General features: G+C 46.6%; 2 long non-coding RNA genes across 3 annotated transcripts in view; one reads left to right on the top strand and one right to left on the bottom strand.

Annotated features, from left to right (window-relative positions):
• The window catches only part of LOC144771911 (uncharacterized), a 150,245-nt gene extending 130,379 nt beyond the window's left edge, over positions 1-19,866 (bottom strand). Inside the window, exons 1-5 of one of the 2 annotated variants that reach the window (XR_013599542.1) lie at positions 19,772-19,866; positions 19,564-19,659; positions 19,259-19,349; positions 19,107-19,155; positions 18,458-19,008 (exon numbers count right to left, since the gene is read on the bottom strand). This is a non-coding gene — a long non-coding RNA (uncharacterized LOC144771911). Of the gene's footprint in view, positions 1-18,457; positions 19,009-19,106; positions 19,156-19,258; positions 19,350-19,563; positions 19,660-19,771 lie in introns of those variants that run through there. The other variant, XR_013599543.1, reaches the window with a different exon arrangement.
• A 3,727-nt stretch (positions 19,867-23,593) lies between these two features.
• On the top strand, positions 23,594-24,751 carry LOC144771910 (uncharacterized). Its single transcript, XR_013599541.1, has 5 exons — positions 23,594-23,651; positions 23,764-23,859; positions 24,073-24,163; positions 24,267-24,315; positions 24,414-24,751. It is a non-coding gene; the product is annotated as an uncharacterized LOC144771910 (long non-coding RNA).
• The last annotated feature ends 47,338 nt before the right edge of the window (positions 24,752-72,089 follow it).

The following is a 72,089-nucleotide window of genomic DNA, read 5'->3' as shown; positions in this document are numbered from 1 at the left end:
GGAGGCAGCGCCAAAATAAAGACCAGGGGAAACCTGGCCTTAACATGGCGGAAATGGGTAATCTCTCCTTGTTTTTGCTGTTTCTATGTGTGATGAACAATTGTGCAGCACACATAGAAACAGCAGATAGCCATGAATGACTGTGTATGAGTAGGAAGGTTTCTCTTTCTGCACATAAACAATCATTGAACAAATGGCGATTTGCAACTTCTATGTGTGCTGCACAATTACACATAGGAGTTTTAATCGGCATTCTGGATTGTTTACGTGCAGGAAGGGACACCTTCCTGCAAATAAACAATCATACCCCCAATGTCGACATCCATGCACCATGGTGCATGGATATCTGCGCTGGCGCTAGGCAGCTAGATTTAGCACCAGCACTAGAGGAAACACAGGTTCCCTGCATTTTCAGAATTGCAATGCGTGGCGTTAGCAATTTTTGCTTAACACCACGCTTCGCCATTCTGTTATAAATTTGCCCCAACATCTTTCCAAATGTGTGTTGCATTTCCAGCTATGGGAGAACCCAAGCCTATCAATGCCAAGATTTTTTGATGGTAAGGGTCTCAGTGTTACTATATATTACCAGCGAGTACATATTTAGTATCCCATGCATTACTGTGCCTGGGCATAAGGAATACTCCCCATGGCAGCAAGACTGGCCTATAACAGCAGCAGGCGGCTAGACTGGCCTATAACATCCCGAAGTGGCAGTCTGCGAAACCGCTACTTCGCAAACTCCACTGCCTGCCGGTTGAACAGAGGGCTGCCTTTAAGATCGGCTGTCTGACATTTAAAGCTATGTCCGGGACCTCTCCCGCCTTCCTTAAATCCCTGATTTCTCTCAATTGTCCGGTACGCAACCTACGGTCTTCTTATCGCCAGCTTTTAGTCGCACCCCCAATCAAGCTCAAAAAATTCGTAGATTTGCTCATCTGGCCCCCACACTTTGGAATCCGTTGCACCCCTTGCTCAAATCTTCCAACTCCCTTCTCGAATTCAGAAAACTCCTGAAAACTAGTCTGTTCACACAGTCTGGCTAGATTCCCTCCTTCGCACCTCTCAACACCCAATCAGCGCCAGGAAACTTATGGTGTCAGAGCGCTATATAAATCCCCCTTAAGATAAGATAAGCAAGAAAGATGTCTCATGTACCAACATCCTATCCTGTAAACATTACAAAAATAATGGATGCTGTTAATGCTATATAAACAGAAAAATAACTAAATAATTGTCCTTACGCGTCACAACTGACCATCCATGTGCTAAAGCACAGTCAGAGAAGTTTGCCCAAATAACTTGTAAGTTATTTTTAAGCCTTAACGTGTTTTAGAATACACCGTTTGCCACTGATTGTCCTAGAATTTAGAACCAGCAATTCCACATCCTGGCAGGTGCCCAATTTGCATTAAATTGAAAGATTGAACAGTGAAGGGAGCTCCAATGAGTAATTTCGATTTAGCGTATCCATATGTCTTCGTCCTTGCTATTCAAATTGTGCCCCCACCCCAGCCAAGGTTTGGGCTAGTTGCACATCTGCCACAAATATTAGAACATTTCATGAGTGCCTCTATAGAGCTCATTTTATTTGCAAGTTTATGTGAAAATTGTGTCATATAAACACTATTTTAGCCTCAAAATACCTTATGGGAAAAATAGTCCCTGAATTTCTTTGGAGGAAGCCAGGCTTGCTGTCTTCACTTGGTAAATTTGGGGCAGGTGTTAACATGCTAGTGCTTCGAAGCATCACTAGCCAACATTGCTGGTTGAGGAGATTGGGGAGGAGGCTTTGTGGGAGTTTGCACCTGCACAATAAGGAAGAGTCGCAAAATTCACACATTAAATCATGGATGTGCATGAATGCACAACATGCAAACATAACACCCAGGGTGGTCTGTGGGATAAATCCAGATTCAGATGTGAGATACCTACGTGTAGCACAAAAGGTACTGAATTCACACGTGGTTTGGTTGTACCTGGAATAAGGGGATTCTGGGAGATCGTAATGTGTAATCACTAGCTGAAGGATAGAAACTACATCTCAGGTCTGGTTGCAGGGGATGCTTCAGACAGGTAAGAAAAATAAACATTTGACTGTGGCCAAAGATCTATTGATACAGGTTAAGGTGCTGATAGTTCTGGGGTGGAAGTCTAGGAAGCCCTAGAGTGACACATTATTTTACCAGCACTTATTATGGAGACCAGAAGCTGATTGGTTGGGACTAGAGAGGTCAGGAACCTGGAACATCAGGTTCACATCATGCATAGATGATGTGTAGACACAAGTCATTGTTCTATCAAGATACTCCTCAGATTACATAACCAGGAACAGGGTATCTGCTCTGTAACAGGGATGCTTGCAACAGTGGAAATTACTGAATAAGGGGGTAGTCAACCTTGAGCAGTAATTCCAATTTCTTATCCGCAGGGTGAATGGAAGTACGCGATTGTGCGGCGTTTTCCGCATTATTATGGATTTTCCACATAACCCATCATCTGCTGCATAATCTGCAGATTTTTTTACGAGAAAAAAGGCTTCTTGTTCAAACGGATCAAAAGTTACTATAAACATGGCAACATATGTTGCCACGCACGCACAGTGGAAGGCGCTTCTCGGAGGCTGACTAGACATCTTTCAGTTACTTATTCCTGCAGTTGATTGTTAAACTTGCAATAATGAGGTGAATTCTTTGCCCAGCCAGTGTTACCATGTGTACAAATCACAAAAGATTAAAGTAATTCTATCACAAAATGTGTTGTATTTTTGCGGCATAGTTTTCCTTTTGTTGCTGTATAATTTAGTCAAACCTGCCGCATTATTTGGTCATATCCTGATGCATAATTCCAAAGGTCCTGCTAATGTGCTATGGGATGGATATTCAATATCTGCTGTCCTTTCTTAGGTGGTTTGGTTTTCTAAGTGGTTAGTTAACTGGTGCTCCCTATTCAGTTCAGACGAAAACTTCATCAGAGGGCTACCACCTTGTCTTGTTTAAAGCAATAAAATACAGTTTTCTAAAAACCTTTTATACCACCAGTCAACACCCATTTTTAAGAAATCCGATGTGAAGTCTGGCGCTAGAGAGCTGCGAGGGAATAAATGTGAAGTATTTTATCAAAGCAGGGGGGTGCAAATTAATTGAAGGTTGTGCACGTTCAGTGGCGGTCTGACATGTTTCATTTGGGGTTGTGGGTCCTTATATGGCGGTGTTTGAGGCGCTCTGGTAAAGTCATAGGGGCATATTATCAAGCAATAGCGATAATTATCACTATGCATGGTTAGCGGCTAAAATTATATTGCCGCGCTCCGACAATTTTTACCGCTGAGATACCTTGATATTATCAAGGTTTATCTCAAAAGCGGTAAAAATCCTGCGAAATGCATGAATATCGCTGAAAAATCAGCGATATTCATGCATTCTCGTGACAATGCTCTTAGCCATGTTATCCACCTTCCATTGGATAACATGGCTAAGAACTGCTCTGGGCAGGCGTTAGCTTTTGGAGATATTCGCGCTTAGCGTGAATATTTCCAAAAGTAAGGCTTTGTTGATAATTGGAGATAGCGATATTAGCGACTGTTTCCAGTCGCTAACATCTTGGCACGCCTACTTTGCATGTCATTAGCGATATATATCGCTGACATGCAAAGTGGGCCCCCAGATGCTCGCTATCTACTACTAGCTGTCGCTAACTGGTGTTAGTGACAGCTAGGTAATAGGGCGATAAAATTATCGCCGCTTTAGAGGGAAAAAGTCCCGCTAAGGCGGCGATAATGGCCCTTGGTAATATGCCCCATAGATTTTTGTAGCTATAAATGGGCAAGGAAGGGTTGCTGTGCAGTGTGTATTTGGGTGTATTTTATCTCAGATGGACCAAAGTCAAAGCGTTTCCTCTTTGCAGCGACCATTGGTCCTTTCTCTTCACTTTGAGGCATTCATGAAACTTATTTCTGCATCCCTGGGACTGGTCATTCATAAATCAGACTTCCACCAACAAATGAATTGGTACTTTCAGGGTAATGGATAATGACACTTCACATCTTTGACCTCAAAAGTAGCTTCTTTTCAACTAGTCCCAGTGCAGGTCAAAGGTGACCAGATGTTTGCATCCAGTCATGCCGCTCTTTAGGAAGGTGGGTTCTGAGTTTACTGTGCAACATGATTGAAGCTTTACTTCATAGATGATGTCCAGAAGGTGTCCTGTGTGCCAGTGCTTAATTTGTAAAGAAATATAAGAGCCATGGCTCTTGTCAGGAGACCACTGCAGCTTGCACCACACATTGCCCTTGCCGTACTGCCAAGGATAGAAACAACACAATTACTAAACATCAAACACAAGTGTGAAAAATCGGACTATTCCAGGCACCCAATTAATGTCTTGGGTTGCAGGTAAAAGCCATTTTTTTTTTTTTTTTTGTTCAAAAACCTTTATTTGAGCAAGCATAGAAAAATACAAGAATGGGCCTACAACCTCACGGGCTGGCCGCTAATAATAAGGCACAAGGCACAAATCAGAAGTGTACACCCGTGGTCAGGCACAAATCCAGCACAAAGCATTACTCCCAACATGTCACAGAGCATATTGAATTTTTATTTATACAAAAAGAAAAACAAACACTAAAGAGGCGAATGCACGGTGATCAAGGTCAGCCCAAAGAACGGAGGGGATGGTCTACAGTCAGGAGAACCTACCAAGAGCCCTGAGGCCCCAACAAGGTCGGGGGGGGGGGGGGAGCAGCGGGGAGAATCGGAAATTAAAAAAAAACAGTATGAAAGGGTTCCGGGAACGCTCGCCTAGGGAGATAGGACAACATCAGTAGTGCCCACAAGGGGAGGTGTGCAGATATCTCCACGATATTCATTCCACTGGCCCCAAATCCTCGTCCACGCCCTGGGTCCGCCCCTGGCCACATAAACCGTCTTTTCCCGAAACATGGACCAGTCCATGTTGTCCTCCCATTTCGAGACCTCAGGGGGCCTGGATGCGCCCCAGAGTTGCGCAATATCACGTTTCGCAATCATGTAGCCCAAGGTAGCCCACCTGGTCTGGGCCACAGAATAGTCAGTGGGCTCCCACACATTCAACAGACATCGTCGAGGCTCAGGCCGCAGGGCAACCCCAGTCACCTCAGTCATCACCTCATGCACAGCAGTCCAGTAAGCCACCACAACCGGGCATTCCCAAAGAATATGTAAAAAAGTAGCACTCAACCCACAACCACGCTTACATAACCCATCCAAAGAAAAGCCCATCGTTACCAGACGCGGACCAGTGACATACACTCGATGAAGGATTTTAAGTTGAACCAAACGGAGACGGGCAGGAATGGCTACCTCCTTGGGAGAAGAGAGTGCCGACTGCCAATCCTCGTCGTCCAGTTCCAACCCATCGCCGACCCAAGCCTCCCGAAGTCGGACCAATAAGTCCGCCCGATTATTGATCAGCTTCTTATAGATCAGGGAAATAGTGCTATCAGGCAGGTGCCCATCAAGGACACGATCTTCGAGGGGGGGAAGACTCAGGCAGGGCCATATCAGGAGTCAAGACTGAGGTGAGGGCGTGCCGGACCTGCAGATAACGAAAAAATTCCCTACCATTCAAACCATATTCCTCCTGGAGGGCCTGGAACGATTTCACACTACCTTTCGAACATACATCACCCACCTTACTTATACCAATCATATCCCAGCGGTCGAAGCCCTTAGTAGACCAGAGACACCCCAAACGTTCCGAGGCATAAAGAGGCGTCGCCAGCGTCATTCGATCTTCCCATCCCAAACTCACATTCGCGGCTCGCCACACAGTTACTGCACTCCTGGACGGGCCCACAAGATGGCGCCCGGCTGATCGGGAATAAAGCGCTCTATTAAAGTCCCCACCCGGCAGCTGGAGTCTATCCATCTCGAATGCAGGATTTCGACCCGGTGAAAACATCACGTGATTAATAGCAGATAGCTGGGAAGCCCAATAATATCGCTTGATATGGGGGAGCGCCATGCCCCCGTCGTACCAAGGGATGGTGAGTTTCGCGAGGGCAATACGTGGACGCCCATCCCAAATCAATTGCCTTTGAAGACTCTCGATCTCTCGGAAATAGGTCTTGGGGATAGCGTCATAGGAGTTCTGGAGCGCGTAGAGGAACCGCGGCAAGGACATCATTTTAAACAGGGCCGCCCTGCCCAGAGGAGACAAAGGAAGCTTACACCAGCGGGCCACGTCCAGTCGCAATCGAAGCAACGGGGGGAGGAGGTTACGCTCAAATCGGAGCGAGGAGTCCAACGTAATAAAAATCCCTAAATATTTGAAGCCAGACTGGCCCACTGGATGGGAAGTCTGCTCGGCAAAGGGGGTAAAACACCCGAAAGTATACAAAATGAATAGGAGGTGGCGGCACGCTGAATGTGTAATGTTCATCAAATATAAAGTAAACCAATGGTAGGTATTTTCGGGTGCCTGGAAATAATCCCTTCCGGCCGGTAGGGACGGGGATTTGAGCAACAAACGAAGGAGTGCAAGAAGGGCTTGCACTGTTTCCAAGGGCACTCCAAATGGAGATAAAACTCCTAAATAGCAATTTCCAAAGTGCGTTTTATGTAGTTCAAACAAGCGTAATCCAAGTAATCTTTCTTGAGAAAATTTATTTAAAGGGTCACATATTACATCATCATAGTGACTCCTTTGTGAAACTAGACGTTAGAGAACACGTTTACATAACATCCATGAATCTATGCATAATCCCTATGCATTTCGGGCGAGGCCCTTCTTCAGGGGATAGCAATGCATCTGTAAGTAAATAAATCGAAGTCAGGAAGGGGAGCTCGCAGCCACAAGCTAAATAAACATGGTATAACGGTGAAATGAATACATGCAATTCAGAAAAAAAACGCCATGCGGAACGAGGGAAATGTGCGCAAAGTAACCCATGTCTTTCTGTTAAAAGTTGAAAATCATGCAGTCGGGGTGAGTAGAAAACAGAATCCTCGTGTGCAAGATAAAAACGGAACCCGAACTAGTGCCAAAGAGATCCGAGACCCCTGGTAAGTATGTGAGATAAATAACAACCAAAAAACTCAAGATTCGACTGGTGAGGTTTAGTTTAAAAAGGAGTGTGACCAGTGACAGAACCAACTTGCGAGTGAAAGTGGGGTAGAGAAAAAGCTTACCGATGGGTGAAAAACGCGACGCGCCAAACGCCGTGCAGCCGAAGGTTTGTGAGTGGCCAGCGGAAATGCGGAAGTAAATAAGGTGCCTCGAAAGAAAAAACGGACTCCCGTAACTAAACATAGATGGAACACTCATATCTAGAAATACCCCGAGGGGTTGGGAACAGCCAAACATGCACAGAAAGGTGTAATAGAACAGCGAATCAAACAGAGATTGGTACCGATGTGGTGCGTGAACTAACGCGACATCTACATTCAAAAAATGGCAGCCATCTTGGAATGGGTTCAGAATCATGTACATACACAATGATAGCATGGTATACATAACAAAGAATGATAAAGGTGACCAGAGTGTAAGTGATTAGAGGGTAAAAGGAAGCAAGGTAGGAAACCAAACGATAGTAAATGCAAAAAACCTGAGATTAATAAAATATGAAAAGGTGATGACAATAGGTAAAAAGGGAAAGTGATGACAGTGTAAAAGAAGATATAAAGCAGAGGGCATAAACTCGGATGTGACATAGTAGAGGATTTGCTATGAGACGACCGGTTGGGTTTAAGAAAAGATGGTAGTGGAAAAAGTAAAAACCATGGAAAAACAGAAAGGAACATATAATTTCAAGCGGAGAATGATTAAGTTGAAGTGAAGTTGAGACAACACATCTCTATAAGAAACAACTATATTCAAGTCTTTCATTGAGCCCCTTGGGCTGGCAGGCATCCAGTTTTTTGATCCACATTGTCTCCCTTTGGAGTAGTAGTTTCTTGTTGTCAACGCCTGCTTTCAGTGGGACAACCTCCAAAACAAGGAACTTCAGTTGGCTCACGTTGTGCTGGTGTGTGATGAAGTGAGCGGCTAGTGGGGCTTTGGTTGATTTGTTCCTGATGGTACTCTTATGTTCGGTTAACCGAACTTTGATCTTTCGTTCTGTTTTGCCTACATAAGGCAGTCCACAAGGACATTTGAGTAGGTATACCAGATTCATAGAATCACAAGTGGCGTTGGTTCTCAGTTTGATGGCTTTTCCTGATGATGGATGGTTGAAGGTGTTACCCGGAATTATATTGTGACAATGGCTACAATTGTGGCACGGTATGGTGCCACCGTAGTTGATAGGAGTTTCAATGGGTTTGTTCTCAAGAATGTTCTTTAAATTCTTGGCTCTCTGATATGCGAACAGTGGTCTGGTGTTGAAAATGCCCTGGAAATCTGGTTCAAAACGGATCATGTCCCAACTCTTGAGAATGATGTTTTTGATGGCCTTGCTTCTGGTTGAGTATTTAGAAACGAAAACACCCGAAAGAACATACACGCAGGACTTGGCCCAGTTAATAACGAGGCCCGAGTTGGCACCAAAGGAAGTGAGAACGTCAAACAAAACTGTCAGAGATTTACGCGGGGAGGTGAGATATAAAAGAATGTCGTCCGCATAAAGCGAAACGCGGTCCTCAAAGTCCGGAGACCAGCAAATCCCCTTGAGCGAAGGCTCCCACCGAAGCCAAGCAGCCAATGGCTCCAAGGCGAGCGCAAAAAGCAACGGAGACAAGGGGCATCCCTGACGGGTACCTCTACCAAGGGTGAAAGGGGCCGAAACTCTACCATTTACCACTACTTGTGCCAGAGGTTCCGCATATAATAACTTGATCCAACCAATGAACTCAGGCCCGAAACCAAATTTCTCAAGAGCCGCCCAAAGATAAGGCCACTCCACAGTGTCAAAAGCCATTGAGGCATCCAACGACGCCAAAATGGCCGGCTCCGTCAGAAGCCCCGCCCTCGCAATCGCGCCGTGGAGACGACGCAGGTTCAGAGCCGTGTTGCGATGCGGGATAAATCCGGATTGATCTGGATGGACCAAGCCACTAATGACCGTCAGGAGGCGGGACGCCAGGAGTTTCGCCAACACCTTGGGTTCAACATTTAGGAGGGATATGGGCCTATAGGATGAACAAAGGTCTCGCGGTTTGCCATCCTTGGGGATGACAACTATCGTGGCCAGTCGCTGATCATAAGGGAGAACACCCCGTTCCCGGGACTCCAGAAACATGGCGCGAAGATATGGCGCCACTCTGTCGGGACGTAACTTGTACAGTTCAATTGGCAACCCGTTCGGGCCCAATGCTTTGCCCGAACGGAGTGAACGGATGGCAGTGGCTATCTCATCAACCGTAAAGGGGGAGTCCAACGCTACACGATCCAAATCAGTGACACTGGGCAGAGCTATATCACGCAATAGAAGGAGAGAGTCAGCCACATCTCTCACAGACACAGGGGTATACACCACACGGAAGTACTCAGCAAAACGGTCAACTATTCCAATCGGGTCCGTCACACTCACACCACTCGAAGACTGAATCACGGGTACCACACGATTAACTCTCTCCTTCTTATCCAGCCATGCCAGCAATTTACCCGCTTTGTCACCCACATCATACAAACGACCCTGTTGCTCCCGAAACATCACTTTAGCAGCATCCGTGACCACAGATTTATATGCAAATTGTTTCAGACCCAGGGCGTGGAGTTTCGCAGACGTGACACCAGATTCCAAAGCATCCTCCAATGCAGAAATCTCTCCCTCAAGGTCCACCACCTCCCTATTTCTCGCCCGCTTAGCTTCAACAATAAGGGAGAGGGCCTGCCCACGAATCACCGTCTTAAAGGCCTCCCATAGGGACACAGCTGAGGAGACCGACCCCTCGTTATCCAGAAAATACGTGTCCAAAGACTTAAGCAAAAGGCTGCGGGTCTCGGGGGAGGTAAGGTACCACGGATTGATGGGAGCTACTCTGCCCACCGCCTCCACTCCAACCTCAAAACGAAGCCAGAGCGGAGAGTGGTCAGAAATACCCCTGGGTAGGTGTACAATCTCACGAACCGCTGGCGACTGAGCCGCAGGCATCAGGAAATAATCCAGCCTGGACAGACTCCCATGGGCCCCAGAATGAAAAGTGTATTGAAGCTGCGTAGGATGCAAAAGCCTCCAGCAATCCACCAAGCCAAAGGTATCCAAAAATCCACCCAACCACCGTTGGGCCGCAGGAGTATCTCTAGGGGGGTGGCGATCGTGAAGACCGGAGAACACCGAATTAAAATCACCAGCCAAAAAGAGAGTACTATCAGGGAGGTCCAACAACACGCGGCCCAAATCTGAAAAGGTAGAAGTCTGCAAGCCGGGGGGCACATAAACAGTAAATAAGGAGAGGGCACGACCCTCATAGCGACCCACAAGGACAGCATATCGCCCCCGATCATCCTGAATCACATCATCAATAGCTAGGGGGAGGGAAGCCCGAACAAGGATACCCACACCCCTAGAACCCGAGGTAAACCCAGAATGTGCTACGAGGCGATAGCCCCACCTATTCATTGCATGACAAACATTGCCTACCAAATGAGTCTCCTGCAGGAAAACAATATCAGGAGATAAGCGTCGTATACATTTCAACACCACACTTCTTTTGATACGATCTCCCAGACCGTTAACGTTCCACGAAACAAATCTCAACCCGCTACCCCCCATCCCACCCAACAAAGCCAAAACCCCCCACCAATGAGCATGACACCAGAAACATCTTCAAATACAGGATAAAGTCGCCTCGAAAACAAAACACACAAACAACGAACTTCCCAACCACCCACCCCCAAAATAACAAGAAAACACCCCCCACCCTGCACCCCTGCAAAAAGCTAAAAAGCCACCCCAACCTGCAGTGTGCCTGTCGCCCAAGAACCCCTATTCTACACAAAGACCCCGGAGGAGGAAAGGCTCCGTCCCAACCGCCACCCCGATCAAGACCAATGACGAGAAAAAGAACATACATCAAATCACATAAGCGGTAGAGGAACAAAGGCACACATTCCTGGAAGAGTTACTCAAAACAAGGCATCCGGCATAGACGAAATGTTCAGCTCTCTACACCACCTTCAGCACCGCCCGGGTGGGCATCGGACTCAGTCTCAGGAGGTCGGTTAGGCAAGGAGTCCAGCCAGTCATTCACAGCATCCGGCCGATCAAAGAAGAATGTCCGGTCATTATACTCAACCCGCAGCCTGGTCGGAAAGAGCATAGCGTAGCGCATCCCCATGTCCCTAAGACGCTTCTTGGCACCACGAAATCCCATCCGCTGCTTCTGGACCTGTTGGGAAAAGTCCGGATAAAAGTTCACCGTGGCATTCTCAAAGGCCACCGGGCCCTTCACCCGCGACGCCTGCAGGATAGCGTCCCGATCTCTATAGTGGAAAAGCTTGGCAACAATAGGTCTCGGCGGGGCACCTGGCTTACCCTGGCCCCCCGGAACACGATGTGCGCGCTCCACTGTAAAGAATTTACTAAGGCCAGACGGAGAAAGGTGGTTCTGGACGAGGTCTTCAACCAGGAGATCAACCGAGTGGGGTTCTGGGTTCTCCGGGACACCAACCACGCGAACATTACAGCGACGTGCCCTGTTCTCAAAATCTTCCAAGCGCCGGGTCATGAACTCGTTCACCCTACGGAGATTGCCAATCTCCGTCTGTACCTCAGAGACGTCCGCCGTGAGACTAGATGATTTGATATCCAACGACTTCACCTTTTCGTTCGTTTTGGAGAGATCGGCTCGGATTAGATTCCAATCGATTGCCACGGTGTCAATTTTGTGGGTCAAGGTCTCGTATTGTTGGCCTATTGACTCCCTCATGCCAGAAATGGCGCCGTAAAAGCCATTTTTAATGTATATTAAATTAATAATTAACGGTTGTTGTGGTCATCTCCAAATTGGCCATACAGCTCCACCTTGTGGCAGACTGTCATGAACGCCAGTGTGGATAGTTAAGTGCTGGTGCTGATCACCTGTAAACACCAGCTCAAATTAAGCACTGCAGTGTGCACATTCAGAGAGGACATGGCCTAGACGTTCTTGCTGGACTTCTTCTTTTTGAACAAGGGCAATAATAATTTGCATGTTTGGTACTTATTTATAATGGCACAAACAAGCAAAAAAAATGGAATGAAATGTGGCCCATGTAATTAACAGTGGCGTAACAAGTATTTTATCATTTTTTGCACTAAGTGAGTCTTCCTCAGTGAGAGGGGTATGCACAAGCCTATATCTCCAGCTTGCTGTGTCACTGAACTCCAGCTGCACCTCACTGATGAGGCCCAACAAGGCTAAAGCCAGTATTTTTCCCATCCAGGGTGGGGTGCCCTAGTGGTTCGATCGACAGTCCTCTATGGGGCGCACACTCTGGCCCAGCTGTTCCATATATGTCTTGATTTCTGTAGGTGCTCCAGTAGTTTTACTATCCTGCCTTGAATGTTTTATTTCATTCACTATCAAACTCCAAAATAGACAATTTTAAACCACCCCTGGTGATGCACTGTCATCTGCGATTACAGTGTCTGCCATTTTGTTACTTGTGGTTATTTCGTGCATGGCCCAGTGTATGAACGATTTTGAAGTGGATGGCACACAATAGTGGTCTTGATTAGCCAATTTGTTATAACCTTTTGTTAATCAGCGCACTTTTTACTCCATCCAAACTACATTTGTCAAATTGTTTACTATAATCCTTTCCTACGTGGCTCCGCCACATGGTCTAATCCTTAGGCAATGACGGCTTTCCTTCTCCCACTTATACACGCTTACCCCCATTTTTTCCTCTCCTTCCTCTACTTAGGTGACTTTCAACATTTTTAAAGTGCTGGGTTTCTTATTAACCACTTGTCCGTTTCCAACTTCTTCAATATAGTCGCCTATTGAGCAAGGCCTCGGGCCTTATATAGGGCCTCATTTATGAGGCCTTGCTTCACATTTACGCTGCTGTTGTGTCACATTTTGTGAAGCTGCGGCAGTGTAAATATTGTGCCACGTTGCACCATATTTACGTAGTGACGCATCTAGGCAGATGCAGTGCTTAATTTGTAAAAAAAATGAAGTGCTGGGGCGGAAAATGCTGCCAAGGAGGCTACATCCCACTTTTACCTCCGGTGTTCCCAACTTTCAACACACGCATAGTCTCTATCATGTAACCATGATCTACTGTCTGTCCCCTAAGACATGCTTTTCACTTCTTTACCTACACCGACAGATGAGTGCGAAAACAAAAATGCGCATCAAATGACAATGCGTTTTTTTAACATATTAATCAGTGTGGTCTGACTGGGGTTGTTGCAGGTCAGGAAGCTGCTTGAGCACAGCAGGTCATGTCACTGCTAGTGCTGCCTGTAATTAGTTTGGTCCAGTTATGACGATGGCACAGGCATCCACTGCTCAGCTTGCTGTGACCCTGCCTGCCACAGCACAAGCACTGTCCCCAGCCGCAATGTTGCAATGCCTGTGAGATGTGAGTATGGCTGTTGCACCTACTGGGCTCAAGTACACTCAGCAATTAGCATGCCTGGAGGCCGTGCACGGAAATTGCAGGTGACTCCATAGCGCGCAAAAGTTGCGGTGGGCCACAGCCACATCAAGCATGTTGAAGATAGTAGCAATGCAGGGCTGCAGGCCCCCACTACAATTATCCAAAGGGAGGCTTACGCACAGGCAGTGGCAGGGTGCAGCAGACTCGGGGAATAGAATGCAAGCCATTCGTTAATGATGACTTCTTGGATTCATGACAGGGGTGACAACGTCATCACTAAAGTAATGATACACAATCATGCCTGCCTGAACAGATGTATGCCTGCCTATGAAAACATACCAACCTGTCACCATGATAGGTATGTAGTTCTTTTTATTTTAAATTGGGCAATTAATATTGAGACCACAACCTGCAGAACCAGAAAACGTAGCCCGGGCCCTGTTAAAAAAGTGCCGGGGCTGAGCATCTGAAAGCTCCTGCTCAAAGTAAGCACTGGAGATACGTCACTCTGTGAAGCCCTGCGCTACATTTTACCTGTGCCAGGTATAATCTACGCAGGGTGGGCGTTCCCCCACATCAAATCCTCATAGAAGTGTCACATTGATATCTATAAAATTTCAATGCACCACTGCTAGGACACCATTGTGTCAATACCTTAGGCCTACCTCATGGCAGGCGTAAGGGTGACACAGTGCATTAAATGAAGGTCTCCCCCACGCATTGCTGGACTTTTGTCATGCTTGTGATACAACTCCAGCAATGCGCCACTTTTGCACATACAGATGCATTACTCATACTGACGTACCTGTAACTCCTTCCGACATGATGCTCGGTACTGTAAATACGGCGCATCAATGGTGTCGCAAGGATGGCACACTGAGAAGTGTAGCATCTCTGTTTTTTCGCAGCGATGCAACACTTCTCATAAATAAGAGTTTAGCGGATGGGATATTCTGTCACAAACATGGCAGATGTCCTGTCCACGTATTACAAGTGCAGTACAGTCTACAGCACAGTTTTTAAACCGTATCCTGTCCACCAACCTCCAAGTTAAGCTCCTACTACTTTTCTGACTTTTTTCCTTTCCTCTTCATGCATTTTTAGTGGTAAGAATTTCTTGAGTTTTTATAAAGGCATCCTGTGTCAGACGATAACAATGCTAAACTTCTTGCCATAACTTCATTAGAGAGGGCTGCCTCATTAGTGAGATCTTTATTCCTCATATACTATATATGTCCATGCACTGAGTAGAAATGTCTCCCTCCTCCTTTCTGCAGTGAGGTTTTGGGTACTGATACTCAAAGAAACTGTTTCTCCCCTGCAAATTTTCTCAGCTCGCCCCTCAATCATCTGCTAAGGGCACCAGCCTGTCTCTGAAGGTCCGTGGGAGCCCTGTTCTGTTCAAAGGTCTTTATTTCGATTAATACATCATAAAAGACAACATTAAAATATTTAACAGTTTTTAAAAAAAACAACAATAAGGTAGCATATGATATAGTTGATTTCATAATACAATTTAGTGAATCACAACAGGACATTATAGCAAGTTAGCAACCGACCCACACGATAAAAATATAATTTAAATTCATGAATTAGAGTGTATCATACATTTTAACTTCAGTTGTATACATATTCCACTAGAACTAAAAAGTTATTTTTAAAAAGCTACGGCTAAAAGGAGAATACAGAAGGAATCTAAAATAATCAAGTTAAGCATAATTTACGGGTGCGGATAATCCACATCCAGTGTAGAAACTTTGCAACTGCAATAACCACAGGCTGAGATGTATTTGTTTTAAGAATCCTAAGAGCCTCGCAGCCTGTTTGAAGACCCAACTGTAGACAAAAAGGTTTCATTCAAGATTGCCTAGGGTTTTTGTAATCTGGGCAAATAAAAAGGATATGCCCGATACTTTCCTTTTGTGTAGGGCAGAAAGGACAACTGGGATCAAGCCCTTCTCTCCATTTGCAAACGAAGGAATTAATTGGTAGAGTTCCCACCCTAAATTGGTGATATCTCTTTCTGGCCTCAGGAACAGTAATACAATCCCAATAACCCTCAAAAGCAGTTGAATGTTTGAGTTCCAAAAAGTCCGCCGTCAATGACAGACCAATAGTTGTACCAAATCTTTTCATTGAAACCATGCTCCAATAAAGTTCTCTGAGGGTTTTTCTAGGTAGAAAGGTATTGGCGGTTGGGTCTTCCCATAAACTGACTAAGCCCATGGCAGAGTAAGTTGCCTTTACCTCCCGCATCCAGGGAATTTTATGGGCCCTGTCAGTATTTCTGACATCTAGGAATGCCCGTGGGAGCCCATTATCTTGCACAACACTGACTTCTTTCAGACTCATTTATCACCAGGGAGATCCCAGCAGCTGGGTGCAGGGGCACTCATTCCTGGGCAACATTTATTCACTTCCTATGAGGAATGACAAACAGCTCAAATTCCTATGTTGCCAAAATGAGGCCTTTGCAGAGCCATTGGCGGATGAAATGAAGGAATACAAGGGCATCTTCAGGGCTATGTAAACTTAGGGGAGACGAGATGAGGTGATGCTCTGCTGAAATGAGGTCTATGGAGATCAAAAGGAGGGGGAAGGATGCCAGTTCACATTTATGAGAGATGGAATGAGGTGCTGCATGGTCACGATCACTGGCGGCTCCTCTGCTAAGGTGGCGGAGTGTCGACCCACTGACTTCAAGCATTGTTATTATAATTTTTCCCCCTATTGAAGTGAGTGGCTCTTGGGGCGGGGCTGGCCAGAGCAGGGAGAGGTTTTCTTTCCACTCCTTATGTGCGCATGACTGCTTGGCCCTCTCGGGCCGGCCAAACAGTCCTGCGCACTTTGTATATTCCCCATCAGGCTTGCTTTTCACAGCCTGGTGAGGAACATGCAGAGCCTCCCAGTCCCTGTCTGAGCACATGGTGCGGTGCTCAGACTAATCACAATGCTACATTGCAGCGTTATGATTGGCTATGGGAGCCTTGGAGCCCAGGTGTTTCCTGCTCCTTCCTGAAGCCGGTGGAGACAGGAGGAACAGGACGTAGAAGAGGCGGCGGGCGGCTGGCCCAGGTAAGTGTTTTTTGTTGTTATTTCATTCTGTCCCGCACCCCCACCCCCCGCTCTCACACCCGCCCTGCCACTCCCGATCAGTAGCAGCACCTACTGGTCATGATGATGTCTGTGCAAACTGGGAGGGATGATGTAGGTGGAACGTGATGTTGCACAGACCTTGGGGAGCGGGAATGGGGTGCTGCATGGCCACAGTTACATCTGTGCAAACTGAGAAGATTCAAAATTAACTGATGGAGGGTACTTTGAGGCTTGTGCAGACTTTGAGGAGAGGGAAAAAGCACTGAAGGATCTCAATGAGGTCTATGCAAACTAAGAGGATAGGGAAAATGAAGCGGTGCAAGGATACCCTGAGGTCAGTGCAGACTTTGGGGAGAGACAATGAGGTGCTGAAGGGCCTCAATGAGGTCGGTGCAAACTGAAAGGACAGTGAGAATGAAGTGGTGCAGAGGTACCCTGAGGTTGGTGCACACATTCGGGAGAGAGAAAGAGGCGCTGAAGATCTGTCCATGTGTCCAATGCAGATCGGATGGAAGGGCAACGAGGCACTGCATGGCACAATGCGTTCTGTGCAGACTGAATAGATAGTAACAATAAAGTGCAGTAGGGGTACCGTGAAGTTGGTGCAGTCCAAGCTGGGAGGGATTGAGGTGATGCAAAAAAGACCATAGATTCATGCACAACAAAGGGGGGAGGAATGAGGTTGTCATTTTTTAAACAGAATTATATTGAAGTTTACAGACCTGTATACATGTATTCTGCAATAGGTTCATAGTAAAATACATACAATGAGATGAGCAAGATCGCCATCCTGGATGACTCAGTGATAGTAACTAACCCATTCATTTAGTTATCCTCCACCTCCCACCATCTAGTGATCCCACTGTGTGCTAGGGTCGTTGGTTGTCTGGTCTGTACTGGCATTGACCGTGAACCTATTCTAACCCTTCAAAACTACGCCCCACCCATCCCACCCCCAAGGCATGTCACTTGCAGTCAGCACTAGAGATTGGGTCGGGTCTCCTGTGCTTTAGTTTCATGAATGTGCCAAGAATAATATTTCAAGAACTATTCCACTAAAGAGGCGGGGTCGCCCTGCATACTACACATAATGCCCCCATGTGTCTCAGAGCACTAGGGCAGACTATCTAATCTGCCACCTCAGGAGTGGCCATCATGGGAGTGTTATCATAATTGCTGTACGGAATCTTTAGGAGCACCACCAAGGTTTCCCATGCCTTTGCCATGTCTAGCGCTTTCTCACTTCCCGTCCTTTTTGCCAATTGCAGCCTAACTATTCCCTCACACTCCGCCCATTTAATGAATTCCTTCTTCCATCTGGTTATGGTAAGGCCCCTCTGTGCCTTCCAATGCCTAGTGATTTCTCGCTTAGCTAACAAGAGGCCCATGTCTATGAATCTGCTAATAATATTATTTTTTGTTGTGTGGGGAAACCAATGCAGCAGACAAGGCACTATAGTCGGCACCAACTCTCTATCTGTGATCTCAGTCAGTGAAGTCACTACGTCAATCCAATAAGTATCGAATTGCGAGCAACCCCAAAATATATGGTGAAAATCCGCTCCCTCTTGATTACAGCGCGGACATGCTGCTGCGTGGGTTTCAAAGTATATATTAATTTTCGCTGGGGTAAGGTAGGCTCTATGCAATATGTAAAAGTGCGCTAGTTAATATCGGGCATTCCTGGAGCTCTTCCATACCCTCTCCACAAGATCGGCCAAGTCTTTTCCAGGATTTACACCTCCATATCACTCTCCCATTTAAGTCTTAGCTCATGTAGTTTAATAACAAACAAGAGCTGGCTCTAATCAGTGAGGCTGAGCACTAGTACCAATATAACAAAACAAAATGCCTACACTGATAGATGGATCAAAACTCTTACTATGACTCAAACAGAAGAACGGATAATTTCCACTGCAGTTTTTGCTATTTAATAGCTCTTTTACTCAGTTAAATAGAAACACGAAAATACAAAAGTTTATACACTTTTCATTGAGAAAACATTGGACACAACATATTTAAAAAAAAATAATAATAATAAAAGCACAGTCACTCTATTCAAACATATCACAGTCATTCAAAACATATGAACCCACTCATACAGCACACTCAAAAGTCCCAGTGTGTCAGTGAAAAGAAAAAGGGGGAAAAGATTCGAAATTGCTCTGTGAATCAACACATTAAATTATCAATCAGTATAGCATGAAAAAAAAATATATTCAATATACTTTTCTGTTTTTCTACACTATTTAAACACAAGTATATACAATATCATGAAATTTAGAGTGAAAAAAATTCACTCCACATGTGGAACTTCATAACAGAGCAATTCCTGGGGCCTACGCGTTTCGAATCCCAGCAGCTCAAAAGGGAGGGATTCTCTTCAGGGCCTGCAAGTATCTAAAAAGACAGAGAAATGAATGCCACTTGTCAACCTAAACCATCTTAATTACACGAACACAAGTGAGTGATGGCCACCATCAAAACACTCAGCTTACCTTACTCAAATATGAGACGTGTTTCAGATGTGGTGGAAGGGGGAGGATTCTGTGGAAGTAGGACAAACGGAGGGCAGGGTGATTTTTAGTACCAGGTTATTCAAGAGGGGTCAATCACCAAAACGCAGGAGGAAAATTGCGTGGATAATTACCTTTCCGTGGCGACAAAATTGACACGGCGCAGTTATTCACTCACAGGGAGCCGAAGGTTCTTTTTAATGCCCAAGCACGTTTGAATTCTAGCTGAAAGGAGCAGAGACAGACAGATAAGAAAGGTCTTTTCTTCCAGGAGGGGATGGATCAGTCCATTTTAATAACACATGGGCTTTAGAACAAACAGTGCAAGCACTGGATTGACAAAACTCCAGCGTCTACCTGGAGTCTCAGTCCACATTTTAGTAAAGGGGACAAAGTCATTTGGGGAAAACAATAAGGGTCAAATTATCAAAAAAGGTACCTGTTTGGCGAAAAACAGGGGGCTTCTCTAGAAGACTTGCATGATCAGCGGTTTTATTTTAGGGAAGCTTGACTTCTCACAGCGGTAAAGTCGGATCTAAAAATGACAAAAAACGTGGAGCAAGGGTCATTAGAAACCAGGGTGAAGCGCATCTAATCTCTACAGATAAGGGGCAGTTATGCGCAGCTTGAATAAAGTTGGTTCTCACCTCGTACTGAGTAGAGAATGAATCACAAAGTCCAGCTCGAAGTCTGCCGGCGGCGTCCACGGAGCACTACTCACTCACGCATGCGCCGTGTAGAGGTGCAGCGTTGTGGGTGAAGTGTCTTAAATAGATGTAACTGGATGTGAAATGTCCGCCCACAGTTACAGAAAATCACTGGGAGGCACTGCTCCCTCGCGCACGCGCTGTAATGGAGTGCAACAGTGTGGATGAAATATACTGGTGGGGTGTAACTGAATCAGATAAATCCGCCCACAAATACAGCAGATAACGAAAAAGGGGCTTGTCTGGCGATTATGACGAGAAGGTGGACTGCTTGATAGCAAAAAGGATTATGACACAGCTAGTCAGGGGTGGAGCAAAGAACTACAATTTATAAATCTCAGACAGCTCATTTAAACCTATGACAGCTGTATTAAATTTTACAATAAGGAATGCTTCTCGTTTCGACAGTTTAGAATCCCAGTCTCCCCCCCTGGAATTCCGTTCCACTTTAGAGATGATAGTCCACTTCAGATCTTTAATTTGGTGGTTGAGTCTGTTCCAATGATTAACCAGGGGTGCTGATTCTACTCGATTTTTTAGCCTGAATTTATGTTGGGAGATTCTCTGGCGGGCCTCTTGGTTCGTTTTTCCAATGTAGAGGAGTCCGCAGGGGCATAAAATCCCGTAGATGACATATTTAGACTTACAGTTACTAAATGTTTCATGTTTCCATGAAACACCTCTATGCTGAAAAAATGCTCCCTCGATAGTGGTGTCACAACACAGACATGTCCCACATTTGTGGTGACCTGTAATGGGATTCAAGCCCAACATTTGGCGAATCGATGGAACGGTTTCTTTTGAAATGGCTGCCTTCACTACATAATTGGCAATACTGTTCTCTTTTTTAAAAGCAAACAGGGGAGGCTGGTTAAGGGTCTCATCAAGATTTTTTACCAGATGCCAATTTTGGCCTATAACTTTCTTTAGCTGGTTTGCATTGGGGCAAAATGTAGTAACACAAACCTGGCGCTTTAGCTGTGGCTTGTGACGCCGTTCTAGGAGGGTTTCCCTAGGTGTCCAGCGTGCTCTTTTCATTGAGTTTCTTACCAATTTTTTTGGGTAGCCTCTGTCACATAGTTTAGACATTAGGTTCGTGGCATGGGTCTTAAAATCTTCGTTAGATGTACAATTTCTACGTACTCGAAGAAATTGGCCATATGGCAGGTTCTCTCTAAGGCTTCTTGGATGGTTGCTCGAGTAGAGCAGTGCTTTGTTCCGGTCAGTTGGTTTGACAAAAAGTGATGTAACTAATTTGTCTTCACAGGGGAACACTTCCACATCGAGAAAAGATATTCTTTTTTGGGAGGAAGCCATGCTAAACTTAATGTCCGCAGTTCGTGCTTTGAGCCAGTTGTAAAATAGTTTGAGGTCATCTTCCCCTCCCTTCCAAACCATAAAAACGTCATCTATGAAGCATAGCCATACCCCTATATGATTTTTAAAGGGATTGTTGTTATGAACATATGTGTCTTCATAGAGGGACATGAAAAGGACTGCCAATTCCGGTGCGAATGGGCAGCCCATCGCCACTCCTTTTACTTGAAAGTAAAAGTCCTTCCCAAAATAGATCCAGGAAGTGAGTGAGCACTGCCACTGCCTCATCCTGGGGGATCTGCGTATACAGGGAGGTAACGTCTAGCGTAACCAATATATCTTTTCCTTCAACAAACTCAATTGATTCCAGTTTGTTAATAAAATCCGTCGTGTCCTGTAAGTATGATAAAACCTGTGGCATAAACTGTTTCAGGAAGCAATCAACATATTTTGCGACCGGTTCCAGCAGGGAGTCGCATCCAGCCACAATTGGTCGACCAGGGGGCTTACTTTGATCTTTGTGGACCTTTGGTAGAATATAAAACAAAGGCACTTTTGGGTGTTTGTTAAGCAGGAATTCAAATTCTTTCGGGCCTACGTAGCCTTGATCAAAACCCTCTTTGATGATGGGAAACAGCTGGTTCTGTAGTTCCAGTGTCGGGTCCTTATTAATTTTGCGATAGCGATAGCAAACTGGATCATTAAGTTGTCTGAGGACTTCTGTAGTGTAATCCACAGTGTCCCAAACAACAATGGCCCCGCCTTTATCGGCTTGTTTAATGCTCACTTCCTGGATCTGAGACCGAGACCGGTACAAGTGCCAACACAATTTTTGGCTACCTTGGCCGCCTTCGCCTTGAAAAAAAACTATTTCTGTTTTGGGGAGGACTTTTACTTTCAAGTAAAAGGAGTGGCGATGGGCTGCCCATTCGCACCGGAATTGGCAGTCCTTTTCATGTCCCTCTATGAAGACACATATGTTCATAACAACAATCCCTTTAAAAATCATATAGGGGTATGGCTACGCTTCATAGATGACGTTTTTATGGTTTGGAAGGGAGGGGAAGATGACCTCAAACTATTTTACAACTGGCTCAATGCACGAACTGCGGACATTAAGTTTAGCATGGCTTCCTCCCAAAAAAGAATATCTTTTCTCGATGTGGAAGTGTTCCCCTGTGAAGACAAATTAGTTACATCACTTTTTGTCAAACCAACTGACCGGAACAAAGCACTGCTCTACTCGAGCAACCATCCAAGATGCCTTAGAGAGAACCTGCCATATGGCCAATTTCTTCGAGTACGTAGAAATTGTACATCTAACGAAGATTTTAAGACCCATGCCACGAACCTAATGTCTAAACTATGTGACAGAGGCTACCCAAAAAAATTGGTAAGAAACTCAATGAAAAGAGCACGCTGGACACCTAGGGAAACCCTCCTAGAACGGCGTCACAAGCCACAGCTAAAGCGCCAGGTTTGTGTTACTACATTTTGCCCCAATGCAAACCAGCTAAAGAAAGTTATAGGCCAAAATTGGCATCTGGTAAAAAATCTTGATGAGACCCTTAACCAGCCTCCCCTGTTTGCTTTTAAAAAAGAGAACAGTATTGCCAATTATGTAGTGAAGGCAGCCATTTCAAAAGAAACCGTTCCATCGATTCGCCAAATGTTGGGCTTGAATCCCATTACAGGTCACCACAAATATGGGACATGTCTGTGTTGTGACACCACTATCGAGGGAGCATTGTTTCAGCATAGAGGTGTTTCATGGAAACATGAAACATTTAGTAACTGTAAGTCTAAATATGTCATCTACGGGATTTTATGCCCCTGCGGACTCCTCTACATTGGAAAAACGAACCAAGAGGCCCGCCAGAGAATCTCCCAACATAAATCCAGGCTAAAAAATCGAGTAGAATCAGCACCCCTGGTTAATCATTGGAACAGACTCAACCACCAAATTAAAGATCTGAAGTGGACTATCATCTCTAAAGTGGAACGGGATTCCAGGGGGGGAGACTGGGATTCTAAACTGTCGAAACGAGAAGCATTCCTTATTGTAAAATTTAATACAGCTGTCATAGGTTTAAATGAGCTGTCTGAGATTTATAAATTGTAGTTCTTTGCTCCACCCCTGACTAGCTGTGTCATAATCCTTTTTGCTATCAAGCAGTCCACCTTCTCGTCATAATCGCCAGACAAGCCCCTTTTTCGTTATCTGCTGTATTTGTGGGCAGATTTATCTGATTCAGTTACACCCCACCAGTATATTTCATCCACACTGTTGCACTCCATTACAGCGCGTGCGCGAGGGAGCAGTGCCTCCCAGTGATTTTCTGTAACTGTGGGCGGACATTTCACATCCAGTTACATCTATTTAAGACACTTCACCCACAACGCTGCACCTCTACACGGCGCATGCGTGAGTGAGTAGTGCTCCGTGGACGCCGCCGGCAGACTCCGAGCTGGACTTTGTGATTCATTCTCTACTCAGTACGAGGTGAGAACCAACTTTATTCAAGCTGCGCATAACTGCCCCTTATCTGTAGAGATTAGATGCGCTTCACCCTGGTTTCTAATGACCCTTGCTCCACGGTTTTTGTCATTTTTAGATCCGACTTTACCGCTGTGAGAAGTCAAGCTTCCCTAAAATAAAACCGCTGATCATGCAAGTCTTCTAGAGAAGCCCCCTGTTTTTCGCCAAACAGGTACCTTTCTGATAATTTGACCCTTATTGTTTTCCCCAAATGACTTTGTCCCCTTTACTAAAATGTGGACTGAGACTCCAGGTAGACGCTGGAGTTTTGTCAATCCAGTGCTTGCACTGTTTGTTCTAAAGCCCATGTGTTATCAAAATGGACTGATCCATCCCCTCCTGGAAGAAAAGACCTTTCTTATCTGTCTGTCTCTGCTCCTTTCAGCTAGAATTCAAACGTGCTTGGGCATTAAAAAGAACCTTCGGCTCCCTGTGAGTGAATAACTGCGCCGTGTCAATTTTGTCGCCACGGAAAGGTAATTATCCACGCAATTTTCCTCCTGCGTTTTGGTGATTGACCCCTCTTGAATAACCTGGTACTAAAAATCACCCTGCCCTCCGTTTGTCCTACTTCCACAGAATCCTCCCCCTTCCACCACATCTGAAACACGTCTCATATTTGAGTAAGGTAAGCTGAGTGTTTTGATGGTGGCCATCACTCACTTGTGTTCGTGTAATTAAGATGGTTCAGGTTGACAAGTGGCATTCATTTCTCTGTCTTTTTAGATACTTGCTGGCCCTGAAGAGAATCCCTCCCTTTTGAGCTGCTGGGATTCGAAACGCGTAGGCCCCAGGAATTGCTCTGTTATGAAGTTCCACATGTGGAGTGAATTTTTTTCACTCTAAATTTCATGATATTGTATATACTTGTGTTTAAATTGTGTAGAAAAACAGAAAAGTATATTGAATATATATTTTTTTCATGCTATACTGATTGATAATTTAATGTGTTGATTCACAGAGCAATTTCGAATCTTTTCCCCCTTTTTCTTTTCACTGACACACTGGGACTTTTGAGTGTGCTGTATGAGTGGGTTCATATGTTTTGAATGACTGTGATATGTTTGAATAGAGTGACTGTGCTTTTATTATTATTATTTTTTTTAAATATGTTGTGTCCAATGTTTTCTCAATGAAAAGTGTATAAACATTTGTATTTTCGTGTTTCTATTTAACTGAGTAAAAGAGATATTAAATAGCAAAAACTCCAGTGGAAATTATCCGTTCTTCTGTTTGAGTCATAGTAAGAGTTTTGATCCATCTATCAGTGTAGGCATTTTGTTTTGTTATATTAGCTCATGTAGTGGCGTCAACAGTACCTGAGTCATACGTCTATATAGGCATGTGACCGCCTTAAAAGTTCCTGCCGCTGTCACTATGTATTAATACCCCAACAATGTCTGCGGCTCCATGAGGCCTCCTTTCCAATGATTACGGAGTGCCGCAATGAGTGCGGAGTGCAGTAGGAAGACCCCCCCAAGTAAGTCATAGCGGTCCTGCAATTCGCAAAAGGGGAGCATAGTGCCAATGTCATAAAGGCTCCCTACAGTGGCCGGACCCTTCTCCTTCCAATTTGCCAGTCCCCACCAGGTACCTCCATGAGGTAGTGCCTCACACATGACCAGAGGGATGTCTGGCGCGTATGGAATCTCAATCCGTGCTCGTTTCAGACTCCTATTCCAACAATGCCTCGTTACTTTGAGATCCCCTGGGAGATCTTGAGCTCGAACAGACAAGTTTCGGACAATTTGGGACAGAACCCCGAGTGCCGAGGCATTATCCCTCATGTCTCCCGCCCATCGGAGCCAAGCTGCAACCATCTGCGTGAGCCACTGCAATTGAGCTGCCAGGTAATAGGCCTCAAAATTGGGCACCGCTAGGCCCCCATCTGAGCGTGATCTCATTAGAATTCTCAACGCCACACTCCTTCTATCGGTACCCCATAGAAAGTCCGTGATCATGGTCTTAAGTTGATCATAGAATCGTGCCAGTATCCAAACCGTAATGTCCTGAAGTAATACAGTAGTCGTGGGAGGGTCACCATTTTAAGTAAAGCGACTCGTCCAGCTACTGATAGAGGGAGCGCCCCCCAACAATCTAAGCTGCCCTTCATTCTCCTTATCGCGCTACCTATATTGCCCTCCAACAAGTCTCCCTGCGCATGATATATTTGCGTCCCTAGATATGTCAGAAATCTGTACTGCCATTTCACCCTGTCAGTCTCCTGCGGGCAATCTTTATCACTAATGGTCGGGAAAAGACAGGACTTCGTCCAATTTACTCGGAGCCCCACCACCCTGCCATGGTCACAGAGCAAACCTTTTGCCCCACGGATCGTTTCATTCGAGTTCGCCAGGAAAGATAACGGAGCATCCGCATAGAGGGCAATTTTGTGAATCTGTCCGTGTACCTGCAGACTTTGATAATATTGGCCTGTCCTAGCCTTGACCGCCAGTGGCTCAATTGACAACGCAAATAGAAGGGGTGACAGCGGACACCCCTGCCGCGTTCAGTGGTGTACCTCACAGACTTCAGATATCAGACCACCTGTTCTAACCCTCGCTGTGGAGCATTTGTATAGCAGGGCTGTTCATGCTATAAATGTATCCCCAAGATGAAATGCATTCATCACCTGGAACAAATAGGGCCATTCAAGGCTGTCAAATGCTTTTTTAGTGTCTACAGCAAAGACAGTGGGCATGTCCTTCGAATAGGAATCAGCCTCTAGGATCCGCACTAAGCGCTGAATATTAATAGCCGTATTTCTGGTCGGGATGAACCCAGATTGATCTTTATGCACTAATGTTGTCATATAGGGTAGAAGACGACTCAAGATCTTATAATCCGTGTTAAGCATAGTAAGCGGGTGATAGGCTGTTCTATCCCAAGCAAGTTTCCCCGGTGTCAGCAATGGAACAATAACTGCCTCCCGAGTCGTGGCAGGGAGCTGACCCAACTGTCTCACATCATTATAGAGTGTGATTAATCTAGGGGCCAACTTTTCATCGTACGTAAGATAAAATTCAATCGGTAACCCATCTATCCCTGGTGTCCTGTTCCTAGCCATATGTTTGAAAGCACCTCTCACAACCCCAAATACAATATCGCGACCCAGCACCTCCACCTGTTCCCTAGTTAGATGTGGCAGGTCAACTAGATGCAAGAATCTATCCATATCATCGTGTATCAGGGTCGTTTTACTTTTGTACAAGTCTGCATAGTACGCAAGGAATAACTCATTAATACCCTGTTGAGTGTAACTAACCACTCCGTCCCGGGCCTGAGTTCTAAAATCAGGGTACCCCTCCGAGCAGCCAGCCTCACCAGCTAGGCCCCTGATTTGTCCCTTTTTGCATGGGCCCGTGTAATATATTTTTTGTAATCAAAGCAGCGCAGTCGTTCTATTTGTGCTGCTGCAGCCTCTTTCGCTTCCATTAGCTCCTCTTGCCTGTCTGGCCTCTCAGGTCGGTCTCGCTCCACCTCCCTAAGGCGCTGGTCAGCCTCCTGCACTTCTCGCAAGAGTACTTTGCGCACCCCACCACTTCCGAGATACAGCGACCCCTAATAACTGGTTTAAAAGCATCACATTCTACTGAGGAAGACGAAGCTGTACCAGCATTTTCTTGGAAATACTGAGCTCTGGTGGTACCCACTGTTTCACAAAAGACTTATATTCACAAGAACGTGTGCTAAACATCACCAAAAAATGCTAACGCACCTTAACACATCGCAGCCTATCGTGGGAAAATAACCCAGTGTCAATGTGGAATTCACAACAAGGCGGTAGCATGCGATGGTCTGCCGAAACCACGGCCGATGTCCGCGATACAACCACCTCGACGGCGATAAAAACACAAACCCCAACACAAATAAATATGCGGTGGGTTAAAGCGCGAGGAGGAAATAAGCAGCGCCAGGCCTGCAATACACACATGGCAGGCGGGAAAAATCAAAATAAAAGTAGGAAAAACACCCAAACGCAAACTGACCAACACCCAAGCACCATGGAGGCAGTCGGAGCAGGCATAGAGGATGAGTGCAATCCCACAAGCACCCCGGACGTCCAGCCTGGGACCTCGGGGACAGGGAAGGGCAAGGACAAGAAGAAGAGGAAGGCGAAGTTCAGTCCGCAGGAAAACAGGATCGTAGTCACGAAGGTGATGGAACACCATCAACAACTGTTCGTCACCTCCAACGTGTCATTGGGATAAAAAAATGGGATATGGCAGAACATTGTGGACAAGGTGAATGCTGTTGGAGAGGACAGGAGGTCAATGGACGAGGCCAAGAGGCTATGGATTGACATCAAGCCAAAGACCATGGAGAAACTCGCGGCCAACCAGAAGGCAGCAATGCAAACTGGAGGTTGGCGCCCAGCGCCACAGCTCGTGCTGGATGACATGGAGGAGCTGGTGTCTACAGTCATCAGTGTGGAGACTGTGGCTGGAATCGGGGAACCGGACACTGCTCGACAGGACACAACACAACCACAACAAGGTGAGTGACCACCAGCTACTGGGGGGACGAGTGTGTGGGCCACAATGGCACACATGCACAATCAAGCAGTGCACACCCACAATGACTCTGGGTCATGGCCCTGATCCACACACTGTCACAATGTACAATGCCATGCTGTCTGAATGTCAACATGTACCATGCGGCTAAATACATGTGGACACATTATAATACACCACCTCCCCTTCACATTGCAGGGGCACCATCAACACCCCCTGCAGAGCAGTCCCAGCCACTCTTCACTGATGATGAGGAGGACAACGCCAGCATCGACACCCAAACCCTCCAAAACATCATGGACATCTTCCGCAACTCACCTCCCGGATCAGGGCAGCCCAGCTACATTGAGGAGAACCCATCCACTACCCAAAGCACCCAGCAAGAGGTACCCACAGCCCCGGCAGTTCCCCAAGACCCCCAGGGACAAACCATGGCCTTCCAACGCCGTGTGCTTGAGGGCCAGAGGGAGACGGCTGAGCAGGTGCGGATGGGGTTCGGCCTTTTGGCTGCCAAAATGGACGCCATCCATGGGTGTCTAGGTCCCATCAGGGACCAGCTGCAGTCCCTAATGGACACCCATGGCCCACTCCATGCACTCCAAGGAGCCCTGAATGACATCACTGGAGTCATTACGCGGAGGAAAGAACACCTGTCTGCTCAGACTGGCTTCAGCGATTCCAGCCATGAGCTGGCACACATGCGGAGGGTCATTGAGGACATGGTGCGGATGGAGGCGGTGAAGTACCAAAAAAATAATCACATCCCAAATAGAGCCATACTTACAAACAGCCCATGTACCAATTACCAATAATCAGTCAGTTGGCAGTGTAGAAGGTCCAATCGTTTATTACAAATAGACAAAACTCTGCCAGAGGAGCTCCTTGCGACCTAACCCCACGAGGTCCGCCAAGAAGACTGCTGGCACATTGTTAGCGCATCACATATATACTGTTACATTTCGAAGTTGTTACCTAAGATGGAAAAATACAGGCTGGTACAGGTTGGTGCAAAGGAAAGCCCATATATGGAACACAAAAAAACCCTCAGATATAGCTCAGCTCGTTATAGCAAGGTCGAGCGGGTGACTCCCTTCTGCTAGTTTCGAGAGAGTCGGAACAGCGCTCCCCGGGAATGTGCTTGCCCAAGCTTCCCCCACCTATAACCTTGACAGGCCTAACGTGCAGAAACAGCAGGTTGCTACAGTTGTACTAGTTCCCAAGGGAATGGAGCTCGTGCATGAATATTGGAAAGGGGTCGGGCTGATGCAGAAAGCGACTAGGCCACAAAATGGCGCTTGTCGGGTCAACCTGTGCATTACGTGTTAGTTAAAATAACGTATAATAAAGTGTAGGTGAGTTTTTAAAACAGTCTTTGCATGTTAGTATATCGGTGCTCGAAGCCTCATATCTTTATTATAGCTACACCACGCTAATTACTAATACTAACTTACATGTGTTACTAGGTCCAGATCGAATTCTGATTCCTCAGCGGAAAGGATGGCAGCCAACGCTGCACATCAGCGAGATGTAGCTGGGATCTACCATGCCCTGCAGATCCTCATCATGGCATTGCTGCCACAAGGTGTGGCGCTGATGAATGCTGCTGCCCCTACACCGTCCACATCTCTGCCCCCTGGTGTGTCAGTGCCTCCCAGTGTGGCTGGCGTACCCACTCTGGCACCTGATGTGCCACTGCCACACAGTGCGGCTGATAATCCACCTCTGGCCCCTGATATGTCGGTGGCACATAGTTCCGCAGCCAGTACTGCAACACCCACAGGTGAGGCAGACCACACATACGGGGATGAGGACGTGGTTGGGATTGTTGTCAAAAGGAGGCAGTAGCATTCATCTCCGCCACGTGGCGTGTTTCTGCTTGGTGTCGCACATGGACTCATGACCTCCCACTGACCCCCAATACACTCCGCTTCACTCACCTTGGACCACGACATGGACTGCCATATCCTATTTGATGACCAATGACATGGTGACCAGACTGTGGACTGTTCCCTTCCAATTCCACAGCACCTGTCATTCCCGGATGGACTCTGGCAGGCCCTCCACTGGCCCATATTGTGTGGTGTGCTTGGCATGGCCCTGTACCGCTCCAGCTGCAACACTCCACTGGATGAGCAATAAACATCCAGTAACGCACTGCTGTGTCATGTCTTTCATCATTCCTGCATGAATGTGTGGATGGAAGTGGGGACAGTGATTTCCCTTATGTCAATGATGCTCATCTAGTGTGATGCCTGTCACCGTGTGCTACATTGCCTATTGTATCCCGGGTGCCGTGGGAACTACAACTGGGACACACGCATTAGTCACTTCCTTGTCCGGACATGGACTGAACCACTCCCAGAGCCCCTGAGTCATTGTTGCAAGCCCTGTGCTGGTCCGCCGTACGCCAGGCCAGATCACTCCACTGACGTGCCGAGGGGGGCCCACAGGCCCACATAGCTACCTGTCACAGGCGTACTCGCTGGTGCTGTGCAGGTCACTGGTCTAGTTGTCAGCATGTCACGGCCACTCCCTGAGTGCAGGTCAGAAACACACACCACACCCATCTGGCACAGGAGTCACAGGCCATGTGACCCCGTTAATATAAGGGGCCGACAACGTCACATTCCCCTCTGCCGGTGGTGACTGGATGATGGACGCTCCACGGTGCTCAATCATAAAGGGCCCATGATTTGCTACACACAGGGTTGGTGGCACCGATGCCTTGCGGCCGTCACAGGCCTACCACCACGTGGCGCTGACTGGCGTTGCACAGGGTTGGTGACACACGTAATTTCTGAGCGGGTGTGCAGCCTGCGATGATGATGTGCGCACTGATGTGGTCTCCGCCATCGATGACTCAGGACTCAGCATCGTGTGTGGGACCTGCTGGGACACGGGGCGGACCCGCATGATGTGGACCATGCCATGGTGGCGTGAGAGGGGCCTGGAGCTTGCACGGGCATGCGGTGTGCCTACTGATGAACACACCAGTGGCAGCAGGTGAGCAGTGGGGCCTTTGTGCGCAGCGGCGGCGGTTTCTCTCTCTATCCCTTCTCTCTCTCTCACTCTCTCTCCCTTCCCCTCTCTCTCGCTCTCTCTCTCTCTATCTCCCTTCCCCCTCTCTCTCTCTCTCTATCGCCCTTCTCTCTCTCTCTCTCTCTCTCTCTCTCTCTCTCTCTCCCTTCCCTCTCTCTCTGTGTCTCCCTTCCCTCTCTCTCTCTCGCTCCTCCCTTTCCTCTCTCTCTCTCTCTGCCTTCATTTCCTTCCCTCCCTTTCTCTCTCTGGCTCACTTTCCTTCTCTGTTTCTCTGTGTCTTGCTCCTTTTGATGTGTGCATGACACACGTCCTGATTTTGTGCTTTGTCTTCCAGGCTGTGTCATTGAGATTGTCCCTGGCGGACCCACATTGCTGTTTTGTGTTGTGTTTCAATAAAGTTTTTGGTTGTTACTTCAGTGCTGTGTGACTGTTTCTCGTTCTTCTGGCCACACATGTGTGTATTTATGTTGGCACTGTGCATCATCATGCGTTTGTTGTGGCTCTTGTGGCGTGCACGGTATTTGTATGTCTGGGGGAAGGGCCGTGGACGGTGGGTTGGGTGGTGGCAGGGGGTGTTGTGGACCTCATGGGTATCCGCGTTGCATGATGTTATGTTATGTTATGTTAATACTGCTCTTTTTGAGCGCACGGCTACCCAGGACGGGTGTCCCGGCGCTTTAGCAAAGAGGCCTGAAAACATAACCAAGAAAACCCAGAAGCGGATACACTATCGACGCACAGGTTATGCAGAGAAAAGGACGGTCTTCAGCTCCTTCCTAAAGGCCAGAAGATTGTTAGCCTTGCGAAGTGAGAGAGGGAGCTCATTCCAGAAACGGGCTGCCATAAACTGGAAAGACCGGCCACCCATCCGCACTCGTTTGATCACTGGCACCTCCACTTTAGCCAGGTCGGCAGATCTCAATTTCCTCCGGGGAATGTAGAAAGCAATACGCTTCCTGAGGTAAGCCGGGCCCGTCAAGTGGAGGGCTTTAAACACCAGCGTGAGGATTTTAAACCTGATTCTGCAAGGCATTGATAGCCAATGCAGCCTGCCACGCAGCAGAGAGGCGCTGACTCTCCATGGGAGGCCAAAAATTGCCCTGGCCGCTGAATTTTGGACAGTTTGTAATCTGGACACCAGATATTTAGGCAGTCCGGCAAAAAGTGCGTTAGCATAATCTAAACGCGATCCCACAAGCGCTTGAACAACATTCTTGCGGTATTGTAGGGAAAGCAGTGGGAGAAATGTTCTCACCATTTTAAGAATGCCGAAGCATTTCCCCGCTAAACCCGTAATGTGTGGACGAAAAGAAAGACTGTCGTCAAACACAACTCCCAGATTTTTTACTTGGGAGGAAGGTTTCTCGGGAGGAAACATGTCAGGGGGCCACCACGACTTCCAGCCAGGGTCAGGGGCACAGCCGAAAAAGAGCAGCTCGGACTTATCCGAGTTGCATTTCAGGCTCTGGTGCTGAAACCATGCAAAGACTGCACTCAAACAGTCTCTGATTCTGCCGCCGTCAAAAACCTCTCCCTTCCTGCAGGTAAACAGGAGCTGGGTGTCGTCAGCATATGAAATGACCCGGGCTCCAAATGCCTCCGCGACCTTCGCCAAAGGGGCCATATAAATGTTAAAAATGGTGGGGCTCAGGATAGAACCTTGAGGCACCCCCACCTCTAGCGAAGGCATTTCCGCGGAGAACGGTGGAGCCCAGATCACCTGTCGACGGTCGGCTAAGAACGATTGGAACCAATCCAACACCGTCCCCCGCAGTCCTACCTCCTTGAGTCTTAAAAGGAGGCCTGCGTGTGGGACGGTATCGAATGCCGCCGACAGGTCCAGCAAGACCAACATAGCCTTTCCCCCAAGATCAAGCGTCTCCCTGATGGCGTCGGTCACCTCCACAAGAGCTGTCTCCGTGCTATAATTGGCACGGAAGCCAGATTGGGAGTCATGCAGCAGTTTGTTATTCTCAATAAAGATCATTGTCACCATGCCATCTGTGGGTCTTCTGGTGTGGCTCTTGGCTGGGCTCCCTTTCATGCTGCAGGTAGTTGTCCTGCTTAACATCAGCAGTAGGCAGGTGTTAATTCCCTGCTGCTACTGCGGCTTGTCGCATGTTTTTGTTTCGCTTCACAGATCTGGCAGTTCATTGTGAAAGTGGTGTTGTGGTTATTTCGTGTGTTTTTGCACGCCTACCCTGCATCTCATTAGGGTTAGTTGATGGTGTCCACTGTGGAGATAAATTTTGGGGCAGTTATCGCGGAAATACAGGCGATGTCTGCAGCTTATGAATAGGGTGTTAAATCTATCTCCACTTTTGATTCGTTAAAGTGGAGATAAATTGGAGTCAAGTCCTTGTAAATATCCCCCTTGATCTTCTGAAACTGCAGGACAAAGGCGCCAGGTAGGAATCTAAGGCCTCATACAAGAACACTGCACTCGCAAGTAGGAGAGGATTATGATCTGACAGTGTTCTGGTGAGGTATTCACTACTCTGCACTCTGGCATGTACATCTGGTGAACAAAAAATCATATCTAGACTAACATGGATTTCATGCAGCGCAGAGAGAAATGAATAGTCCCGGGTCCCAGGATGTTGAGCCCTCTAAGTATCTACCAACCCCCATCATTCCTGCCATTTGCGTCTGATTTCCGGTATCTAATGAATGGGTGCGTTTGGTAGTGGAGGGTGAGAGCGATCTAGGACAATGTCAGAAATGCAATTAAAATCCCCCCAATCAGTACTGAGCCTCTGAGAATCGATGCCAGTTTCCCAGAAAGCTGTGACAAGAAGGCAGGTTGCTCCGTGTTAGAAGCATAGGTTTCCCAAAACAATGTCTCTGCCATCTAGTGTCCCGGTGACCAGCACATAGCTGCCTTCTGGATCTGTAATTTGATGCATGCATTTGAATGGTACACCTGCCCGCACCCAAATTAGTACTTCCCTGGCCAATGCTGAGTAGTTAGTATAAAACACTTGCCTTGCCAGTGGTGCTGTAAGGCCAATCCTTCCTGCGTCTGCATATGAGTCTCCTGAAGTAGTGCAATCTGAACCCCCTGCGAACTAAATATGCATGTATTTTATGGCGCCGCAACATCGAATGCATTCCCTGCACATTCCATGATATACATTTCAAGTCACCTGAGGTAGCCATCCCAGTGGGTCAAAAAATTTCCTAACTAGAACATCCCCAGTGACATGACTGTTCCCAACAAACCCTCTAAATAAGCTAAACCTGCTACTTCCTCTCCCCAGGACAGTTACTGTAAAACTAGTACCCATCCAAACCATAGTAGAATACACAAAATCCTCTGTCAGTTGTAGAGGCACAGGGGAGTGCAGCAGTTCCGACGTGTGTCCTCTAACCATAGTGCATCAGCCTTAAAGAAAACATATTAACCCGGGGCTTATAACAGCCACTGAGAGTCTAATGCCCCTCCAAGCATCATAGCCGCCCCATCTCACCACATGAGTTAAAATAATATTGTCAGCTGTATTTGGAGGGACCACTGGCATCTTCACGCTGTCGGTTTGGGAGGTGTCCGTATCATTGACTGCTGACCCTCCAGAAGAGCAAGCTTCCTTCTCCGAGGTAGAGCAACGACCCTGCCCCAGTGCCACCACTGCTTGCAAAGCTTCAGCTCTCTCTTTTTCCATCTGTGATGAGGACGGTTTCTTCTGAGTTCTCTTATGGGGTTGCCAGCTGGCTCGCTTCGCTGTGTCCACAGTCGGGAGTTCAGCAGTTCCAGGACCCCGTGCCTGTGGCGTCTCATCTTTATAAGCCTCTAAGCGTCCCCGGGGAATCAAAGTAGTGTGTGTTTCTCTACAAGATAACACGCAGGCAAGCTGGAAACATCAAGGAGTATTGGAGGCCCTCTTGACCTCCAAGTAGGAGGCCCATCTCCTCTGCACCTCCATCGTGTAATCGTGTAATCTGGGAAAAGGTTGACCCTGCTGTTGTCCACCGTGAAGGGGCCCCCAGCTCTCGCCCTTTGCAGAAGAAGGTCCGCAACATGGAAGTGAAGTAGGCGAGCCACCACGGGTCTTGGAGGTCTCCCCGGAGCAAATCGTTTGGTAGGTACTCTATGGGCTCTCTCCAGCATATAGAAGGCGAACAAACAGTTGGGTGCTACCACAGTCTTAAACCAGGTCTCCAAGAAAGAGACCATATCGCTTCCTTCTGTCCCCTCCGGAAGACCTACGACCCTGACATTGTTTCATCGGTTGCACCCTTCCGCATCTCCAGCCCTGCGTTCTATGAAGCTCACCCAGTCCATAAGGTCCAGTGCCTTTTGATCCAGTGTCTTTTGCGCCGGAGCCAGTTCTGCTATCCTATGTTCGGTCCCTTTAATCTTCTCCGATAGCTTTTTATGTTCCTCTCATAGCAGGCCATATGCAACACTGCTGATGTCCTGGTGGAGGCTAGCCTTTGTGTCCGCTATGGCCTCGAGGATCTTAGTAAGTTGTTGCTGCGCCGGGTCGTCCGGGGCTGTCTGCGACTGCTCCTGGGCGCTCTCTTCAGGGTACTGTAGGGCCCCGGTCTGGCGGCCCCTAGCCTTGCCCATGGTGAAAGTGTTGCACTATGCCAAAGCGGTGCAGTCCCCAGACAGTCGCCTCTTTGCCGCGGCCCAGTTCCACCGAGGTAGGTCTTCACAGAGCACAACTGCTGCACTAATTGGGCTCCTAAGCCTCTCTCAAATGTTCGGCTCCATCGAGAGGGTCTCGCCGTAACCCCTCAGGTTGGTATAGGCATAAGCTCACCGCAAAACATAGAGACTGGACAGATCATGGGGGATAGCTCTAATCCTACTGAGGCTCCACCACTTATGTCACGTGGCGCAGCGGTCATCACTCTGTCTGCCTCAGTCATTGAGGTTAGGCAACAATCAGAGGGTGCTCCACTATCTTCCAACATCAATTGTTCGTCACTGGGCCCAAATTGCACTCATCCACCAGGGGTTGAATAACCTCTGCCCAAAGGTCCCAGGTCCCGCCGCCGCCGCTCGCTGTGCCAGCCACCCCCACAGTGCTTGTGGCACCGTGGTAGTCAGCCTCTTTCAGGCCTCCCACGCTGCTCTGCTCCCCTCTAGGTGGTCGATCTGATCAGGGGCCTTGGAGGCAGAACTATATTCATTGGGATAGACTGATCCAGTCTGGTAGCGTGTCTTGTGGCACCGGGCCTCGTTGCACACCTCAGGCAGCCATATCTCGCACTCCGGCCGGGTCCTGAACATGTCCTCTCAATTCCACCATTAGCTGTGTAAGTCAGGGGGACAGAACACGGGGGCTCTCTTCCACACTCCCGGTAACCAGGCGGCACTTTAGAGTCCTTTACAGTGCGTCTCTAAGTACACACGCCTGAGAGGGGAGGGGGGCTCACCCAGCGGATCCCATTCACACCTGGGTCTTGCTCTCAGCTGCAGCGCCGGAATCGCAGGAGCAGATCATAAGGGCCCTCGTCGCTGTTGTGCCCTCCCAGTGCTCACCTCCATGCAGATCTCCAGGGGGGAGCATTAGTCGTCTACTTAATATGAACCTCCGCTGTTGGGGCAGGTCTTCAGTTTTGTGATGTGCGCCTTCGCCGCCATTGCTACGGACGTCGCTACGCAGTTCAGTCCACCAGTCCCAGCTCCCGGCCTCCGTCAGCAGTGATCCACAATTCTCGCCCAAGCGTCCCTCTCATCACTCAGGCCTCGGAGGGTTACAGGACTATGGAAATTGGCCCCGGCTGTACAGTTCTGAAGGATTAATTACAGGCTGATGCAGAGCTCTCGGCTCACGCGTCCGCCATTAGCCTCGTCCAAAAGACACACAATTGATGGACGGAATGCAGAACAAATCTAAATCTTCACCCCCAGTCAAGAGATCTGGGTTAAATCCATCATTCTTTTGCTCACCATTCCACCCCAGTTTAGACCTGGCCATATGCAAATCAGTCCTGACCCTGTGCCTCATGGGAACAGTCCAGCACGAACTGCCAAGCCAGGTCCTCCCTGGACTGAAAACAAGCATCCTAGGACCGGTTTTGGGGTTTCACCCCTCATCAGCAAGGGTAGCTTGACTCCAGTGGCCTGGAGAGCACGTGACCCTCGCCTGGGCATACCCGTCCCACCCAGGGTGATAAATGCAAACAGAAAAATTGATGGATAGAATGCAGAACAACGTCATACATTCACCCCAGGACGGAGATCTAGGCCTAAATTCATCGTTTTTTTGCTCCCCATGACATTCCAGTTTGATCCCAGCCATATGCAAATCAGTCTTGACCCTGTGCCCCATGGAAACAGTCCAGCCCGAACTGCCAGGCCAGGTCCTCCCTGGACTGGAAACAAGCATCCTAGGACCAGTTTTGGGGTGTCACCCCTCATCGCCCAGGATAGCTTGACTCCAGTGGCATGGAGAGCACTGGACCCACGCCTGGGCACACCTGTCCTACTCATGGTGACAAATGCAAAAAGAACAATTGATGGACAGAATGCAGAACAATGTCATACATTAACCCCAGTACAGAGATCTGGGCCTAAATTCATTGTTTTTTTGCTCCCCATGCCATTCCAGTTTGAACCCATCCATATGCAAATCAGTCTTGACTCTGCACCCAGTGGAAACAGTCCAGCCCAAACTGCCAGGCCAGGTCCTCCTTGGACTGGAAACAAGCATCCTAATACCGGAAGGAAAGTTCTCGCACTTCGTAGTTGTCTACAACCACCAGATTTTTCCATCTTTAGCGCCAAGTAACTGGGTGTATTGTTGTGAATTGCTTTGTGCGTAATGCATGCCACTTTAAGGTGTATCCTTGCCTCATAAGGCAACCAATTCACTGCTTTCAAGGTTGGTGAGATGTGATCCCAGTCTAGCCGCAGGATTCAGTGTTGCTCTCAGCGGTACCAACTTGTATTTAGGGAGACCACAGAGGGTGCTGCTTCCGTATTCTAATCTTGGAAGTACTAGGGCTTGCACTGTAATTGTTAGATCTGCCGGAGGGAGGAAGGGTTTGAGTTTCTTGTTTTTTCTTGTGATTAGCTCCCTTGGTGTCAATAGAGATGTGCGACTGCATATTCAAATGTTTGTCAATGGAGATTCCTAGGGATTTTGCCGAGTCAATGATGAGGGGGACACAGTCAAAGGAGGTTAGGTGTTTTAAACAGAGGTCTATCTTTGGAGTGTGGTTTGGAGGTGAGATGAGAATGAATTCCGTTTTTTTGGTATTCAACATCAGGTGGTTGTTAGTGAGCCAACTTTGCGTGTTCAGTAGAGTAGTGTTAAGGGCAATGAAGTCATCTGGCAAGGTGCTTTTCAGACATAATAACTGGGTGTCGTCCGCGTACAGGTGATATAGAATGTTGGCTGATTTCAATGCATTCACCAGAGGCTCCATTAGGAGATTGAAAGGAATGGGTGAAAGGGCATATCTCTGAGGCACACCAAGTGTGACCATGGATGATTGCGAGAGTGAATTCTTCATCTTGATTCTTTGAGATCTGTTATTCAGGAAGGAGGAGAACCACTGCAGCACAGTGCCCGAGAGGCCCATCCTTCTTTCTAATAGGGACAGGAGGTTGTCATGCTTGACCGCATCGAAGGCAGAGGACAGATCAAGAAGTATCAAAAGGCATGATTAATTTCGGTCAAGCATTATTATTATATCATCCATAATGTGTGTGAGTGCAGATTCTGTGCTGTGTCCTCTTCTGAAGCCCGATTGGTGACTGTCTAAGAGGTTGTAGTTCTCAATGTGATTGCATAATTGAATTTGAACACATTTCTCCAATAGTTTCTCCAAGGTGGGGATGTTGGTTAAAGGACGGTAGTTGTTAAGATCAGATGGAGAGGCGTCAGCTTTCTTTAGTATAGGAGTGACCTGTCCTATTTTAAGACAGTCCGGAATTACACCTTGACTCAGGGAGGCGTTTACAATTTTAGCCCATAATGGTAGTATAGATGTTTTTAAAATCTTGAACAGGGCAGGAGGCAAGGCGTCCGTGAAATGATTGGAGGGTTGATTGCTTGAAGAATGTTGTCGATAGTTTGTTGAGAGATTGGCGAGAAGGTGTGCCAAGAGGCATCATTTTTTATGACTTGGGTTATTATAATGTACTTCGAATAAAGAGACCGATTTGGGTTCTTGGACCATAGATTGCGGGAGGGCCAACTTTGATTAGATGTCCAGCTCAATGGTCCTAGTCTTTTCATGGAAGAAATTGGCAAGCACATCACATGTATGAGTGGCCAGGTCATTTAACTCACTATAGTTAGTTGTATTGCATGATTTTTGCTTGACGATTTCAAAGAGTTTTTTGGTTCGGTTGCTAGCTTGGTTCAAGTGAGTTCGAAAAAAGTCTGCCTTTGCCTTAAGAATCTTCCTATTGTGAGAATTCCTTAACCTTCTAAGGTGCTCAAGGTTATCAGTGTTAGGAGCCGATTTCCAAAGAGGTTTAGCAGCTCTTAGATATCTACGCTCCAAGTTCAGACCCTCATTGAACCAATGCTTGGAAATCTTAGATGAGACATTTTTTCCGGTAGAGGCGCTGTGGAGTCCAGAGTTTCGAGTATCGTGTCATTGTAGAAGGTTGTAAGGTCATGTACATCAGTTATGTCTGTCATGAGGGTCAGAGCGGAGTTGCACTGGTTTACCAAGGAGATGGGATTGATATTTTGTAAATTCCGTTTCCATTGCCTTGATTTTGAGGGTTGTCCCCTTTTATGAATAGCTTAGATATTGATGGAGAAAAGGATGCAGTAATGATCAGACCAATTTGCAATGATGAGGTCCAATGTCTCTCCCTTGTTATGCGTTGGGCTGTCACAGAATTGGGATAGCTCCTGTTCTGACAGAAATTCTATAAAACAGCCTACAATATGATCATTTGCGTTATTCCAATGGAGGTTGAAGTCACCCAAGAAAATATGAGGAACTAGAGAGTTGGCATTGGATGCCATGATCTCCATAATCTCGTCGATACAAGTCAAATTATCACCTGGGGGGTGGTAAAATATGTGTAACTTGCTGGTGATGCGCTTAGCATCTGATATATTAATGCATAGATAATCACACGATGATAGCTCAATGGAGTTCGCTTGCTTGACTGATATTGAGTTACGATACCACCTAGTTTCCTGATTCTATCGAGTCGGATTAGATCATGGGAAGGAGGAACCAGTAAGTCGAGAATGGGAGATGAGGAGCTATTTAACCAAGTTTCTGTGAGGACCATAATGTCTAAATCATACTCTAAAATGAGATTGAATATATCAGAAGCATGTTTGCCAGCAGATCTGCAGTTTATGAGCCCACACTTCAGTTTGTTAATCGAGGGGATTAAGGTAGTCTGTTCTAAATTGATATTTGTGAGGTTATCTCTATTTACAGATCTGTTATTGAGTGTAGGTTCTCTGTGGGGGTTGGTTACAATGGTTTGAATAGCGTCGCAATGGGCCTTACTATTGTCACAATCCAGGGCATAGGATGTAAGGAGGTCGTTTATTTCGCTGTCTGAAAGTTCATTGCTTGACCTCTTAGGCCCTGAGAGGGAGGATAAACTACCAAGATTAGAAAGGTTATGCATATCATCCTTAAGATGGGATAGGCCAGTAGCTAACTCATTGATTTGAGTGATCAAGACGGAGAAGGGAGAGTATGTAGTAAGTGTTGGCGTATGATCGGTTTGGGAGGGCAAATTGCCCGTAGTGTTATTATGCATGGTCTCCAATTGCTTGGGGATATCTACAATAGGAATATGTGTGTGATCCCTTTTGGAGGGATAACCGCAAATATGTTTTGTAGGCAGGATCACATTTTCCATTTGCTTGGGGATAACTTCCATAAGGGTCAATGCGGGAAGCTGAACTGGGAGGATTAATGTGAGATCCACGTTCATTGGAGGAGTGGTATAGAGGCTAGGCAACCTGCTAGGGTCTTCACCGTGAGGTTGGGGAAGGGTCACTGAGTTCTGTGATTGGATAGGCGAGATGAGTGTAGCAGTAGTAAGGGTTCCCTCAGATACCGTGGCGGATGGTAGTTGAGTGGAGTCTAAGCGATCTACTATGTGAGAATGAGAGGAGGGCAGTGTTGGAGACATCCAGTTTGGTCCCATCCAGCGATGTGATCAGTATCAAAGACTAACCTTGTCTCTTCTGGTCTGGGGAATCCAGGAGTGGATTCAACCAAATGGACTAGGTGGTAGGGATTACTGGTGGTTTCAGAACTACTGATGATAGTGGCTGAGTGCAAACCAAACACGCCTGGGCCAGGAGACCCATGTGTATCTGTAACAGACGTGTCTGAGGAGCTGGACACAAAGACAGGAGCGACATTTGCCAAATTGGGAGAGTCTGAAAAGGTATATTGAAAGGGAGGCGTTAGGGAGACCTCCAAGTCCTGGCGATGCAAGGGTGCCGTGAATGTGTTATTATTATTGTTTACTGCTTTCTTGAGAGTAGGGAAGAGCATGTCAAAGATATCTAGATTCTCGTTAGAGGATTGTATAAGAATATTACCATTATTGTAAATAGTAATTGTGGCATTCAATGGTAATGGTCCGAGGCAATAACCGTCAATGTGATGGCATAAGGGTATTTCTTCATTGTGGAAATTTGTAGCATAGCGTAGAAGGTATTTTTCCATTGGGCACGTTTATTCGTGTGGAAGATAAGGTCGTTAGCAATAATGCCCTTGTTAGTGAAGAAGTAAGTGTCTAAAACAAGAGTCTCCGTATTTTTTATCATAAGCCGGTGTTTGAGTTTCTTAGTTGCATTTTTAGAGAGGTTAGGTGGGTAAAGAATGGTGTACGCATTGTGGCTTGCGAGTTCCAGGTCTATGGCCATTTTTTTTTTTAATATATAATTCGGAAGATTATATAATTCAGAAGATTTAAATTAATAAAAGTTAAAATGTGTTTTACCCGGATAATAGAGGATAAATCAGGGAGTATAGTAAGAAGAAGAGAAGGGGTGTCAGATCTTCAGCATATATATCTTCTAATAGCCATTCAAAAATTACTCCCTCACTAAACACTGCATTGAAGACCTACTTATTTCCTAACCCTTAATATATCCATAACGTAGTCTAGGCACTTGGACCTGTTTCACTGTTAATAACAGTGTGAAGAGAGATCAGATTTAATTGAAGTCTTGAACAGGCACCATTTTAAAGCCAGTCAGGTTGATTGTAGTCCTGTTTCCATGTTTATTACCAGTGAGGATGTGTCGCGAGCAGGTGCATCCGGCATCCGGCTCTATGCCTAATTCAGAGTACTTTTATGCCAGAATGCAACCCACTTCCCCTAACCTAACTTCTCACCTCATACGGTTATCCAGAGGATCAGACGAAGTGCGCAATTCAACCTCCTGCTGCTTACGCCTCCTGGAAGGCTCCGTAGCAGATATGAGGCAGTGCGCAGTGTTCCGACGTCGGATATTAGCAGGGCAATATGCACGATTCGCCCTCCTACTGCTCCCGCCCCCAGCAAGGCTCCGGGGCAGGATTGCGGCAATGCGCAGCGATTAAACAACCAAAGTAGTAAGGTCCATATATGCGATCCCCTTTTTAGTCAGTCCCTCCTCATGCATGATTCCATAGCCGATCCAAGCAATGTGCGGAGTTCACCAGCATCACAGGCTCCCCCCTGCCATGTGTGGAGTGAGACGGTCAGCGGGCGGAGAAAACGACAGACAGCGGTCGGCCAGAGCATAAGTGGTGGCTACCCACCGATCTTTCCTCAGCAAAACTGCTCGGTTCGAGCCCGACAGACAGAGACTGATCGCCACCATTTTAGGAGTCCGTTATTGATCCTATCTTAAGTGGATGTGTATTACTGATGTTCCTCTTATCACGTTCCCGCTCAGGTCCAGACCTCTTGTCAGGGGCCACCCTCCATGCTGAGGTCTACATGGCTCCTTCAGTCACTTTAGAGGAGGAGGGAGGGCTGGGTGGGAGGATCAAGGGGAGCGTTTTAAGTTCTTCTTTAGAGTTTTGGTTACTCTTCATTAACTAGGACACAATAATAATTTTTTAGATGGGGATGGAGCTTCTTCCTTTGGCCTACAGTGAATTGTCATTACTGACAGTGTTTCTTTTGGAATCTTCTTGTTCTCTGCATTTCTTTTTCTCTGTCCTCTATTTATTTCATCTCTTCTCCTCATCTTTAGACAATTTATTATGACACTTATACTGATCTAACGTAACTCTCCTATGATGGCTCAGGCATCACTCAAAATCATTTTTCTAAATACTTAAAATCTTAATCTATCCAATCAAACTGAAAATGTACTATATTACTGTCATAAATTAAAAGCTGGCAGTATATTTCTTCAGAAGACCAGAGCTGGTTTGACGGAAGTTCATAGCATGCATCATTCATGGATTTCGAACCCCATATTTTCGGCAGCTACTAATAAAAACAATGGGGTGCTTACCTTGATTACAAAACAAGCCAGATGTTCAGTTGGCATGTTAACTCTCAATAATCAGGGCAGATGACTGCTCTCTCAACTCACAAAAAATGGCTTTACATTTTTTAAAGTCAATATCTACGCTCCAACTGCCGATGATCCATCTTTTTGGTCCTCTCTGAATCAAAAGCTACCAGTACTTCCTCAAGACACTAAGATTATGCTAGCGGGTGACTTTAAACTCCCATTTGACACGACTTTAGACTCTCCAGATACACGTACAGCCCTAACCGCTCTTATAGTCAACTTCATAAACTGACAGACGATAACAACTTAATTGAAATTTGGAGGCTACACAACCTGAGGGTAGTGACTTGACTTTTTATTCACAGACTCATAATACCTGTCTAGAATTGAATATTTTTTCATTAGCAAAAACCTAATCCAATTGTCCATGGAGCTATCTTTCAACCATGCCTGTATTATAATAACCTAAAATGTATCTTTACAGCAAGCTAAATATGCCTCATGGAGAATGAACGATGAGGCGTTAGTGGACACGGACTTAAGAGATCACATCGCCCAATCCTTAACTCATTTTTTTGTCGAGAATGTTACCTCGTAGAAGGATATGGAAACAATATGGGATGCCATGAAACCCAGTAATAGAGTCAACATGATTGCCATAATATCAAATAAAAAAATGGCTCAATGCAAAACTAAGCCTCCTGGAGAAACAAATAGGTTCACTAGAAAAATTTAGAATCTCAACCCTTGATCAATCAATAACCTTTTAAATTAGACAGCTTAAATGCGAATTTAATACACTTTTAAGCGATAGAGCACATGTATGGTCTACCAATTTTAAAGCTACTAATCTTCTTGAATGCAACAAATCAGGAAAAATGCTTGCAATAACCCCCAAGGGCACAAAGAAATCTGTCGGAACCAGCATGACCTGCAAGTGGGGGGCAGATGGGGGGTTTATGCGGGGGTGAGGGAATTTAAAAAGTAAAAAAAAAAACGTACCTTACCGGGTCACGCGCCGCCTCCGCTGATTGCCCAGTACGGTGTTTCCTAGCTGATTTCCTGCTCTCCTGCCTCCAGCAGGAACAGGAAGCAGGCATCCTCCCTCCCCTCCCCTAAACCAATCACAATGCTGCAATGTCAGTATTGTGATTGGTGCGGACGGCGCCCAGCCGGGCAGCTGTAGGTGGGATATTTTTTCTATGTATACTGCATGCAACCTACCTGGAGAAAATTCAGAGTGCGCATGACTGGTTTGGTCGACCGAACAGTCAGGGCCCACAGCGTTGGGCAAGCCACTTCTCACCAACCCCCCCCCCCCCCGCGCCCAACCAGGCATACTGTTTTTGCTTTCTCGCAGCATGAGAAGCAGAAACATAAAATGGTATTAGAAATACCATTTCATGTTTCTGCTTCTCGCACTGCGAGAAAGCAGTGGTGCGATGCTCCTCTATCCTAATGGAGGAGACGCCCCTGAAAGACATCTGCTCACAAAGCAGCTATTAAAGATAAAAACTGTAGGTTATGAACAGATACAGCTGAAATACTTGAAACATTCCAAGTTTTGTATTCAAAATTATATAATCCCTCCCAAATAGGTAATACATCTAATATGGAAGCATGTAAAAAGTTCCTTGATCCTATTCAACTTCCCACCCCTTCAGATATTGATCTGAAATTTCTTAATAATCCAATGTATCAGGGAGAAATTCTTACAGCCATCAACTCTCTTGAACCAAACAGCCCTGGTTCCAGATGGATTGCCAGCTTCCTTCTATCAGACCTTTCAACATATCTTAGCATCTCATCTTTAGCACTGTTTGTTAATTCTATTTGAAAGGTGCGCTCTCGGGCTCTACTGCTGAAGCACATATAGTAGTAATCCCTAAGAAAAGCAAGGACCCCTTAGAAATGAAGAGCTTCTGTCCCATTTCCCCACTTACCACCAATTATAAAATATATACCAAGGTCCAAGCCCTAAGATTGGAACAGGTCCTCCAATCTCTCATTCATCCCTCACAAACTGGCTTTGTCAAGGGACGCCTAGCAGGTAAAAAGATTCAAACTTTCTGCATTGTAACAGAGAAGACAAAATACACCCCTTTCCCCTCTATGGCTATGGCCGTAAATGCAGAGAAGGCCTTTAATAAAGTCTCATGGACTTTTTTTAAGATCAACTTTTGAAAAATTTAACTTAGCCCTTTGTTTTATTAATATGGCCATTGCTATTTATCAAAAACCCTCAGCTTGTAATAAAATCAATGGCCAGCTGTCAGATAGGTTTAGCTGATATCAAGGTACCTGACAAGGATGTCCATTGTCCCCTCTCCTTTTCCTTCTGTCTGTCAATTGAACCTTTCTGACACTCCATTAGAACTAATGACAGATTCCAAGGTATCCCCTTCAAGAATGGCTCACAAAATTTGTCGTTGTGCGCTGATGATGAGCTGATCTCTTCCAAGGATGTGGACCAATACTCAAGATCATAGCATCCTTTACAAGTATATCAGGATACACTCTGAATAAGGGAAAGACCGAAATTTTCCACCTAAATAAACGTTGTCTTCCGCACATAGCGATTGCTTTCAATTCGTAATGGCAACCGAAGAAACTAAAATATTTGGGTATTGAATTTGAAGGTACTGTTGCGGATAGCCAGGCCCATATCGAAGATTCATTACTGTCTAAAGTCAAGAAATTAACAGAAGCATGGTCACCAAAATTCATAAAATGGTGGGGACGGGTAAAATCTGTTAAAATGATACTTGCACAACAAATAGTTTTTTCTTAGGCATGTTTCCAGCTAGCCTTTTCATTTCATTTCATAGGTAAACGAGCAAGAATCTCTCTTCTTAAACTTCAAACTGCCAAGAGTATAGATCTAATTTTCCAAATTTAAAGAACTATTAAATAGCCTTCTTGGTTAGGCAAACACTATAGTGGCTTCACCCAACAGCTGTAGACCAACCGGCCTGGGTTGATATTGAATCAGAGTTGGTCCACACAATCTCTCTCCTTAGCATCCTAACAACCAAACAACTTCAAGTATTTACCTCCTTCCGCTTTGCTAATGATTCTGTTTTAGCTATTGAACATCTAGACATATGCTTCCCTTATAAACTTAAGGGATCAGAGTTTGCGTCCTTGTGGTTTAACAAAACTATTAAACTAGACCCTAACCCTACCTTTAGGAAACAATGATCATCTCCAGGAATTAGTTTTCTCAAAGATATTATTCAACCCGAAAACCCTGTTTCCTTTATATGTTATCTAAACAATTTTGTCTTCAGCCTTTGGCCTTTTACCATTTTCTAATATTAAAGGTAGCACTCAGGGACTTTAAAAGGATACATAAATCTGACTGTTTAAATTTTCTTCAGAAACGTATCTCAAAGTCCCATACAGCTTCAGCAATATATAAAACCCCACAAAAATATCCAAACCTGAGACAGAAAAGATTCAAAGAAAATGGGATGACTCTAGTAAAATACCAAATGCATCCCTCCAAATAATTGGAATACAATATGGAAATGTTTGCCGCAATATAAAGTCCTTCCCTTACTGTCGCAATGCTAATTCTAGACTACTTATAGATCATACTGGACTCCTGTATGCTTCTGTAACCAGGGCCCTTGCCTTCACATGCTAGTTGGCTTTGCAATCAGTTTGTAGATGACCTGGATCATCTACTATTTTACTTCAACTACATATACCCTTTCTCGAAAGTCATCGAAAGCGCAATATCTTCAATGCTAAACTGTCCTTAACTCATCCTCTTTTATCCTTGGGTATACCTGCCTCTGCTCTTACCAAACATGTCAATTCGTTAACTGTGGGATAACATGCTTATCAACCTTTTATTGGCTATAGGGATTAAAATTATACTTTCCAACTGGAAGAACTACAATAACATCTCATAGCATATATGGTGGGCATGGGTTTGGTTAATTAGAAGTGCTGTTAATTTATTACATAATAATACTTTTAGCTCTAAAACTGCTCGCCTACTACCTTTACCTACAGAAAATGAATCCTCCCTGAATATACTTTGTCATGAATTATTAATGAATAAACATATGCAAACCACCTCATCTCCTTTTCTTTACTCTTTACATTTCTTTTATATCTTCCCTTCTTCTCTCTCTCTTCTCTTTTCCCAACAATGTATAAATGCATAGAAAATAATCAATTTATCAGACCAGCCAACATATATTTTAGTATATGTTTTTCGACCCAAGTAGATATTTTGTGATTAACCTCTGATGCATTGTGCTCTATTTTGATGGATTTTGCTTCATAGTAATTAGTAGGTAATTCTTAAGTATAAAATAAAAACTATTTGAAATAAAAAAATAAAAAAGATTTATGTGTCTATCACAAATGACGGAAACACATGAGGCTTTCAAATGTCTTTGTATGAATTGCCATGATGGAGGTTCATACGAACCCACAGAGTTCACCACAAGGCAGAGTGACGGATGTAAAGTCCTTCACCACCCTGACTGCTTTTACGCCGTCTGCCAAAGTGTGAACTGGGCCATTACAGTTATAATTATAGAAATATAGGAATAATGAAGTGACTTATAAAAATGGTCAATTTTCAGTTTTCATGCATTTTGATTTAGTGGCAGGACAGGTGTGGTCTCAAAGTCAGGGGTGTAGCTTTGTCAGTACGACTGGGGGGGTGTCAGCTTCCGATTTTTCGACAATCAGGCCGGCATATCATGTTAATCATCATGTGAGAAGCAGCACATAATAATAATAATAATAAAGGGGTTTATAAAGCGCCTGGTGACGCCATCCCGGCGTATCCCCGCGCTGTGGAGAGAGTAGCAGAGAAAAAAGCAGGAGCAGATGACCTGAAGGGGGCTTGAGGGTTCGTGGAAAGGGAAAGGAGTGTGGATGCTGAGGGTGACTTAAAACACAGGGGGTCATATTATCAAGAACGGCGATAATATTATCGCCGCTTTAGCGGCAGGAAACTGTAGCTTAAGCGACGATAAGGGTCTTGATAATATGCCCTTGTGAATTCCCATAGAAGCCCAGGTTCTGGTGTGCAGAACATCAAACCTGGGCTTCACAAGGACATATTATCAAGCCCCTGATCGCCGCTTTAGCTGTAGTTTCCTGGCGATAATGTTATCGCCATTATTGATAATATGACCCAGTATTTTCTAAAATAACCATGTTTTAAGTCCTCCAAAACAGAGATGAGTATGTGTGTTTTTGTCTGAGTATTTAAAAATCTCATTTGAAATCGAACAGCCATCTTACCGTACCTGACTGAATTCTCCTGGACCCAATTATTGATTAAATAATAGATTTATTATGGGGGGGGGGGTGACACCCAAACATCCCCCAAAGCTATCTCCCTGCTCAATGTGGTCCATTCAGGCAATCAAAGGGAATATCCTTATATTTACTGGATTTTCACCAAAAGAAATAAAAATGGTTTTGAAAACGTATAATTGTGTTCTATTTTCTTACATGACATTTTCACCTAGTCAAAAACCTGCACGGGTTAATTTTAACCTATCGTATATGTAAAGGACTACTAGGATTTTTGTGAATCCCATTCAAGTCTGGAAATCAATTAAAGAGTAGGAGTCAACCTACAGAATTAAATATGTGGCGCTTAAATCCCTGCTTGAATTGGGAACTGCGTAAAGAGTAATACAATTAAATGAATTAACAGTTGTAATAATGTTTGAATTAGTTGTTGGCAATCACTTTACTCCGAATTTCCTTCTTTATTCCAAGCCTTACACGAGAGGAAGTCCGCCTCCATGCAGGCATCCTTTTAAGTGAATCATTAAAACCAAAAGAGCCTGTTCCTCTCACAATACCCATACAAGGGTCCATATCAGACCACCTTCCTGATGCAACTAACCCAGCCTAAGGTTGAAGCTGCGAACAGGAGGGAGGAAGGGAGGGAGGAAGCCCTGGGACGAGAAACGAAAAGTCAGAGTGATGTGATTATCAACAAGTATTCCAAACATGGCCTCCTCGTTTCCGTTCGTCATCCCCGTCCTTGTGTGTAAGGTCACACCCAGGCCACACAGCAGCTGTGGAAATGAGATAAAGAACAACACAAGAGTGACCAGTCATAAGTCTGAGACACCCTGTCCGTTTATTGGCAAAAATATGAACAAATCATCTTGAGACAGCAGATAAAACCTACTTGGCAAAGGATAGGAGGCCTTGAGTGCTGACTTGTAGTCTGTAATGAGATGCAAAGGTCGAAGGAAGAGCCCACAAAGCCTCTTGACAAATGTCTGTGATTGGGGCACATTGTGCTTCAGCCCATGAAACAACCATGCCCCTAGTAGAGCGACCCTGAATGCAACCAGGTCACTCCTCTCCTGAGTGACTATGGGCCAGATGAACAAAGTTTTTTTGACGTCACAAACGGCCCAATGTGCAGAATCTGGTTGTTTGCGAACGTAAAAAAAACATTTTTAACATACAAAGGCCAAATTTGCAATTCGGTTACCTTTTGCTAATTCCCAAATTGGGTTCGCAATTTGGTATTAGGTAGGGGCATGTTTAGGGTGTCACTTCCTAATACCGAGTCGCACTGGTATGTATAAACTTTTTGCAACTGAAATGCGGATGCAAATCATTCGCATTTTACCACCTACTTGAAGTAGGGGGTAACCCATTCGCCAACGAGAAGGGGTCGCAAAGGGACCCCTTTCATTTTTTGTGAATGTTTGTAAAAACACTTTTCTAGAGCAGGCAGTGGTTCCACGCACCTCTGCCTACTCTTAAAAAATTAAAAGAAAACTTTTCATTTTTCTTCTTGAGATGCATCCTGTTTTTCCTTCAGGAAAACAGGCTGTATTAAAAAAAAGAGCCATTGCTTTATTGAAAAGCAGTCACGGACATGGTGGTCTGCTGACCCCAACAGGCCACCACGCCTGTGAGAAAGCGACTCCCACTGGGTCGCAACCCGAGACCTACCTCATGAATATTAATGAGGTAGAACTATTTGCGAGCCACTAGGAATTGCAGAAAGTGTAAAGCCCACTTTCGTACATTGGTGTTTACGATTACCGGATAGCAAATCACAAAAATGTGGTAATTGCAAACCTTTCCCTAAGACATCTGACCCTCAATGTAATAGAAATAGTGACACTTACCCACTGCAAAACATTGTAGAGGAAGGGGTACTAACAAAAGAAAGAGAGCCTCTCTGAATAGATAGAAACAGTGCTGTAAATGTGCAAGGAACACAAGGCTGCCTGCTCTGGATCAGTGGCATAAAACAGGCCCCCGCGGTGTGGGGGGACCCGAGCCTCCGAGGGCCCCCTCAGCATAATGCCCTGGCCTGAGAGCTTCTGTTTGAGTCCGGAGGAGAGCCCTTCATGTACCTTGCAGGTGGGGCCCCCTTTAGTTTCGTTATGCCACTGCTCTGGATTCAAGAAATTAGGATGAAAAACTGAGAGACAGATCCTCAGGAGGTGAGCTACTAGCCTTAGAATGACTTGGTAGGCAGGAAAAGAAAAGAGCCCTAGCCAAAGAATATCAAGGCATTTACTCCCTGGCATCCCGGCACCTGAAATCTCGAGCAAAAGTTAAAGTCGAGCATAGTCTCCATGGGCAAAGAGATCCACCGCATGTTTGCCAAATCTTAAGTAGAAGGCCTGAAATGCAGTTAGCGAAAACAGACCTTCTAAGATGATTGGAGCTCTCAACTCAGGGAATCTGCTCTCAAGTTATCCCCCAAACTGATGTCAATTGCTTATAAAGAGAGCAGATTGGCCTCAGCCTAATTACAGATCTGCAAAAGACACACAATTGATGGACGGAATGCAGAACAAATCAAAAAGTTCACCCCCAGTCAAGAGATCTGGGTTAAATCCATCATTCTTTTGCTCACCATGCCACCCCAGTTTAGACCTGGCCACATGCAAATGAGTTGTGACCCTGTCCCTCATTGGAACAGTCCAGCCCGGAACTGCCAAGCCAGGTCCTCCCTGGACCGGAAACAAGCATCATAGGACCGGTTTCGGGGTTTCACCCCTCTTCAGCCAGGATAGCTTGATTCCAGGGCACAGTGAGCCCAGGACCCCCGTCTGGGCATACCTGGCGCACTTAAGGTGAGAAAGCAATAGACACACAATTGATGGACGGAATGCAGAACAAATCAAAACATTCACCCCCAGTCAAGAGATCCAGGTTAAATCCATCATACTTTTGCTTACCATGCAACCCCAGTTTTGACCTGGCCATATACAAATCAGTCGGGACCCTGTGTCTCATGGAAACAGTCCAGCCCGAACTGCCAAGCCAGGTCCTCCCTGGACCGAAAACAAGCATCCTAGGACCGGTTTCGGGCTTTCACCACTCTTCAGCCAGGATAGCTTGATTCCAGTGGCACAGTGAGCCCAGGACCCACGTCTGGGCATACCTGGTGCACTTAGGGCGAGAAAGCGAAAGACATACAATTGATGGACGAAATGCAGAGCAAAACAAAACATTCACCCCCAGTCAAGAGATCTGGGTTAAATACATCATTCTTTTGCTCACCATGCCACCCCAGTTCAGACCTGGCCATATGCAAATCAGTCCTGACCATGTGCTTCATGGGAACAGCCCAGCCCGAACTGGCAGACCAGGTCCTCTCTGGACCAGAAACAAGCATCCTAGGACCGGTTTCGGAGTTTCACCCCTCTTCAGCTAAGATAGCTTGATTCCAGTGGCACAGTGAGCCCAGGACCCACATCTGGGCATACATGGGGCATTTAGGGTGAGAAAGCAAAAGACACACAATTGATGGACGGAATACAGAACAAATCAAAACATTCACCCCCAGTCAAGAGATCTGGGTTAAATCCATCATTCTTTTGCTCACCATGCCACCCCAGTTTAGACCTGGCCATTTTCAAATCAGTCGTGACCCTGTACCTCATGGGAACTGTCCAGCCTAAACTGCCAAGCCAGGTCTTCCCTGGACCAGAAACAAGCATCCTAGGACCGGTTTCAGGGTTTCACCCCATATCAGCCAGGATAGCTTGATTCCAGTGGCACAGTGAGCCCAGGACCCAAGTCTGGGCATACCTGGCGCCCTTAGGGCGAGAAAGCAAAAGACACACAATTGATGGACAGCCTCAGGGGGCCCCATCAGCATAGTGCCCTGGCCTGAGAGCTTCTGGTTGAGTCCAGGGGGCCCCTTCATGTACCTTGAAGGGGGCCCCCCTCTAGTTTCGTTATGCCACTGCTCTGGGTTCAAGAGATTAGTATGAAAAACTGGGAGACGGATCCTCAGGAGGTGAGCTACTAGCCTTAGAATGACTTGGTAGGCAGGAAAAGAAAAGACCCCTGGGCAAAGATAAATCAAGGCATTTACTCCCCAACATCCCGGCACCTGAAATCTCGAGCAAAAGAGGAAGACGAGCATTGTCTTCACAGGCAACGAGATCCACCGCGTGTTTGCCAAATCTTAAGTAGAAGGTCTGAAATGCAGTTAGCGAAAAACAGACCTTCAAAGATGATTGGAGCTCTCAACTCAGGGAATCTGCTCTCAAGTTGTCCACCCAACTGATGTCAGCTGCTTATAAAGAGAGCAGATTGGCCTCAGCCCAAATACAGATCTGAACTGCAATCTCTGCCAGATCCTGGCAATGTGTGCCCCTGATGATTCACAAAGACTGTTGACCTAATGTTAATCCTTAACATCACAGACTTACTCTGAACAAGTTTGGCTATGAATTTCAGAGCCAGAAGTATGGTAGTCAACTCCTTCTACTTGGAGGAATGGACCAGAGTTCTGTTTTTCCAGAAGCACTGATCAGAAATAGGGAGAGTCTAGCGTTCCTCCAGAGCTCCTCCCTAAAACTTCTCTGGTAAGGATTATTGAATATAGTGGCAACAGGGGAAAGGCCTCTTGAGATTAACTTGAAGAATCCACCATCGAAGTTCCAGCACTATCTTCTCTGTTACTGAAATCATGTGGTCGTACAGTTGAGTGGCCCCATCCCTAATAGAAAATATGTTTCAACACTGAGCCTTGGTGGAGACGTGCCCATGGAACACAAAGACTGTGGAAGGCATCTTCCCTTGAATCTGCATCCAAGTCGAGTGGGAGATCATTGGGGAGATGTTGAGTAAACTAGTTTTACATCTGTTTGGAACCTGGTGTAATAAATTGCGGGACATATTTATGAAAAAATCTTGAGGCACAGCGAGTGCCTTTGTAGTGTAGTTCCTATATTCCCAATAGGCTCTGCGCATTGGAATAATAAACCCTGTAGATTAGACGTAGGACTGAGGTCAACTAGGTCTCTACCGAGTCTATTAAACTTAATTGTGAGTGCCAGCTAGCTCAGAGGTCACTAGAAACTTTCTCGAACAAACAAGAAGGGATTAGTTTCTGACAACCGTATAACATGACAACTTTGTTTCCCCAGAATGAAACGTATCTCTAGAGTCGCGGAAACAATAGATAGTTATTTCACTCAGTCATTCGTGCATGCTTCGTTTCACCAGAGTTGCTGAGAGAAGGAAAAGACGGGCGTTTTCAATAAAAGTATTTATTGAACAGTCTTATCTCTCAAGCATAAGAAATGTACTGCTACAATCGTAATACTGGTTATAAAGTACAAGGCGTATAATACGAACAGTATTATAAAGTAGTACTGTAAAAGCATGATATGGTTTCTAAGCCATAAGTTGCTTAAAACGTATAAAATACATACAATGATAAAAGATGGCTAATAGTACTCAACTGGGGCTTCTAAAATACGCCTACCCTGGTGTACCTAACCTAAGTCCAGTATGAGGGAGGGAGTAAGTAAGGAGTAGCTTAAGTTTAGTAATTCTCTGCCAAGAGTCTGATAAGGAATTCTCTAAGAGTTTAATCAGCTCCGCACCTTTGGTTTAGAATGAAGGAGGTCTTGTATCTCTCTCTCTCGGAACTCGATTTCCCAGCAACCCGCAAGGGTAAACCGGAAACACTGGAGATGGATTTTTCGGCTGGAGAAAAGACCTCGTCTCTCAGTGCGTCAGCTGGAGGGTCGGCTTCCTTCGGCACTTGCTGCTGCAGGGCTTCGGACAAGTAGTAAGTCGATCTGCTCCAAACCACCGTGTGTTTGTCTGGGCAAATCTGGGCATATTTATACTATGAAGGTGCCGAGATTGACGTGTGATTGGACTTAATAACGTCATATAGGGACTCAATCCCTAGAAAACTCCTTGATTTCCTAGATAAATTAGCATACAGGCAAGGGGAAGTCTCGAGCTGCTGAAGGCGGGTTTCTCTAAGAAATCGTTGTAAATTCTTAGAACTTAGGGGAAGTAGCCATGCCGTATTTGGGCTGCATAGACTCAGACTAAATATGGAGATGATTTTTATGCCAATATAAGGATCAAATAAACTATACCTATATAAGGGCATGAATCAGGAAAATTACACTAGGGTCCTAGATTGATTTACAACACCTTGCTGCACTGCACTTTAGGCAAAGGGCAGAAATGAGTCGTATTTAACATAATATGGCACATTCCTGTTTTTTCCCTGCGCTGGCGTACAATGTACTGCCTAGCACCAATGCAGGCACCCTTGCACCAATGCAGGTACCCTGCACAAAAATAATCCTGAGAGGCATTTTCCTCTTTCTATGTGTGTTGCAGAATGCAACACAGGAGGAAGTAACAAGGAGAAATAAATATATTTCTCCTCAGGAGGCGTAGCATTTTGAGGCATTCCAGGCCTACCAGTAATGGTAAAACTGGAATGTGCCGAAATCCATGGGTGGATGTGTGGGAACACCCATGCTCCACCCATGGAATGCCTCCCTGGGACCGGGTAATGTATAGCAGTGATTTGTGCTACGTTGCCTTTCTCTAGATTTATCAAGTCACACAAGGCCACGCAAGGTGGTCTTGCTTGGCTTGATGAATCTAACTTAAGAGTTGTGTCGCTCTTGCGCCCCACTGTGTGGAGCAAGAGCAACGCAATTGTACAATAAATATGCTTCTGAATGTCCTCAGTTGGTTCCAAACTTGACTTCTGTATTTTGATCATGAACCCCAGAAAGGTGAGGTGATTGCGCACAGTACGTAAATCCATTATGTGCTGACTCTTTGGAGGAGTATGAGGTAGCCAGTCATCTAGGCAGAGCAGAAGAGCTATTCTCGTATTGTGAAGGAACACCAACACTGGAGCAAATAGTTCAGAAAGGACTCTCAGATAGGAATTAAGGTCAAAGGGCTGTAATTGGAAATAAGTGGACTAGATTGCAAAACGAAGACATTTGCGATGAGGAGGCCAGATTGGAACATGCCGACATGCATACTCCAAGTCCAAAGTCACAAGATATTCCACTGGCAGGATTAGAGAGGTATGTTATGACGAGTGTCCATCTTGAAATGCATCACCCTCACAAACATATTGACACTGTCAGCTTTATGATGAGAAATCTCCCTGAAGCCTTTGGCACTGGATAAACATGCAAGTCAACCCCTTCTTCTCTGCTCCTCTGCAGGAACAGGAGGAGCAATGGGTCTTTTGTTCTAAAGGGATTGATTCCAAAACAGCAAGGCTTCTTGTTTCTTCAGGGAATAGGACCAAGGAATTAGTACAAGGAGGTGACATACGCTGGTGGCAGCACAGATAATTCAGTCATGTATCCCTGTAGAACAATCTTCAAGACTCGGGTCTCTTAAACGATCAGTTTCCAGACACTGAAAGAAAATCTTAGTGCTGTCCCAACTGAATCTGAGACACAATCCAGAGTGGGAGACTAGTTTCAAGAATAACTTGATTTGATTTAAAACTTTATTTGGCTCAGAAATAAAAGTCCATAAAAGTACATAAAAAAGCATCATCATACAGATTCATAAATATACAGCAATATATTAAAATAAAGATAAAACCAGCTTGAAACCCCCACATAAAACTCATTACAATACTGTGAGAAGTTGGCCTGATGTGCAGTGCTCACTATTCTAGTGATCACTATATATCAGTCCAAACAACCCTTATTGATGATTGGTTGTAAGTCAACCTTATAGACCAGCTATCCTAGTAGCATGGATACGAGCAGTCTAAGGCTAAGACTCTAGAGGGCGTGTTAAGCCAGCTGTTTTACCATCACATTACCCCTTGAACACCCAGTGAAAGGACACCACACAAGTGTTATGAAAATAAACAGTGTATTTATTAGAATCACAACAACCCTGTACTCTTTATGAGGACAGGGTGCTAGGCACACAACAAAACTCTTACGAAAATACTTAAGTTAGCACGTTATACACAAATGCCCGAGGGGCACGAAAAACCATATACTTAAAAAGTGGAATGCGAATTACTAGCAGGTAAGTAACAGTTCTAATAGGCTTTGGAATCGCTAGGACTGGACTAGAGAATCGTTAGATTACTACTAGGAGGCCCAGGGGACTCGGGTGCAGAGTGTGCACTCTCACGCGGGATGCGGGACAAAGTCTATGGAGGCTAGTAAAGGCAAAGTTAGTGTTCACGGGCGAACCCGACCTGGTAGGAAGAAAACGACAGTGGATCCTGACCCTAGGATAGTGAGGCTATGCTGGGACACCGAAGTGCCGAAGTTACCTAGCCCAGGGGCTGCAGCTGCATAGGTCTGAAAAGACGTCGGGGATCTCGTTGCCGGACCAGGAGCCTGGAAGGAAGAAGTTGCTGGCAGGCGACCAGTGAAGAAAAGTTCGATGGATCCAAGCCTGGATCAAGGAAGAAGAAAACCTGAAAGCAGAGGGGACCAAGTTCTTGAATCACTAGCCAGTGATTAAGTGGGCACCAGGATGGCACCGGGCGAAGTCACCGCAGTCAGGTGAGTGGGCGCTGCTGGGCTCTGCAGTCTCTCGGACCAGGAGGCGTTGTCGGCGACCAGGATGGAGGTGCGAGCTGTCCCACGAAGGTTCTTGCTGTCGACGTCGCTGGACCCAGGATTGGGCAACAAGTCTTGGCAAATGCAAGGCCCACGCGGTGGACCTAAAATGGCGTCTTGGGTGGACCAGGAGGGTCCAGGGTACTTCTCCAATGGAGGGAAGCAAGGGCCAGTCTGGAGCAACCAGACCAGCAGCAGAAATGTCGTCGGGCGTCGTCAGGAAGGGCACAAGCCAGCGGGCTAGTAGCCAAACAACGCGGTGAGCAGCAAAAAGCAGAAGGGCCCCACGCAGATCGTGGAGATGCTGGGGGGCTGCTCTTCGGTGCTGGAGCTGCTCAGGGTGGGGGCTTCTCGGACCCCAAAGCACTCACCAGGATTTCACTCGGCGGGCTTGCTGGAAAGAAGTCGTGCAGTCTTGAAGATGGCCGGTCCCTCGAGGTCTCGTCACACCCACGAATCTCAGCGTGACTGATGATGCAGGTAGAGGTCAGAGGTGCCAGGGAAGCCGGTTCTCGTCGAGCTGGGCAGTCTTGATCCGGAGGAGAGACTTGCAGCAGACCGCAGTGTTCTTAAGATGGTGCCTGCGGATGCAGGGTGACTACTCCTTAGTCACAAGGGAGAAATCTTAGGAAGAAGTCTTGAGTTCCTTTCGTGGAAAGTAGTTTCAGGATTCAAAGATGATCTGATTTGGAAGGGGGCCAGTCTCTACCTTTATCCTGTAAAAAGGGGCTGGCACGTGACTAAGTCCTGCCCTATGGGTGGGACTAGGAGGGGGGTGGTTACACCCACTTCCTTGGCGGGCTTTTCCCCAGCACAGGGTCTGGAGTGACCCTGGAACTGGTCCCAGCCGGCCTATGCACAGTGAGCACCGGGGTGCCACTTGCAGTCACCTTCCTCTAAAGCCCTGCCTACCTACAATACACAAAACCCTGTCTGGGACGGTGCTGGCACCGCCCCTGGCAGGAAACCCTTTGTCCTTATCTCCTGCTCTGGGAGGACTCCCAGCAGCAGGAGGGCAGACTTGTGTCTCGGTGGCAGCATCCATTTTGTGGAGCTGAGGCTCTGTTTGACTTTAACCGGGGTTAGGGGTTACATACATGTCGTGTCCCTCTAGAAGGGTGGAATGCTAACCCCGTCGCCAGAATTGGCGAGGGGTTAGTATTCCAATTCGTATGACACCTTACTCGACATGTTTTGATAAAGCGATACCAGAGTTGGCATATAACCGCGAGGATTATAATGCACTTAAGAGTATATGGTATGCGATATCATGGAAACGGCTAAGGGATGGATCCCGAAAGCCGCAGACAGGCTCAGCTCATGCCAGAGCACCATCTCACACGATTCCAAGCACTCTGCCTTCAGGATTGTTAAGGCCTGCCATAGGAGTGACTGATAGGAGATCTGTGTGTCCATTTTAGGGTTAGATATAGGTATACTATATCTAAAGCAAAGGGTGAGTACACCACCTTGCCCCAGCTGTCGTGCAGCCAGTTGTGTCAGTTTTAGTTAGTCAATCCAGGGGTGGCACAATACATGCTTCAGCCCCTGGGAGACTTCTGGGTGCACCTCAGCCCTGGGTACAGGGACTTGGAGAGGGCCCAGTGCCAATTCAGTACCTGAGTACAATTTGGATAGAGAGAACAGCTAGGCTGTGGGTCTGATTAGCAGGCCCACAGCCAGGGAAAGTCGTAAACCAGTGCAGCAAAAAGCAAAAATCTGGGTGATCATAGGATTGCAGACCCTACTCTCCTACATGACCCCCCCCCAAACTTTGGGACAATAAACTAACCTTGACCAGGTGAGTCTTCTTGCTCTAAGTGGAAATACCTGGAGAGCCCATCAGCATTGCTGTGATCAGTCCCAGGTCTATGCTCCACTGTAAAATCCATCCCCTGTAGGGAAATGGACCACCTAAGCAGTTTGGGGTTTTCACCCTTCATCTGATTTAGCCACAAGAGGGGCTTATGGTCTGTCTGAATGGTGAAGTGAGTGCCAAACAAGTAGGCCCTCAGCTTCTTCAGGGCCCAGACCACAGCAAAGGCCTCCCTCTCGATAGCTGACCAATTTTTCTCTCTGGGTGTCAACCTTCTACTAATGAAAGCAATAGGCTGATCATTACCATCAAAATTCAGTTGAGACAGAACAGCTCCCACACCCAACTCAGAAGCATCTGTTTGGACAATGAATGGCTTGGAGTAATCTGGACTCTTGAGGATAGGTGCTGTGCACATGGCCTGCTTTAGGTCATTGAATGCTTTCTGACAGCTTGCTGTCCACTGAACTTTCTTTGGCATCTTCTTGCTTGTCAGGTCATTAAGGGGGGTCACTATGGACCCATAATTTCTGACAAACTTCCTATAGTACCCAGTCAGGCCCAAGAAAGCTAGAACCTGAGTCTGGGTGATTGGAGGAGTCCAGTCCTTGATGGCCTGTATCTTACTCTCCAGTGGCTGAACCTGGCCTCCACCTACAAGGTGGCCCAGGTATACAACCTGTGACTGCCCTATCTGGCACTTTGTGGCCTTGATAGTGAGGCCTGCCTTTTGCAGGGCCTCTAACACTTTCCTCAGGTGGACCAGGTGATCCTCCCAGGTGGAGCTAAAGACAGCAATATCGTCCAGATATGCTGCACAGAAGTCATCCAGCCCAGTGAGGACTTGATTCACCAACCTTTGGAAGGTGGCAGGTGCATTTTTCAGTCCAAAGGGCATTACCACAAATTGATAATGCCCTCCAGGGGTAGAAAATGCTGTCTTGGGTTTGGCTTCCTCAGCTAACCTGATTTGCCAATACCCAGCTGTCAAATCAAATGTGCTTAAGAAGTTGGCAGAAGCCAATCTATCTATAAGCTCATCTGCTGTTGGTATTGGGTGGGCATCAGTCTTAGTGACTGCATTGAGGCCTCTGTAGTCTACGCAAAACCTCATCTCTCTCTTACCACCCTGGGTGTGAGGCTTTGGCACTAGAACTACTGGGCTAGCCCAAGGGCTATCTGAGGGCTCAATGACTCCCAGCTCCAACATTTTCTGCACTTCAGTTTTGATGCAGTCTCTAACATGATCAGGCTGTCTGTAGATTTTACTCTTGACAGGCAGACTGTCTCCAGTGTCAACATCATGGGTACACCAATCAGTTTGGCTGGGTGTCAGAGAGAACATATGCCTGAAGGATTGCAAGACTTGCCTGCAATCCTGTTGCTGATGTTCAGTGAGGCTGCCACAAAAGACAACACCATCAACTGATCCATCATCAGGATTCTGAGTGAGCAGGTCTGGGAGAGGGTCACTCTCTACCTCCTGTCCCTCATCTGTGGCCATGAGCAAGCTCATGTCCTTCCTGTCAACATATGCCTTGAGCCTGTTAACATGGAGCACTCTGAGAGGGCTCCTGGGAGTTCCAAGGTCCACCAAGTAGGTAACCTCTCCCTTTTGCTCAATGATGGTGTGGGGCCCAGACCATTTGTCTTTCAGAGCTGCTGGGGCCACTGGCTCCAGCACCCACACCTTCTGTCCTGGCTGGTACACAGTCAGAACAGCCTTTTGGTCATGCCAAGCTTTTTGAAGTTCTTGGCTGGCCTCAAGGTTTTTGGATGCCTTCTCCATATACTCAGCCATCCTGGAGCGGAGACCAAGTACATAGTCCACTATGTTGGTTGCAGGCTTTTTGAGAGGTCTCTCCCATCCTTCCTTCACCAAACACAGGGGTCCTCTTACAGGATGCCCATACAGAAGCTCAAAAGGGCTGTAGCCAACCCCCTTCTGTGGGACCTCTCTGTAAGCAAACAAGAGGCAGGGGATCAGGACATCCCATCTTCTCCTAAGAGTTTCAGGTAGTCCATGAATCATCCCTTTGAGGGTCCTGTTGAATCTCTCAACAAGCCCATTGCATTGTGGATGATAGGGTGTGGTGAACTTGTAGTTCACACCACACTCTTTCCACATGGCAGTCAGATATCCTGACATGAAGTTTGTACCTCTGTCAGAAACGACCTCCTTTGGAAAACCCACTCTGGAGAACACTCCAACTAGGGCTCTTGCTACCACAGGAGCTGTGGTGGTCCTCAGGGGAATAGCTTCAGGATACCTGGTGGCATGGTCCACCACCACCAGTATAAACTTGTGCCCTGATGCTGTCTGGGGTTCCATTGGACCAACAATGTCAATCCCCACTCTTTCAAAGGGAACCCCCACCACAGGTAGTGGTATGAGGGGGGCCTTTGTTGTGCCACCTGACTTACCACTGGCTTGGCAAGTGACACAGGAGCGACAAAACTCCTTGGTATTCTCATTCATATGGGGCCAGTGAAAGTGTGAGACAAGCCTGTCCCAAGTCTTTGTCTGACCTAAGTGACCTGCAAGGGGAATCTCATGGGCCAAGGTGAGAAGGAAACCTCTCAGAGACAAGGGGATGACCAGCCTCCTGGTTGCACCAGGCTTGGGGTCTCTTGACTCAGAGTACAGGAGTCCATCTTCCCAGTATACCCTGTGGGCACCTGTGGCATTCCCTGCAGCCTCAGCAGCAGCCTGCTGTCTGAGGGGTTCAAGGGAAGGGCAGCTCAACTGTTCCTTCCCCAGGTCTGCTCTGGAGGGTCCCCCTGAGCCCAGAAACTCAACTTGATCAAGTTCAAGCTCTTTAGGCTCAGTTTCCCTCAGCTCTTCTAGATCAGCCTCCTCAGAGACTTGATCCTCAACCTGGGGCAAGGGGGAAGGCAAAGCCTTACCCTTACTGCTCTTCTTCTTGGAAGGTGTCTGGTCCATAATTTCAGGATCCAGCACCTGTTCAGTGGGGCATCTTCTGGCCTGTGACCTAGTCACAGCAAGCACATGTGCTAGCAAGCCTAACATCTCCATGTGAGTCCTCTGCTCCACTTCTGACCATTGTGATGACTCCAAATCATTGCCCAACAAACAATCAACTGGGAGGTCTGAACTGACTACAACTTTCTTTTGTCCCTTCACTCCACCCCAGGAGAAAGCTACAATTGCCACACTATGACTAGTAGTGACATTGCTGGCATTGGTCACCAGGAAATCAGTACCTGGCATGATCTGTCCAGGGTCCACAAAGTTAGGTGTCACCATGGTGACACTGGCACAAGTGTCCCTATAGGCCTGAGCCATTTTGCCATTAATCAAAGGTGTCTGCCTGTATTTGCCCAAAGTATTGGGACTTATTTCAGGGGACATATCCATATCCCCTGTACAGACAAGGACAGCCTGAGTGAGTGTGCCAACTAAGTTGTCAGACCCCTCAGTACCCAAGGTTAACCCAACTAATGCCTTGGGAGGTACACTACCACTACTGACTGTACTAGGGGGTGCAGTTGCTTTAGGAGCTGTAGTGGCAGGAGTTTGTCCTCCTCTTTTGGTGCACTCACTAAACCAGTGAGATTTACTTTTACAGTACTGGCACCACCTTTTTGACTGGCCTTCTTGAGTCTTCTTCTTCTGGGAAGCCTGACCCCCACCCTCTTTGGTTTGTTGGGGACCTGGTGAAGACTTCTGGTCATTTTGCTCATTCTTAACATTACCCTTCTGGTCTGATTTCTTCTGACCACCCTGGTTCTGGTTCTGGTTCTGCTTGATCCTTGTCCTGACCCATTTGTCTGCCTTCTTTCCCAATTCTTGGGGAGAGGTCAGATCTGAATCAACAAGGTGCTGGTGCAGCAACTGGTTCTGACAATTGTTTAAAATTTGTTCTCTCATCATTAGATTATACAATCCTGTGTAATCTGTAACCTTGCTACCCAGCAACCAGCCCTCCAAAGCCTTAGTGGCACAATCCACAAAATCAGACCAGTCCTGAGACTGAGTTTTCTGGGTGTCTCTGAACAGCAACCTGTACTGCTCAGTGGTTAAACCAAACCCATCAACCAGTGTATTCTTCAGGACCTGGTAATTGTTAGCATCCTCTACTCTTGTAGTGAGGAGCTTGTCTCTACCTTTACCATCAAAGGAGAGCCACAGTATAGCTGCCCACTGACTCTGGGGAATGCCCTGCACAGTGCAGGCCCTCTCCAGAGCAGCCATCCATTTCTGGATATCATCCCCTTGCTTAAAGGGGGGCACTATTTTAGTCAGGTGTTTAGTATCTAAACCCTTCTCTCTATCTCTTGGGAGATTGCTGCCACCAGTGGGAGCTAGCCCACTCATCTGCTGCTCTCTAGCAAAGGCAAGCTTTTCTTTGGCCAGGGCAAGTTCTTCCCTTTCAATCCTCAGTTCAGCTTGTCTCATCCTAGCTTCATGCTCTTTTCTCTGAGGGGAAGTAAATCTCCTCTGTGGAGGATTCCTTCTCCCCTGAGAAGAGGCATTAGAGTGCAGAGATCTATTGGAGTCCCTAGAAAGAGATCTATCTCTCCTAACTCCAAGGTTAGGCCCACTTCGGGTTAGTACTGGGGGGGCCCCCAGATCCTAGCCCAAGTAAGTCTAAGTTGGTCCTAGTTAGCCTTCTGACTACCTCAAGACCTTTGTCTACCTCATCCCCAGAGAGTTCCTCCTGATCCTCCTCCTCCTCAACTGCAGTAGCAGTGTTGGGGAGGTCTGGATCCCCAGAGGTTCCCTCTAAGGCTGGCATGTTCTCATGTAACTGAGAAAGCTTTCTGGCATCATATGTCTCTAAGAGACCTATCAGAAAGGGAATGGTGGGGTTAGACCCCTGCTTCAGTTTTCTGGAGACACAGATCTGTCTCATCTCCTGGAAACTGAGAGCTGCATATCTTGAAGTGACCTGTGGAGGGTCAACACTGACCAGGGGAGTCTCAGTAGAATCTCCCTGGGTAGACATGCTTTTCTAGTGAGGTGTAAGTGGTGCACTTACCTACACTATATGTTTGCCTACTGATCCCTTGCTAGAGTTGTAGTTTAGGGTGTGCTAGGCCCTAGGAGCTACACCAGCTGGTTCAGTAGAACTCAGAGTATTCTAAGCTAAGTTATATGTACCTTTAGTACTTATGTGATCTTTCACAAGATATTCTTAGGGCATGTGTGGTAAAACAACAGCAAGCTCAAATCCCAACCGCTGCTCACCAATGTGAGAAGTTGGCCTGATGTGCAGTGCTCACTATTCTAGTGATCACTATATATCAGTCCAAACAACCCTTATTGATGATTGGTTGTAAGTCAACCTTATAGACCAGCTATCCTAGTAGCATGGATACGAGCAGTCTAAGGCTAAGACTCTAGAGGGCGTGTTAAGCCAGCTGTTTTACCATCACATTACCCCTTGAACACCCAGTGAAAGGACACCACACAAGTGTTATGAAAATAAACAGTGTATTTATTAGAATCACAACAACCCTGTACTCTTTATGAGGACAGGGTGCTAGGCACACAACAAAACTCTTACGAAAATACTTAAGTTAGCACGTTATACACAAATGCCCGAGGGGCACGAAAAACCATATACTTAAAAAGTGGAATGCGAATTACTAGCAGGTAAGTAACAGTTCTAATAGGCTTTGGAATCGCTAGGACTGGACTAGAGAATCGTTAGATTACTACTAGGAGGCCCAGGGGACTCGGGTGCAGAGTGTGCACTCTCACGCGGGATGCGGGACAAAGTCTATGGAGGCTAGTAAAGGCAAAGTTAGTGTTCACGGGCGAACCCGACCTGGTAGGAAGAAAACGACAGTGGATCCTGACCCTAGGATAGTGAGGCTATGCTGGGACACCGAAGTGCCGAAGTTACCTAGCCCAGGGGCTGCAGCTGCATAGGTCTGAAAAGACGTCGGGGATCTCGTTGCCGGACCAGGAGCCTGGAAGGAAGAAGTTGCTGGCAGGCGACCAGTGAAGAAAAGTTCGATGGATCCAAGCCTGGATCAAGGAAGAAGAAAACCTGAAAGCAGAGGGGACCAAGTTCTTGAATCACTAGCCAGTGATTAAGTGGGCACCAGGATGGCACCGGGCGAAGTCACCGCAGTCAGGTGAGTGGGCGCTGCTGGGCTCTGCAGTCTCTCGGACCAGGAGGCGTTGTCGGCGACCAGGATGGAGGTGCGAGCTGTCCCACGAAGGTTCTTGCTGTCGACGTCGCTGGACCCAGGATTGGGCAACAAGTCTTGGCAAATGCAAGGCCCACGCGGTGGACCTAAAATGGCGTCTTGGGTGGACCAGGAGGGTCCAGGGTACTTCTCCAATGGAGGGAAGCAAGGGCCAGTCTGGAGCAACCAGACCAGCAGCAGAAATGTCGTCGGGCGTCGTCAGGAAGGCCACAAGCCAGCGGGCTAGTAGCCAAACAACGCGGTGAGCAGCAAAAAGCAGAAGGGCCCCACGCAGATCGTGGAGATGCTGGGGGGCTGCTCTTCGGTGCTGGAGCTGCTCAGGGTGGGGGCTTCTCGGACCCCAAAGCACTCACCAGGATTTCACTCGGCGGGCTTGCTGGAAAGAAGTCGTGCAGTCTTGAAGATGGCCGGTCCCTCGAGGTCTCGTCACACCCACGAATCTCAGCGTGACTGATGATGCAGGTAGAGGTCAGAGGTGCCAGGGAAGCCGGTTCTCGTCGAGCTGGGCAGTCTTGATCCGGAGGAGAGACTTGCAGCAGACCGCAGTGTTCTTAAGATGGTGCCTGCGGATGCAGGGTGACTACTCCTTAGTCACAAGGGAGAAATCTTAGGAAGAAGTCTTGAGTTCCTTTCGTGGAAAGTAGTTTCAGGATTCAAAGATGATCTGATTTGGAAGGGGGCCAGTCTCTACCTTTATCCTGTAAAAAGGGGCTGGCACGTGACTAAGTCCTGCCCTATGGGTGGGACTAGGAGGGGGGTGGTTACACCCACTTCCTTGGCGGGCTTTTCCCCAGCACAGGGTCTGGAGTGACCCTGGAACTGGTCCCAGCCGGCCTATGCACAGTGAGCACCGGGGTGCCACTTGCAGTCACCTTCCTCTAAAGCCCTGCCTACCTACAATACACAAAACCCTGTCTGGGACGGTGCTGGCACCGCCCCTGGCAGGAAACCCTTTGTCCTTATCTCCTGCTCTGGGAGGACTCCCAGCAGCAGGAGGGCAGACTTGTGTCTCGGTGGCAGCATCCATTTTGTGGAGCTGAGGCTCTGTTTGACTTTAACCGGGGTTAGGGGTTACATACATGTCGTGTCCCTCTAGAAGGGTGGAATGCTAACCCCGTCGCCAGAATTGGCGAGGGGTTAGTATTCCAATTCGTATGACACCTTACTCGACATGTTTTGATAAAGCGATACCAGAGTTGGCATATAACCGCGAGGATTATAATGCACTTAAGAGTATATGGTATGCGATATCATGGAAACGGCTAAGGGATGTATCCCGAAAGCCGCAGACAGGCTCAGCTCATGCCAGAGCACCATCTCACACGATTCCAAGCACTCTGCCTTCAGGATTGTTAAGGCCTGCCATAGGAGTGACTGATAGGAGATCTGTGTGTCCATTTTAGGGTTAGATATAGGTATACTATATCTAAAGCAAAGGGTGAGTACACCACCTTGCCCCAGCTGTCGTGCAGCCAGTTGTGTCAGTTTTAGTTAGTCAATCCAGGGGTGGCACAATACATGCTTCAGCCCCTGGGAGACTTCTGGGTGCACCTCAGCCCTGGGTACAGGGACTTGGAGAGGGCCCAGTGCCAATTCAGTACCTGAGTACAATTTGGATAGAGAGAACAGCTAGGCTGTGGGTCTGATTAGCAGGCCCACAGCCAGGGAAAGTCGTAAACCAGTGCAGCAAAAAGCAAAAATCTGGGTGATCATAGGATTGCAGACCCTACTCTCCTACAAATACTATACTTTTACTGAGTTGTATGGCAGCCCAAATATATAAAATACAATTCTAATACAGATCAAAGGGTTCATTAGTGCAAATACGAATTTCAAGGCCACTCTATAATCCCTGATATTACTTTCAAGGAGAAAGCGGCGCCTGACTCCAATATGGCGCCCGCGGGGGACAAAAGGCCTAGCAAAGCCACCAAGGCACCACGCGAGTCAGTTAATCCACTATAGGAAAGGGGTGCCCCCTTGCTCCTTGCGGTGCAAAATAACAGAGAACCTGGCACCAATGTGACACAACAAGAGTGAGGAGCACTGTTGGGCAACATCCAGGCCGGCTGGCAAAGGCAACGGGATACAGCGAACGTCACAACTTTCGCCTAGGTGAGCGACGGGGAGCTTAGGTGCGCCACGGGGGCAGCATTCACTGACCCATACTTCAGCCTTCAAAACGGGGCACCTCTACTCCAAAGCGTCCCACTGAAAGAAACCTCTCCAGAGCGGGTAACCTGACTCCAACATGGCGACCGCTTTTGATCAATAATAGCCGACAACTCCAGCAAAACAATGTGGTGCAACAGGAACCTCTGATCTTGTACATGGCCTTTGGATACCGGCCTCTCACTGCTGTTCAGGCCTTAGGGAGCAGCCAAACCTGCCTGACTTCAGGATGACGCCAGGTGCCGATTTCCAAATGAGAGTCATCAGCTTTAAGTCAGGACGAGAGATGAGTAGTGACGGATGATGCCCATGCCGCACAGAGGGTACAAATACTACAACAAGTCGAGTGGTCATCGACCTGACTTCGTGCATTTCTCCCATCCCACCACCCCATCCGGTTCACCCTTCTTACATTTATTCTGTGAACTTGCCACTGATAGTGGAGACCAAGCACTTTGGCGGATGTAGCTACCTCAATTGATGCAGAGGAGATGGGCTATGGATCTCCCCCTCAACCGTCACCTACCCCCCTGGACATTGGACAGTCAATTTCCTTCAGCCCCCTGCCATTTCTCACTCCTCGTGTCCCTTTTACCCTTACTCTCCTTACCCTCCCATGCGCCATTAATCTTGTCTTATAAGCTAGTTAAATGTGTCGAACTACCAATGTAACCCGTACCTGACCTAATCTAGAGACCTAGCCATCTGACTGATGCCCGATGGAGCTACCCTGTGAGCTAAAGGGGAGACTGGCTGTGGACTCTCTCCTCGACCATCACCTACCAAGTCGACCATTGAGCAGATTTTCCCTTCGTCTCTTCATACTGTCAACTCCCTCTTCCTCTCCCTTCTCAATACCCCTTTGCTCCTATCCGCTCTATTTCTCTACCCTCTCGCTCTTCAATTTGTTGCATATATAAATCTATACCCTCTTACCCTTCTTAGATCCATTTACTTCATCTTCTATCCTCCTGAAATGTTCTTCTAGTATTTGATGTAATCTTGTAACTGATGTAATTTTGTTATTTATGTTGAACCTTATGTTTAGCACTCCCCCCGTCCGCTGTACAGGCCCCCCTATCCCAACCGTCCCTTATCCGCCTCCATGATTGTGCCCCTTGCCAAAGCACTCCCTCTCCCCTTGTTGGGTAGGGTTCCAGCAGTATTGCCTTGGAGTCTCAGAGTCCCCTCTGAGAGAGTCCACTGTGTTAGGGATCTCACACATAATGGAAGTAGGCCTTAATTGGCCTCCTTGAATGTCAATTCAATTCAATTCAGTTAATTTGTATAGCGCGCTACATACCCAGAGGGTCTCAAGGCGCTTGGAGAAGGGTGGGGAATTATTTGTCGAATATCCAGGTTTTAAGTTGCTTTCTGAATGTTAGGTGGTTCTGAGTGAGGCGAAGAAGAATGGGAAGTGAGTTCCATGTTTTTGCCGCCAGGCAGGAGAAGGATCTTCCTCCCATGGTGGTTTTGTTGATGCGAGGTACAGAAGCAATGTGTCCCTTGCCAAAGCACTCCCTCTCCCCTTGTTGGGGAAGGATCCTAGCATTCCAGTCCTGGAATCTCAGATACCCCTCTGAGAGCGTCCACAGTGTTAAGGGATTCTTCACTTAGCGGAGGTCTGGGATAGTTCCCTTTATCTTTGTATGGCACCTCTTGCCAAAAGCACTTCCTCTCCCCTTTTTGGGGAAGGTTCCAGTATGTAGGCCTTGGAGTCTCAGAGACCCCTCTGAGAGAGTCCACTGCGTAAAGGGAACCTCTCGCAACAGAGATGGGGAAATGATACCACTTCCCCTGGGATCACAACTTACTGGACTTTGGACGCAGCTTTGACTCGTCTACCAGTTTGTGTCCCCGTCACCCTCCCCCTCCTCTTTCCATGCTGTGTCTCTCACCCTCCCCTCCTCTTTCCCTCCTTCACCTTGTGTCTACCTCCCCTGCTCCTACCCCCCTCCCCTGAATCTCTCCCCTTGCCTGCTTTTTCCCTTATGTATATGTCATTATTGTCTATCTCGCCGGTATACAACCTTTATAACGCAACTTTTACAACGCACTACCATTACAACGAAACTTTTACAACGCAAAAACTATTACAACGCATGTATTTACAACGCATGTTTTTACAACGTAGGTACCTTTACAACGCATACCATTACAACGTAAGTATTGGTAAGTATATAATTATAATTAAAATGTTATATGTTTGGGTTTTTTTAAGGGGTATTTTTAGGGTTCAGGGTCAGTTTTGGGTTTTTGGGTAAAGGGGTATTTTTAGGGTTCAGGGTAAGTTTGGGGTTTTTGAGTAAAGGGGTATTTTTAGGGTTCAGGGTCAGTTTTGGGTTTTTGGGTAAAGGGGTATTTTTAGGGTTCAGGGTCAGTTTTGGGTTTTTGGGTAAAGGGGTATTTTTAGGGTTCAGGTCAGTTTTGGGTTTTTGGGTAAAGGGGTATTTTTAGGGTTCAGGGTCAGTTTTGGGTTTTTGGGTAAAGGGGTATTTTTAGGGTTCAGGGTCAGTTTTAGGTTTTTTGGTAAAGGGGTATTTTTAGGGTTCAGGGTCAGTTTTGGGTTTTTCGGTAAAGGGGTATTTTTAGGGTTCAGGGTCAGTTTTGGGTTTTTCGGTAAAGGGGTATTTTTAGGGTTCAGGGTCAGTTTTGGGTTTTTGGGTAAAGGGGTATTTTTAGGGTTCAGGGTCAGTTTTAGGTTTTTTGGTAAAGGGGTATTTTTAGGGTTCAGGGTCAGTTTTGGGTTTTTGGGTAAAGGGGTATTTTTAGGGTTCAGGGTCAGTTTTGGGTTTTTGGGTAAAGGGGTATTTTTAGGGTTCAGGGTCAGTTTGGGGTTTTTGGGTAAAAGGGTATTTTTAGGGTTTAGGGTCAGTTTTGGGTTTTGGGGTAAAGGGGTATTTTTAGGGTTCAGGGTTAGTTTTGGGTTTTTGGGTAAAGGGGTATTTTTAGGGTTCAGGGTCAGTTTTGAGTTTTTGGGTAAAGGGGTATTTTTAGGGTTCAGGGTAAGTTTTGGGTTTTTGGGTAAAGGGGTATTTTTAGGGTTCAGGGTCAGTTTTGGGTTTTTGGGTAAAGGGGTATTTTTAGGGTTCAGGGTCAGTTTTGGGTTTTTGGGGTACAGGGGTACAGGGTAAAAATAAAGTAAAATTAAATTTAAATTAAATTAATTAAATTATATTAATTTCAATTAATTTACAATTAAAAAATTAATATATACTTACCAATACTTACGTTGTAATGGTATGCGTTGTAAAGGTACCTGCGTTGTAAAAACATGCGTTGTAAATACATGCATTGTAATAGTATTTGCGTTGTAAAAAATTTGTTGTAAAGGTATGCGTTGTAAAAGTATGCCTTATAACGTCATATATCCATCTCGCCCTTACATGTAACTATGTTGCCATGCTCTAACAACTGTGTAACCTTTATAACGATGTAACCAGCAACTATGGTATGATACTCATGTAAAACGCTCTGATACCTCCGGGTCTAGCCAGCGCTATATAAAACCTTTAAAATAAATAAATAAATAAAACCCTCACAAAAAACCACAAAAGAGCATAAAGTGATGTGTGCTTTGAGCTGAAACACTGTCGCAAAGACAAGATGTAGTGGCTGATGGATACTTTTTCATTTCGGGAAAGGCAACCATATGGTGGACAATTCCCCATCGTAATCTGGTTAACACAAAAAGATGTTGGATGTTAGTCACCCAAGTCAGATAATGCTGACATCCCTCCAACAACTCATTAGATGCATATAAAATGACAGTATGTTTCTTGTATTCTTCAAGTGTTCTACACTATTTTCTGTAATTGATGAAGGTGCCCTTAATAATGCTTTTTCTAATGAGGAAACACTAGCAGGGTTGGTCGAAATGGGTAAATCAAACAGCAATCTATAGAGCCCATCTATATAGGGCAACCAGGGTATTTTCAACTAGGCACCGGCGGAGAACTCCGCTCCGCCAGCGGAGTGTGCAGAGATTTGCCTACTCCGCGTTCTCTGCAAAACGTGGAGTAGGCAAATCTCCGTACACTCCGCAGCGGGAGCAGAGTTGGCCAGCCCCGCCTCCAACCCCAATTAAATATTAATTAGAGATTATTTAAAACAAAAACCAAAAACATTCACCTGTACTGGGGCGTCCCCGGGCTGCCCTTCTCCTCTTCTTCACCGTCTCTGGTGATCATTGCGAATACTGCGCATGCGCGCGTGCCCGCTCATGCACATTTCTGACAAGAAATTCACCCTCTATTGGTATCAAACTCCTCTATCCGGAACACAAGAACTTCGTGTACAGTGGCGTAATGCAAAATGATGCCCCCCTGCGCAGAATATGTCAAGTGGCTCCTGAGTCTCCCATATCTCCCATATCAAATCTGGCATTGTGC

Source organism: Lissotriton helveticus, chromosome 8 (genome assembly GCF_964261635.1).
Source record: "Lissotriton helveticus chromosome 8, aLisHel1.1, whole genome shotgun sequence".
Taxonomy (NCBI): Eukaryota; Metazoa; Chordata; class Amphibia; order Caudata; family Salamandridae; genus Lissotriton; species Lissotriton helveticus.
This window is presented reverse-complemented; position numbering and strand designations above follow the sequence as displayed.